We start from the raw sequence: 71553 nt of genomic DNA on the forward strand, positions 1-71553 counted from the left end.
CTTTAAGTGGAGATGAAGACAGACTACTTCTCTGGTTCAGATAGGCTACCCATCGTGCTACTGTTTGTGCTTGGGCCACCCCTGTCTTAGGAAGGTGGGTCAAATTCCTTACCCACCCCTGGATTGGTAATGTAGTTTTTACTATGACTTTTGCTGTCTGCGTTATTGGCTCTACTGCTTGCAACGCCAAATAGGCAGCCAATAACTGTTTCTCAATCATGCTATATCTTTCTTCTGCTCCATGCCAAACCTGAGACCAGAATCCAATGGGGGTCCGAACAGAACTCTGGCATTGCCACAGGCCCCAGCCAAAGCCATCCTGAGTAACATGAACATCCAATTCAGCTGGGAGGGTAGGATCAAATATACCCAGTGCCTGGGCTTGTTTAACTGCCAGTTTTGCCTGTTGGAAAGCATCCTGTTCTATCTTCCCCCAATCCCATGATTGACCCTTCTTAGTGAGTTTATACAATAGCCTCAATAGCTGCGCCAAATGAGGTATAAAGGAGTGCCAATACGCCAATACACCTGAGAATTCTTGCAGCTGCTTAGATGTCACAGGGACTGGAAATGCCTGAACCTTATCTACTACCGCACTGGGTAGTACTTTGGTTTTCCCCGACCAAACTACTCCCACAAATTTCACAGATAACCCTGGACCTTACACCTTCTGTGGGTTTATAGCCCATCCTCTTTTCTGCAGATAAGTTGTCAACAAATCTGCTGCTTGTCCTACCACCTCTAATGAGTCGGATGTTAACAGGAGGTCATCAATATAATGATATAAATTGACATTATCCAACTTTTCCCAATTAGCCAGGTCATACGCCACTAAAATATGACAATAGGTGGGAGAATGCACGTACCCTTGCGGTAGGACCTGGAAAGTCCATTGCCTGCCCTCCCATGTAAAAGCAAACTGGTCTTGTGATTCTCCATTGATTGGAATGCTGAAGAATGCATTTGCTAAATCCAGGACACAGTGGTATGTTTTAATTTCTCTGCTTAGTGTGTCCATTAGGGAGGCAATATTGGGTACGGCCACATGAATGGGCGGCATGACCTTATTCAGTTCTCTATAATCTACTGTCATCCTCCATGTTCCATCCGGTTTTTGCACTGGCCATATTGGGGAGTTGTATGGGCTATGTGCAGGTCTTATAATACCCACTCTCTCTAACTCCTGCACTGTTTTTGTTATTCTGTCCTGCCCATCCGGGAGTCTATATTGTTTTACATTAGTAATCCAGCGTGGCTTCAGCAGAGAAATAGGCTCATGTTTTGCATGGCCTCTCAATATTGTTTGTATTGCTCAGATACTAATACATCTCTGTCAGAGCCAGAACTCCCCCACCACTGTGTGGAGAGCCAAGCCCCACAAGATGTCAATCCCCAATATATACTCTGGAATTGGGGCAATGGATACCTTATACTCCTGTGGTGGGAGGCGCCCAACCCCCAGTTTTACCCAGGTTTGGGTGACTGGAATGGTCTGTCCCCCAAAACCTCCAATCATCACTCTATTGCCTTTAAATTTTGTTGGGTCTCCGTATATTATAGACGTTTCAGCCCCAGTATCCACTAGGGCCATAACCTTTTGTATATTTTTCCAGGACCAATATATTGTTAATTCTACATAGGGCCTCCGGTCCCGTCTGGAGGCCCTAGGGGGACTGACGTCCCTCGTCATGCCATGAATTGGGCTAGGTTCAAATCTTTTACCTCTGAAGTCTCAGGTATTGTAGCCCAAGACACTTGAGGCGGTTTCTTTTTTCTACTAGGAACAATGAAATCTTCTAAGTTCCAAGTTGCTGTTGGCCGTCGTTCTATGTTTCTTATCCTTGGTCTTTTAGGACGGTTTTGAAACTTTTGTTCATCCTTCAGCTGTTTCCACAACTGAAGGAGGACATGGCTAGGCTGGCCATCAATTTTTGTAAATTGAATGCCAACTCAAAGAAGATCACCAAACATTTGTTTTCGGGACATTCTTATAGGTCCTGACTGAGGGGTTCGCAGGGCTAGTTTCCTAGTTCGAGTTATTGGAAAGACCTCTGCATCTTCTATTACCCTAATATTGCACTTAGCTCTTAAACGCCCTGTCTCCCCCAGATCCACTACTAACTGAGCAGACTGTTGAACTGCCGCTTCCAAAGCCACCAATTGATTTAATATGGAAACTAATGTTCCATACATATGTGAGGGAGCTTGTTGCAATATTAGGTCCCTCATCCCTGCAGAAAATTTTACCATATCAGGGCTATCGAATGTATCTTCATAAATGGCTTCTTGCATGCCCAATTCCCGTATATAATTTTGAAGGTCCTCCATGGAAGACCACATGCCTATGTTTACTAGTATGTCAGATTTATTTGACCATACCATTTGGCATGCAGCCATCAACCAATCTATGACTGAATGATTTTCATCAGGGAACTGGGACCCTGCATATAACCTTTGCCTAATGGCAGGATGGATGGTTATAGTTGCTAGTTTAGATACCTCGGGTCCGCTAACTAATACACTTTCTGCCCCTGAATCCCATAGACGCAACAGCCAGGCCGGAACACTTTCTCGTGGCCTTTGTCTGAATCACTGAACCAAATCCATGAGTTCCAAAGGTGTGTAGGGGCGGGCTGTTACATGTAGGTAAGACTCGGCAGGGGGCCATTGATCTGGTGGCACCCCCGTTGGCCGGTCCTGGATCTTTTTTGTCTTTTGAGTCACCACAGGACGGACTTCTAATAAGTCCACCTTAGGTGGTTCTTCCAGATCAGCTTTGGTGACTTTATCCTGATCTGTTGTTTTAGGATCTTGTTCATCATTCATTGTGATATATCTAATTTGGGGATGTGGTGAAAAAAGCAATGGATTTTTCCCCGTTAATAAACTGAGCTCGCTTTCTAGCTTTTCAGCTCGAGCCTTTAATAATTGATTTTCATGCTCTATATCATTTGATTTCATTTCGGCCTGATTTAAAGCAGTTAGAAAGGGCCAGGCTACTATAGACACAGCCATTTGTCTTTCTCTAGTATTAAGTATGTCCTTATGCAATCCTTGAAAATATTTAGTTAAATGAAATGGGGACATGTTGTCCACCACCCATAAGGGACCCCATTGTTCAATAATAGTCACAAGTTGGAAATATGGGGATCCCATGAATCCTGGGATTTGCCCAGGAAGGATCTTTCCTAAAGGAGTGGCCTTCTCCCCCTTGAACCAGCTAAACATATTCCATAAGAAAGACATCTCTTTTCCCATGTCCACAGGCTACACTGCCTGGCTCACCAAATGTAAAGGTGGTGTATAAAGGTGGTGTAAAGGTGGCTAATATAAAGATGTTGACCAAGATAGTGATAAATAGTCAAAGGTTATTAGTAAAGAAAACTCACCAATGTCAGTGCCTGGACCAGATAGCTGAGGCAATCTCCACTGGGGAGCAATCTCCAAGAGATGTTGCCTCAGTGGTGGTCAGCCCTTAAATGAGGTCTCAGAGGGGGTGGAGTTGAAGTCCACCCCTTCTGGGAGCACAGCTAGATTACTCTCACCTGTGCTCCCACATCTGACAAAACACTTACCTCAGCTAATTAATCAGTGGTTCAAGCTGTGATTTCCCATACACCATCAAAGAGTGTTTTTCCATGTGGTATTGAGGCCAGTGCTTAATCCATCAGCACAGCTTCTCTGAAGTTGCACAGCACATGTTGGCTCAGTTCACGCTGATGCCAACCTGAGGTAGACCTGTGGCAGACTCCCAAGGAGAGGTGCTACTGGGGCAGCAGACACCAAGGGACATGCCCTGCACAGGATGTTTTGTGAGGTGAACAGAGCTCCACTTTGTGAGTTGAGGTGGCTCACTGGGAGCCACCTGGAGGTATATACACTGAAACAGCAAATTCAAAATGGAGGATGTTGCTGCTCTTTATTTAAAAGAGGAACTGGAGTTAGAGATCAGGTGGTGCCTTAAATTGTTTGCTGGGAACTTAAATCTCTCTAGGAAGTACCATAAGTGTGGTGTCCTGCATCAGAACTTTCATTTCAGAAAGCCTTTTGCTTTAAAACCTTTTTTCTTTTTGAAGAGAAAAAATTATTTAATGCATGTGTTAACCTCAGAGGCTGTTGTCCTGTGAAACTGAACCAGCTCAGAAATAGCAGTGTTTCTCTTTGGTATCCAGTATTGCGTATCATTTTGTATCATAGCTACAAAAGTGTGTTGAATCCGAGGTGCAAATGTGATGTGAGTGTGATGTAGCTAAGCTGCAGGTTGAGTGAAGAGTTCTGATCTGTGGTTTCATTCCCCCACGATGGAGACAGCTGGAGACTGTCGTGTTTAAAGTGTTTAAGGTGACTGGTCAAGTGGGGGGGGCAAATGCCCAAACTGATTTTCTTTCTTTTCATGATATGACTTGTGTTTGTCATTGTTGTTATCTTTGTAATTGCTAAGTGTTTCTGTTATTAAAATACTGTACGTGGAATTCCATTTATAATACAAGTGCTACTGTTGCTAGGGTCATTGATTATAGCTCTTGTCCAGGGAATTTGGTCTTCCTGCGCCCCGAGCAAGTAGTCAGATTCCATTAACAATCAACGGAGACTTTACAAGCAGCTGTTATATAGATAGTCTATATAGGTATTTCTCTCGTTTTCTTAAAGGATTATTACACAGGACAGTGTGAAAAGCTGTATTAGAATCAAGACATTGCTGCTGCTGCTGCTCCCTTATTCTTGAAAACAATTATCCTGTCAAAGAAGGAAACAAGATTAGTTTGACATTATTTTTCTTAACTAATCTACTCTAGCTGTTTTTATTACCTTGTTATTATCTAAGTAGCTATAAATTGATTCTTTAATAATTTAGTCTTGTATATCTTTCAGGCTAACAGACATAGACTTGTTAACTTCCTGAACCATTCTTTCCCCTTTTGAAGGACTGTTTCTGTGTTTTGTTTTTCAAGTTCCCACTTTCCCAAGAGAATCAACCTAAAAATTCCTCAAGTTTATTGAAGTCTCTTCTACTGAAGCCCATTATCTTTTGCTTCTCTAATGCTGCCCATTTCTTAAAATAGTTAGCTACGATCAATAGCTTCACAACCATTTCCTCCCACACCATCCCTGGAATCTATCATTTTTACAAAAGTCAGGCTGGTGTATTAACATATTATTTGATTAGATTGTATTATATCATCTTGCATTCCGATATCATAGTTAGTAAAATTTAGCGTTTTTTTAGACCATTGCTGCTGTTCTGTCTTTGAGCTCATCTCCCATCTCCCTACCCTTTTCCTTTTTACCTTCCCATTTCCAGGGGCCTGAGGGCCCCTGGACCTACTGCCCTCATGTCACGGGCATAGATTGCTCTAGATAACTCCATGAAAACCAGTCACAAGCAGTTTCCCTCTGGAATTGGTCTTGGGACCAGTGCTCTTCTACATCTTTACCAATGACACAGACAATGGTAGACAGAGTACACCCACAGCAAGTTTGCAGATGACATAGAGCTAAGTGGTGGAGTCAATAAATTGGAGGGAAGGGAATCCATTCAGAGGGACCTGGACAGGCTGGAATAGTGGGTCGTTGTGAACCCAATGAGGTACAACAGGGCCAAGTGCAAGGTGTTGCAGATGGGCTGGGGCAGTCCCAGGTGTCTATAAAGATTTGGCAAAGAACCCCTTGCAAGCAGCTCTGTGGAGAAGGATCTGGGTGTCCTGGTGGATGAGAACCTGGACATAAGCCAACAGCGTGAGCTTGCAGGCCAGAAAGCCAAATACATCCTGGGGTGCATTAAAAGAGAAGCAGCCAGCACAGAGAGGGAGGTGATTGTCTCCCTCTACTCAGCTCTTATGAGGCCCCATCTGGCGTACTGTGTCCAGGCCTGGGGCTTCTAAGAAGAAGGACACAGAGCTCTTGTAATGAATGGATCCAGAAGAGGGCCACTAAGATGATCAGAGCACCTCTCCTATGAAGAAAGGTTGAGGAAACTGGGCTTGTTTAGCTTAGAGAAGAGAAGGTTCCAGGGAGACGGCATTGTGGCCTCCCAGTATTTGAAGGGATATATCCATCTAAACAGGAGGGGCAATGTCTGTTTACAAGGGAAAGGACAAGGGGGAATAGTTTGAAACTGAGACAGGGAGGTTTTGTTAGATATTAGGAGGAAGTTTTTCACTCAGACAGTGGTGTTGCACTGGCACAGGTTGCCCAAGGATGTTATCAATGCCCCATCCCTGGATGCATTCAAGGCAAGGCTGGATGTGGCTGTGGGCAGCCTGGTCTAGTGGTTGGTGACCCTGCCTGTGGCAGTGGGGCTTAAATTAGATTATAATTATGGTCCTTTTCAACCCAGGCCATTCTATGATTCTAGGTTTCTGTGATTCATTACAGCATTTTTTTTCAAAATGTTTAACAAAGTCTTTAAAAAAATTCTCACAGAAAGGCTTCTCCAAACCTTCCTCCTCTGATAGTTCAACACCCTGTTCTTTATAGAATTAATTTCATTATGGGCAACAGATAACCATGCTCTTCTGTTGCAAATACCATCACTAGTTATTCAGTCTTCTCCCTAATATAGATAGAGATCAATGTTTATACTGCCTGGTACTTATAGATAACAACTACATACATTTCAGTTCTTTTTACTCTTTGTTCTGTTTGTTTGCCTAGACTTTCCTCATTAAACAGGCTCTCCATTCTCATCTGCTGCATCTGCTCAAATTTTAACAGAACTTTTTGAGTAGGACTAACCATCTGTAATGCAGACTGAGCAATTATAATCTGGTATTGTGTTTAATACACTCATTATTGGCTACTACTTCATTAATCCTTCACTGTGTCAATAACCCTTCCATCACCAAAACTAATTGATTTGTTTTCCTTAACTTCCCTATAAGCATTGTTAATACAAACATACATTAGGATCAGTCTTTTCTGTAGCCTCATGCATTCTCTGATTACAGATTCTTGCCTTCCCTCCCATTAGATCTTTGCTTACAGTACAGTAATTGTACTAATCTGCTCTTGGGCTACATGGAAGATTACCTGTTATGCTACTGCAACTGTACAGAATACTGACAGCTACTGTACATCCTTTAGCTATATAACTAATCTTTTTTTTTACTAATCAAAGAACAGTAGTGAGTTTTGCCTGTGTGAGCTAAGTATTACATATTCACACATTATTTTCTTCCATTTCCATACATCTCCAGCTTCCCAGTTAATCCTTTCTTCAACATTTGTTCTAAGTCTTCGCATCCTGATGAGGTCATATAAGTGATTGGTAATGGAATGCCTCATTATATCTCTTTTTGTTAAACAGGTCCTATATATGCCATTTATCAACTGCACAGTACTGCCAAATTTTATATGTGTACAAATAAATATAACTGAGAGAACTGTAGTTTCATTTGCCAGTTTTTATTATCCCATTCAAACTGGGTATTGAGTTTTGTTTCAGCCCAACCCAGAACACAGTAATTTGTTCTCCTTCACTTGTTCCCATTGCACTGCTTTCATTTCCACATTCTCTAATCTGTTACAGAATTTTAATTTAATTTTAATTCTGCTTTTTACTAGACCTGGATTGACCTTAATCTCCTTAATCCTTTCAACCTTAATCCTTACCCGACTAAAAGAAAAAGAAAAACAAAGCAAAACAACAACAAAAAAAGTACTCTTCCTTTGCTTTTTGTTTTTGTCCTTATCTAGCGAAAGGGATTTTACTGTTGTTACAGCACATGTTGATTTCCTTTGCACTATTCCAGTCACCTTTATTTTTGTAACTCTGAATTTTTCCTCATACTTTCTGACAAAACAGAGATGCACATCAGATGCACAGGATACAAGAAGAATATTAATGATAAGATCTTCCAGGTATATTTGGCAGTATGCATTTTTTTAGCCTAGATCAGATGTATTTCAGTTTGTAACAAAACAAACAAACAAACAAACAAACAAACAAAAAGTTTAAAAAAAAAAGTTGCCTCTTCTGATGTTTCTCTCTCTTCCCAGCCCTGAGATGCAGAAACTCCAGGAATGGAGAGGCTAATGGCACAGCCCGTGTGCATCCTGAAGGGTCACATGAAGCCTAAAGCCCTGAGTGGGAAGAGGCTATGATAACATGGGGTTCATGACCCAAGTCATCACTGTTCATCTGTGAAAGTATACCAGCTCCCCATGCTGCTCCCCTCAGGGCTACAAGAAGAGGTACTGTACATAAATCAATACATTGGCATCCATATGGACTCCCTTTCTTTATGAAAACTGTGTTAGGAAGTTTTCCACATGAATGTGATTCCCCTTTTCCCTTTCAATTAGGAAAAATGTTAATGATTTTCATGACCTCCATCTACTCCCATATGTTTTAGTCCAGTTCTTCAAGTTCTCATCTCAAGACAATAAGGCACCAGATGAGGCAGTTCCTGCTTCCATGATTAGAATCATAGAATCATAGAATTACCCAGGTTGGAAAAGACCACGAAGACCATAAAGTCCAACCACAGCCTAACCACAGTACCCGAACTCTAACAATCCTCTGCTAAATCAAATCTCTGAGCACCACATCCAAACGGCTCTTAAACACATTCAGGGATGGTGACTCAACCACATCCCTGGGAAGCCCATTCCAGTGTCTATCTACCCTTACTGTAAAGAAGACTAAACAGCCCCAGCTCCCTCAGCCTCTTCTCATAGAGTTGATTTTCCAAGCCCTTCACAAGCCTCATTGCCCTTCTCTGGACCTGCTCCAGTACCTCCACGTCTTTTTTGTACTGAGGTGCCCAAAACTGAACACAGTACTCAAGGTGAGGCCTCACCAATGCCGAGAACAGGGGCAGAATGACTTCCCTGGTCCTGCTCACCACATCATTATTGACACAAGCTAGGATCACAGAATCACAGAACTGTAGGGGTTGGAAGGGACCTCTAGAGATCATCGAGTCCAACCCTCCTGCCGAAGCAGGTTGCCTACACCAGGTCGCACAGGTAGGCGTCCAAGTGGGACTTGAATATCTCCAGAGAACAAGACTCCACAACCCCCATGGGCAGCCTGTTCTGGTGCTCCGTCACCCTCACTGTAAAGAAGTTCTTGCACACATTTGTGCGGAACTTCCTATGTTCCAGCTTATGTCCATTATCCCTTGTCCTGTCTCCATGTACCACTGAAAAGAGTCTGGCCTCGCCACTATGGCCCCCACACCTCAGATATTTATAAACCTGGATTAGATCCCCTCTCAGTCATCTTTTCTCAAGGCTAAACAGACCCAGTTCACTTAGCCTTTCTTCATAGGGGAGATGCTCCAGTCTCTTCACCATCTTTGTGGCCCTCCACTGGACTCTTTCCAAGAGATCCCTGTCTTTTTTGTAGCGGGGGGCCCAGAACTGGACACAGTTCTCCAGATGAGGCCTTACCAGGGCAGAGTAAAGGGGGAGGATCACCTCCCTCGACCTGCTGGACATGCTCTTTTTAATGCACCCTAGGATGCCATTGGCCTTCTTGGCCACCTGGGCACACTGCTGGCTCATATTCAGCTGACTGTCCATCAGCACACCAAGGTCCCTTTCCATCAGGCAGCTTTCCAGCCACACCTCCCCAAGCTTGTAGGGTTGCCTGGGGTTGTTGTGACCAAAATGCAGGTCACTTGGTCCTACTGAAACTCATGCCGTTAACCTTGGCCCATCGATCAAGCCTATCCAGGTCCCTCTGTAGTGCCCTTCTTCCCTCAGGCAGATCAACACTCCCTTCCAACTTGGTGCCATCTGCAAACTTACTGAGGGTGCACTCAATCCCCTCATCAAGATTATCAATGAAGATGTCAAACAGAAGTGGTCCTAGCACTGAGTCCTGGGGGACGGTGCTTGTGACCAGCCACCAACTGGATTCCACTCCACTGACCACAACTCTTTGGCCCGACCATCCAGTCAGTGCTTTACCCAGCGGAGGGTATGCCAGTGGCCAGCCAGCTTCTCCACAAGAATGTTATGGGGGACAGTGTCAAAGGCCTTACTGAAGTCCAGGTAGACCACATCGATAGCCTTACCTTCATCCACCAAGTGGGTCACCTTGTCATAGAATAAAATCAGGTTTGTCAGACATGTCATAAACCCATGCTGACTAGGCCTGGTCCCCTGGCTGACCTTTAGTAGGTCCATGATGGTTCCTGAGATTATCTGTTCCATAACCTTCCCAGACACTGAGGTGAGACTGATGGGCCTGTAGCTATCAGGACAATCTTTCCAACCCTTTTTGAAGATGGGCTGGGGCATGGAGCACACAGCAAGAGATGGAAAATGCACTGCCTGCTGCTCTTCACAGAAGAACAGTAAAACACACAAAAAAGGGAAAAATCCTGCTGAGTGTTGAATGCTCCTGTAACACCTTAGTAAACTGTTTTCTGATCCAGGCTTCTGAAAATCATACACTCATCAAAAAAACCTTTCCACAGCTTGCATGAACAAGAGTAAAACATATGGCAGAAAATGAGACTTTATGCACTTCTACAAACATCATAGTCCCAAGAGCTGAAGCACTTAGTTGTTGATCAGCTGAGGCATGTGCACATAGCTTTGGCTCTTTTAGTACCTACACTGCTTTTATGATACAGGTCTCTAGTTAAATACTTGACCTCCCAGCCCTTTCACTGCTGTGGTAAGCCAGGCATCTTCAGATAAAGTGATCATCAAGGCACATGAATAACTGCCAAACACACGACTTTTTCGGTGGGTGTATTTAAAATCTAGACAAAGAAATGTCAGCACTCACTTCCTGCAGCCAGAAGGTGGGTAAGTTTGCTTGTCCTCCCTCCTAGACCCATTTTCCTGACTCTGAACTCCAGTGATAGTTCACAGCAACTATTGGTGGGTGATACTGCCTGTGTTCAGGACTTTTGTGACATTTCACTATTATTACTATCCAGGTCATTCTATCTTGAACAGTACTGAACTACAATTTTACTTCCAGTGTCAGCAGAGATAAACTAACTGCCACCATTTCCTTTAGTAGGAACAGCATGGCATCCACTAGTCCTGTTATTTTTCTTTCCCTGTCTTGTCTACCACATATTCCATTGTATCCCCTTGCTTCTCTTTTCCCTTCTTGTACTACTCTCTGTCTTCCTCAGCCTACAAAATATTATACAAAATTACAGAGCCAATTTGCTTGAAGGTGCTTGTTCCTGATTATTCCCCAGAATATCCACTTCATTATTCCTCTGTGTCCTAACATGCTGAAAACCACTGAAAATAGCATCCAAAGCCACAAAGCATATTTTGAAGAACATAAACCTTCCCCTTGAGCAGCACTGAGAGAACCCTGTGTGTTACAGCATCATGCCTATTACTTCTGGTGAATCTCAGGCCTGGGTCTTTCATTTATCCTTATCTCAAAATAGTGACTGGGGCTACTTTTTACGTCATATTGTCATGGTGTCATTCAAAGGGTACCAGAAGAAATAAGAAAATAGTTGCAATAGGGATATATTCAGAAATTTGAAAATCCAAAGAAAATAGTTGCAATAGGGATATATTCAGAAATTTGAAAATCCAAATTGAAACAGCTTCCGCAGATAAAGGCAATGGTCACTTCTTTGTTGGTGAAATAAATAGATGTAGTTAGGCCAGCCATAGGGAGCTTAACAGTACACGTATTTCACTTCTGTTTATTATTCTCCATGCCTTTTGGAAAGTAGCTTTTTTACCAACTGGTATGTTTCTGGGCTTACAAATCTTGGCAGGGTTAGTATCATCTCCTTTGAAAATCCAATGATATACCAAAGATTATTAAGGGTACATTTAATGTAAGCTGGTTCAATTTTCATCATAGACAGTAAAGACCAGTGAGAACATTTACAGACATCTTTGCATAATTTCATTATAAGTTGTATTCCTTACAAGATAAAAAATAAAGACCACCAGGATTAAAGAGATAAGGAAGCTAAATGTTTGGTTATGACAAAATCTGTTATTTAAAAACAAAATCTGTTATTTAAAAACATTTAAAAACAACAATAACAGATTTTATTTAAAATCTGTTATTTAAAAACACAAAACTTGAAACGCAACAACTGCTGCTCATTTATTAGTGTGCACTCACAAAAACAGTATTGCAACAGACATGATGGCACTGGTTTTATTTTTGTTGTTTTTTCTTGGTGTTTTTTTTTTGTTGTTGTTTGGTTTTTTTGCTAAAAGGTGAAAAACCAGAAAACTTTAAAAAAAAAAAAAAAAGAAAAACAACACACAAAAAACAAACCCACAACTGTATGGAATTATTAAAGTATTTATTATTTTATTATTTATTATTTAATTATTGTTTACTATTATTTATGTTTATATTATTATTAATAATTATTAAATTATTTATTTGGTGTTTGAGTTACACAATGTCTTAACAGAGACATAGAAATCTCTGTTACATATTAAACAACGTTACTGTATAATAGAGATCAGTTATTCATAGCAGACACATGAATCTGTTGCTATCGGAAATAAGTATGATTTAGCATATCACACAAAACCATTAGTTCTTGTGAACACTTATACTCTGCCTGAAGATGAACTGAAATAAAGGGCTTAATTTCATCGAAAGCCTGGAAGTCTTTTACAATTAACATACAAAGCTTGATCCTGCAAATTTGATATTATTAACATCATATTCATTACAAAAAGCGGTGCAACAGAGTTTATTCGGCCTATATTGTTTCAAATAATTTGAATGCAGAATATGATGGTGGAGAAAAAAAGAAATTAAGAAATATAATTAAGTGGAATGCAACAGTAATGGTGAAGAGACGATGAGGAAGTCTTTGTAGGCTGTTAAAGACCTATGGCAGTGTCTGGCCCTCTTTTATTCATATTCCAGAGTTCAGATGAACCTCATCAATGTACACTTAGAAATAAAATGAGATTAATGCAGCCACTGCACAGGTTCTCCTCAATTTACAAGGTATTTTTATCAGTCACATACTCGTCATCTGGTCTGCTTGCACATGTCTGGAGGTACTATACAAATAAATGACACCTTAACAGCTAATGTGAGAAGAATGAATGGAGCTGTTGAATGAACCATTAAATGTGTCATGGCTAATGATTCAGAGATTCCTGAGGTAGGATACATGTAGGATGTACAAGAGGATTTCTAATTAGATTAGATTATAATTATATAATCATATGCATTATATAATTATAATGTATAACATATATTATTATAACATTCTAATTAGATTAGAATGTAGATTATATAAGACAAATCATGTTGCAGTATGATGCAGCTATGATGTAGCTCTCATGAGGCATAGCATGAGGAGCAGCTGTGCACTAGCCCTGGGAGATTTGGCACTGTGATATAAACAGCTCTTTCTCTCCTTGTTAGTTACAACAATTTACTAAGCACACTAGGGATCAAACAGCAAAATATGTGGGATATGATAGCATCATTAATGGCTTGTGCATGGATCATGGTTGTCATAGATGGTTGTGTAATTTTTGAGTTGATGGTTATTTTCATTTCCAGAGCAAGTAACTCTGGTGTGACAAGCTGTTTAGATTTTTCGGTTAGTCACTGTAGAACGAACAAAGGCAGTGACAGAGCCTTTATTTGAGAAATAGACACTGTAGGAAAAGATAACAAAATGAAATTAACGCACCCCTCCTGGTAACAATCTGGAGAAGGGGACAAGCTGAGGAATGTGGCCCTCTCCCGTTCATACCATCCCGCCGCTGGAGAGAAGGGTGGGGGAAAAGGGGAACCCATGCAGACTCAGATTGCATGGGAAGTATTGCAGAGACAGAAGGGGTGGCTCCAGCTGCCCCCTACTCTGCTCCAGGCACCCATGCACTCACACAGCTCACCCACTGGTTCAGGATGTGACCTTGTAATTCCATTACAGTTATCAGTTCAATTTCTAAAAATAACTGAAATGAAATAAGTATTTCTTAACATTTATACCACTCCACAGGTTAATGGACGTGCTCTATTCTTAACTTGTAGCTCCACCAGTGCTGGGACAGGCTTCATCTCTGTTTAATCACACACCACATATGTATTTTGATCACAGCGTAACTACTAAGTGCCTAGCACTCAAGGTCATTGATGTCTGTGCAACATCCCAATCTTGAATTAATAGTTTACTGTCTTGCTGCCTGACAAAAGTAATGGCATAGTTCGGTGTAAATATTTAATTGGACAGTGAGGTCTCCTGCATCCATACACTTACACACTTCTGGGTTGGGTATGGACTTTTTTGCTGTGTGTTTCCATGCCATTCTACCCTACAGAAGGGCTTATGCCACCTGCCCCAGCCAAGCCTCGGCTTCCCCGGCCCAGGGAGCGCCCAAGCCCAGCGAACCCCCTCAGGCCTCCCCGCCGGGGCAGCCTATAGCCCACCACCCTGGGAGAAGCCTGAGGAGAACCACCGGCGCTGATTGGGGGTGTGTGTGTGTGAATACCGAGGCAGCCCTTCGGGACACTGGGTTTCGTCTTATTTTTAACATGGCGTTGAGAGGAGAGCTGGAGCAGTGCAAAACCACAACGGCCACTGTAATCCGCAAGGACTGTAAGCCGAGAGTTGAAGGAACGATGGAAACCGCCTACGCCTCCCCACTGTCACCGCCCTTCCTGCTAGCGAGGACCTGCCTCCACCTCGAGGGCGGACTCTGAGGGCCGCCTTCCTCTCGCAGGGCAGGCGGGCGGGCGGGCTTTGGGGCCGTCACCGCCTCTTTCTTCAGGCCCGGGTGGCCGCGGCGATGCTGGCTGCCTCCAGATGAGCGTGGTCCGGCAGAGGTCGTGGATGCACCGGTCGAAAGAGGTCTTTGTGTACTGCCTGTTCCTGGGGCTGTCCTTACCCCTTATGCTGTTGCTGCTGCTCTGACATGAGCCGGGCCGTGGTTCGGTCTCGCCGCGAGGGGACAGGCAGGTGGAGTCGGCGAGAGCCCCGTTTCGCAGCCCAGCGTGTGGCTGGCGGCAGCAACCCGAGGGCCTGACGCCTCGGCGGAGGGGGATGAGGAGTTCGGGCGGGCTCTGCAGAGGTGATCTGCGGGCTGGCGGTCTGCTTCTCCCCGCAGGGGGGCACGGCCGCGACCCCGGCAGCAGCTGTGATGCCGCCACGCTCGCCGCCCCCTCACCCCGACTGACGGGGAGGTGAGGCGGTGCCCGCGGTAAAGGCAGTCCCCGTTCGCCGCGCGAATTCTAGTCTCTGCTGCTCAGGGACGCCGGCGGCGTCGTCTCTTCCGCTCTGAGGTTGCCCCGATGTATCAGCAGCCGCGCCTCAAGCCCCTGCCAAGCGCCTCGGGGCCGCCGCGGACCGTCTGACTCTGCGCCTGCCGCGCAGCGGCCGTAGCCGGGCGCCGGTGCCGGCCGCGGCGCTGGCAGTCCCGCAATTCGTCGCTCTGCGAGGCGGAGTGTGTCCCCGCCTGCTCGCCGTGGAGGGAGGCGGGCCGGGGGCCGGCTGAGATGGGAGAGAGCATGTCCAAGAGGCTGAAGCTGCAGCTGGGAGGTGAGGCGGAGATGGAGGAGCGGGCTTTCGCCAACCCCTACCCCGACTACCAGCAGCAGGGAGCCGTAGCAGCCCACAGCACGGTGGAGGCCCAGTGGGATCGGGCGGTGTTGCCACCGGAAGAGGACCCGCTCCCCTTTGACGCGGACGGAAAGGTGAGTCCTGGCAAGGAGTCGCTGTGCGCGCCACGAGGCCTGCTGAGCGCCGGAGGCTGCCCACGGCCTGGATGTGGGGCGGGCTGAGCGCCGTGTTCGCCTCGTTGTCAGATGGGGGAGCGGTGCCCGGAGGCAGAGCTGCCTACCCCGAAATGTGCGCCGCTTTTCTGTGGTACTGCCTGCGGCCCGTCCGAGTTTGGCTCTGGAAGTGTGTGGAGGAGATGGGAGCTGCCCCGCTCCCCGCCAACCCCTCGCGGCCCACTAGTGCCGCTGCCGCGCTGTCCTGAGGGCTTCCCATAGGTGGGCGGCAGCGGCACTCGAGTTTCAGTTGTCGCCGGTCCATTTCCTTCAGCGGTGTCTCTAAGGATTTACGTTCCCCAAAACACTTTACGTGCTATTTTGAGTAGCCTGCAGGAGGTCTGTGCGGTAACACTAGAGACAGTAGTGCCCTTCTTATCATCTGGACCCCACGTGCTGCTGATGAGCTGCTCTTCCACATGCATCACGTTCCAAGTTGGTGAAAGGTGGGGAAGGAATGTCATCTTTCCAAGGAAGATGCTGCATGGTGACACTGCTAGAACTACAAATGCATGAGGTGCGAAAGTAACTTTTCTCATTCACCTATGTGCTTGGGTGAAGAACAGTGCTCTTGAGCATGATAAAACTTAGCAGGGCACATATTAGCTGTTGATTAGGATGAGGCAGTTAAAGCTTTTACTAGCTGTTGGAGTGTAGTGAATGAAGTTGTGTGGGTGCACAGAAAAGATCACTCATGGGGATTGGTTTCTTACTGTTAGATCTCATTGCAGCTGTCAAAAGCAAATTGTGGTGCTTGAAAAGGTTTAAAAAGCAATGGTAGATTTGCAAATAAAGTCTTACTTGTTTTTACAGAAATTCCAGACAGTATACCCAATGTAATAATTTATTTTTAACTTCCCCCTCCCCCCCCCCCCCCCCCCTTTTTTTTTTTTTTTTCCTTTTTTCCTGGAAAGAACTGTGGTACTGTGGTTTCTTTTGTAACTGTCTTGGAATATAAAAAAATCTATCCAGGTGTGTTGAGTTGGAGTATGAAGACACAGAGGGGACTTTGCAGTGTTCAAATGCATGGAACTCTTCTGGAAAAAAGACAAAGTCATGTTCTGTGTTGCATTGAAGCAGTGTAGTTACAGCAACCTTCAGCAGGCCCATTTTTTCAGCACTGCATTTTGCTGGAGAGGGTCAGATCTGTGCCTGCATTTTTTTTTCTGTTTCTTTTTGCATCTGCAATTTCTGTGTAATGATTCTATGTATTATGGCGTTCAAATATGGCTTGAAGTATGTTTGTGTGTATTTATACTGTTGGCAACATTTGCATGTTATCATTCCTTATGCCATACTGACTTTTGAGACTTCCTGATGAGTATTTTAGGGTGGTCATTTTGGTTTCTTTTGATTTTTCTATTTTTGTGTGTGTGTGTTTAGTTTTGTTTGTTTGCTTGTTTGTTGCATTGAACAGGCTCTAGAACTGTCAAAGAAACATCTTATCCTCCCTAAAGCCCCTGTGAGTGTGAAAGGACTTTACACAGACTGGGGAGACTTATAGTTCTGTAAACTTGTTTTGTGCAATAGCACAGATTTCCTAAAAATGAAATTAGCCTTCAGAAGTCCTATGTGCATTGCGTCTTTTTTTTCCTACCATCTGCTGATGTGTGCAGTGGTGAGAACTAAATGACTCATGTGATGACAGCGAGAAGTGTATGGGGTTCTGCTGTTGTCACGGAAGGCACTACATTATTAAACCCTCAGTTTGATTTCATAAGCTGCCATATTTGCCATCTGAAATTAATCCAGGTGATAGAAGGACAAGAAGCTCTATCAAGTCATTGTCTAGAATGTGAGACAACTGGGGCAAAGCATTGCATGTGAAAGTGTGTGCTTATATGCGTAGGATATGCATAAAGAAGTTAGAGTGTGGGAGGAAGAGAGGAGCAAACAGGATTTTGGCCTGCTGGTTTGCTTTTTAAAAGAATACTTGCACTAAAAAAAAAGACTGTTTTAATTAAATACATATAGATTATTTACCCTTTTCATTTTCATGTGAACTCCATAGTGATACTTTTGCCTGCAAATGTACCTATAGATGTAATCTCCAGGTGTTCCAAGTGCTTTCAGACTGGAAAGGTAAATAGCTAGGGACAAAGTAGTAAATAGATATCTATAGACTGAAAGCAAAGCATATTTTGTAGTTCATGGGGGAAAAAGTGTTTATCTATTCAGTTTAATTTTAATTTTGTTTTAGTTGCTTATTAGGGGAAAGTATTATAATTTTAAATTCAGACATTTTGGTATTCATAGAGAGTTCTAGTTCTAAGCTCTCCTATTCTTAATGATGGCTATAGTAATGTATGGGCCCCTGCAGTTGGAAACCAAAACATCACTCTCTTAAGCAGTATGGCGCTTTGCTTTATTTCTCTTTCCACCTGAACTGGAGTGGAAGCAGCCTGTAGCTGCAGTCAGTGCTGGGACTTGTTGGTCTTTTGTTGCCCATCAACTGTAGTTTAGGGGTGGAGAATAGAAAGATGTGTGCAAGGATGGTCAGTAGTCCTGGCTCAGAAGCTGTTTACCAAAACAGTCACAACAGAGAGCTTGAGAGCTGTTACACGCTTGCTGAGGAGTGGCAGGCTGCAGAAGGCTGGCTGGTGAGAGGTGCCAGAAACTTGTTTGAGGATGAGTCTGTCCTGAGTCCTTGAGTGAGCTTCAGGTGTCAGCTTCAAGTTACTCTGAGCCATCTTGACTCTGTGGCTGCATTATTGGAGGAGCCGGGTATCACTGGGGAGCCACCTTCCCTCTGTCTGCAGGCTCTTACCTGATCAACCAGGGAAGCAACCCTATGCATGGGCAACCTGGTGCAGATTTGGTGTAAGCAAAGAAAAAGTACTGCTGACATCTAGGAACTGTCACATCTCTCTTCTTGGTTGAAGATTATTTATATTTGTTGTGGAGTCACAAGAATGGCCTTTGACAGCAATTGTTATTGAATCAAAGTTAGTGGTAGGCCTCTAGGAAGCCCAAAGGGAAACTTTCTTTTTTTGGCCTTTTCTTTCTTAAAAACCTGTTTTTTGGTGGTTTTTTTTTTTGTTTGTTTTTGGGGTTTTTTTTGGGTTTTTTTTTTTTTTTTGTTGGTTGGTTGGTTTTTGTTTTTGTTTTTTTGTTTTTGTTTTACTTGTCAAAATGTTTAACATTAGTAAAAAACAAACAAACAAAACCTTTTTACAGTGTGTTTTGACAAATGGAGACAATGCACTTAATTCACTTTGAAGTGAACTCCTTGCAGGGAACCTGTTTTAAAGCTCACTGTGCTTTTTGGGAGAAGTTATCACTTCACAGGGATTAAGAATATTTACTAATCTTTTGGGTGGTTAATTCTGTATCCCATTCTGAGAAATTAATGGCTTTTCAGTATTCTTCCTCATATGCAATAAGCAGGGGGAAAAAGGCCTAAAGTTCTTTGCTATTGCTTCAATCTTGGTTACCGTCTCTGCAGTTTTTCATGCGTCAGTTGGGTTGTCTCACTGGGAATTTCATTTGTTGCACTGGGAGCATCAAGGCCCTCCCTGTGGTAGGACTCACTCTGCAACCACTGACACCAAGGGAGATCACACCACTTGTACAGTGGTGTGATTCAGCCTTTAGTGCCAATAAATTGTTTTTTTCTCACATTTTTTGTCTGAGTTGTGTGATTTGCCCAAGTTGTGGCATCTGCATTCCTTTCAGATTACCACTTTTTTGGCAGTTTTCTGGTGCTTCGTGCCAGGTGTGTGATATTTTAGTATTTTAATAGGTTTCTGAATATGACAAGTCATTTTCTTGTTGAAGGAAAGCTTACTTTAATTCTTGTGAGTCTTGGTCAAAATTCAGGCTGAGAATCATTTTTGTTGCTCTTTACTGTGTATTACTAACTCAGGACAGTGTCAACAGTCTGAGAAGAGAATTTGTTGCTTCTTTCACACACTGCATATTGGCATCAAATACCATTTAGCACTTTTCTGATGCTTTTTGAAGATCTTTCCTAATATTCAGGGCAGGCTCTCATACTTTTAATTGGCTTTTCAACCTGTTTGGCTTTAGCCAACCAGTTCTGAATAAGTTTATTTTCTTAGTCTAAAACTAGAGTTCTGATCAGATTTCCTTACATCCATCTTGTCTTTGCTAGTTTATAGTTTCATCTCGCAGACCTGTTTGCTAATAAGGTGTTCTCTAAATAGTCACATGAACAACTGCAATAATAAGTGTTTTTTGGTGAAAGTAAGTGAAATTGTAATATATCCAGTAATAGAGTCTGTCTACAGGACATTTATGTATTGTTGAGTTCACTATGTGGAAGTTCCTGCTCTGCACCAAAATAATTTAGATGGTACTGGGAGAAATTTTAGCTTTTTTACAGCTTGTGGCCCACCTAGAGGTGTTCCAGCTAAGGTGGAGACTTCTGTGTTGTGAGTAAATTTAAATCACACTGACAGTAGTTTTTGGTCTTCTAGCCTTGTCAAGAAGTAGTACACTGGTGTTAGGTTACCTGGAGCACCAGTGGTTTTAGTAATACTCTCTTGCTTTATCATCCTCCATTTCTCAGAACATGGGATAGTGTTCTTCAGCATCTATTAATCACGTTAAACCATATTTATTTTTGCTATCAGTAAATAGAAGCTTATTTATGATGATCTAAAATCTTTTTTTTTTTTTTTTTCCCATCCATCACCAGACAAATAGCTTATTTTTACTGTAAATGCAGATGCATCAAATACAGTCTCATTTTTGTCTTGTGTTAAATAATTTGTTGTGTAACATGAGTGGACTGTTGGTTTTCACTCTCTTCTCGGAGATAGGATGTTAAGTGCATTTACAGTTTATTCCGAAGTTGGCATTTGTAGTAGTTTGCCTATAGCTAATGATTCTCTCTTCCTCCTCCTAGCCCACCACCCTCTTTTTTCTTTTTTTCCCCTTTTCTTACTATCTTACTATATCTTACTTATATCTTACTATATGAAACTAGAAATGGCACTGAGAAATAGAGCAATGTATTCTACAGACAGCAGTGTTCCAAATAATTTGGTTTTGCAGAAATTGAAGAATGTAATTGAGCAGTAGCATAGACTGATGTTTAACTGTTTAATGGGCTGAATTATGAGAAATCACGGTCTGCTATTATAAGGCAGGTATTCTGATCATTTTATTTTATTTTATTTTATTTTATTTTATTTTATTTTATTTTATTTTATTTTATTTTATTTTATTTTATTTTATTTTATTTTTCTTTCCCCAACAAGACTAAGAATAGTGAGTGAGTCGCAGGCAGAATGCCAGCTGGAATCATCCTCACAAAATGAATATACTTCTCCTAAAATGAGTTCAATGCAAATTAATAGGCTTTATGCGTAACTGTAATGCTTCCATAAGATTACATGAAGAAGGTTTATAAACCTTAAAAGCCCACCTTTCAACATTATGTAATTAATTTATTCTGTTGTATGTATGCATTTCTTACAAGCTTCTAATGGAATCCTATCAAATGAACAGTAACAGTGCTCTGTTGTTAAAGCGACAGCAAAAAAGCAAGATTATATATGTCCTCCTCCTGTGACTTATCTCTGGCCATGACATCCTCTGGGATATGTAGTTCTCCTCCGAGAGCTGAGTACTTGGAACGCCACCATTCCATGGAACTGGAGCATGAACCTTCCAATGATCCATACTGCACATGATGATATGATGTGGAATATTGACAGCAACACCACAAAACCATGACAATAAGTAACTCATTTTGGTATTGTCAGAACTAGAAGGTAGCCAGCCTACTTGTGATGTGCAGGAGGTAAAAAAAACTGAGTGTAAAACCTTTGTTCACTCTTGTTGGATAAACAGAACTGTGCCTGCATGTATCAGCTCATGCTGCTAGACCGTATCCCTAAGCTTTGGCACAGCTAGCTTTGGAAGGATAGAAGCCCTGCCTTTGAGTTCTTTTAAGGCTTCACTGGGCTGGCTGAAAGGGTTGGAGGGTTTTTTGTTTGTTTGTGGTTTTTTTGTATGCGTAGTATAGTTTCCTAACAAAAAGATGCTTAGTGCCATACCAAAGCTGAAAAGCAGATGCCAGGTTCTTACTGTATTTGGTACTACTTCTCAGATTATTGGAGAATGCTAAATAGGGCACTTGCTGTTTCCTAGGATAGACTGGAGTGTTATTTGTGTGTCATGTGCTGTAATGGCACAATTTCCCTCTCCCTGTCTCATCACTGTAAAACGAATTTGAACTGTTGACCTAGACATTTCTGAGTGTGTGAGAGGATTTATGTGATTCCTGCTATCTTTCTGATTTCTTTATCAAGTAGTTGTCAAGAAGACAGGCTGAGAGAAATAAGGCTGTACAGCTTGGAGAGGAGAAGGCTCTAGGGGGACCCAATAGGAGCACTTTCATTATCTAAAGGGGGGACAATAAGAAAGAAGGGGACAGACTCTTTATCAGAGTCTGCTGTGATAGGACAAGGGGAAGTGGTTTCAAACTAAGACAGGGGAGATTTAGTTTGGGTAAAAGGAAGATTTTTATTTATTTTACAGTAAGGCTGGTGAGGCTCTGAAGAGTTGCCCAGAGAGGATGCTCCATCCTTGGAGACATTCAAGATCAGGCTGGACCAGGCTCTGAGTAGGCTGATCGAGTTGCAGATATCTCTGTTCATTGTAGGGGAGTTGGGCTAAATTACTTCTAAAGTCATGACTTCCAACTCCAGTGATTCTATGATTCCGTGTTTGCATTCATTGCTTGAAGCTCCACTCTGAACAGAATACAAAATCCGTGTTCTGAGTGATCAGTTGCACAGCAGTGCATGGGATTTGCCTTTTAACTGAACTCTTCCCCTTTTGAGATGTGTTGTAATCAAACAAGAGCTTGCCTTCCTAAATGAGCTGACTTCACTTTCTTTAGTGAGAAACTGTAGATGTGTTTAACATCAAAGAAACCTTCACCAATCTAACTTGTTCTAGTTGTCACTGCGGAGCATGCTGGGAAGCAAGTGGTAGAGGCACAATTCAAGTATATCAAGCACAATTCAGAAGACAGTGGCTAATTCTGTCCATGAGCTGACAAGTAGCAAAACTGGATAATGCTCTTTTTCTGGATGCTGATGACCACTTTGTTATGACACTTGGTTTGGGGTATAAGAGAGCTCTGCTGGCTTTTTTGTTCCTAGAAAGGTTCTATTCTTGCTGTTTTGGCCTGGATAACTAAAGACAAGTGACACATGCTTGGATATTTCTGTAGATGGTGGAAAATTAACATCCAGGAAATATTTTTTGGTGCTGTGAAATTAGCGTACATCACTCTCTTGTCAGAGTGATGCAACTATCTGATACTGATAAAGCTGTTCTTATAGCCCAAGTAGCAAGGAAGTATTTTATTTCTCCTTTTCAGGTTCTACTTAATTATTTTAATTAGTTTTAATAAATGTATTGATAGGAAAAGTTAATTAGCAAGTCATAATATGAATAATAAAACATTTTGGAGTATTCTTCCTGATGTTCCCACTGCAAATGTAAACCTATCCTGTGATGGGACTTCATGAATACACTTTTCCATGGAAGTTGCCAGGGCAACAAATATTTGATGAGGGCACTGAGTGCATGCTCAATAAGTTTGCAGATGGCACCAAGTTGGCTGGAAGTGTCGATCTTCTTTGGGGTAGCGAGGCCTTACAGAGGGATCTGGATAGGCTGGATAGCAGGGTTGAAGCCAGTGGGATGAGGTTCAACAAGACCGAATGCTGGGTCCTACACTTTGGCCACAACCCTAATGCTACAGGCCTGTGGCAGAGTGGCTTGAAGTAGAGCTTGTGTAGAGAAATGGACCTGGGAGTATTGATTGATGCTGGGCTGAACTTGAGCCAGCAGTGTGCCCAGGTGGCCAAGAGGGCCAATGACATCCTGGCTTGCATCAGAAACAGTGTTGCCAACAGGAACAGGGAAGTAATTGCTCCTCTGTACTCAGCATTGGTGAGGCCACACCTTGAGTACTGTGTCCAGTTTTGGGCCCCTCACTGCAAGAAAGACATTGAGGCCCTGGAGCAAGTTCAGAGAAGGGCAACAAAGCTGGTGAGGAGTCTGGAGAACAGACCTTATGAGGAGCAGTTGGTGGAGCTGGAATTGTTCAGTCTGGAGAAAAGGAGGCTCAGGGAAGATGTTATTGCTCTCTGTAACTGCCTGAAGGGAGGTTATAGTGAGCTGTGGGTTGGCCTCTTCTCATGTAACTAGCAATAGGAATAGAGCTGCGACAGGGGAGATTAAGGCTGGATGTTAGGAAATGCTACTTCTCTGAAGGAGTGGTCAGGCAGTGGAAAGGGCTCCCCAGGGAGGTGATGGAGTCACCAACCCTGGAGGTGTTCAAGGAACATTTGTATGTTATGTTGAGGGATATGTTATAGTGAGAACTGTTGGTGATGGGAGGATAGTTGGACTGGGTAATCTTGTAGGTCTTTTCCAACCTTGGTGATTCTTTGATTCTATGATTTCCATATTCCATAGTCTTAAGGGAATAATCAATAATGCATTGGCCCACACATTACATTTAAGGAGAGAAAAATGGTGGCAAGGATAAAATGTTCTATGTAGTATTTCATATATAGTTATCTGTAAGCTTTTCTTGCTTGAAAGTAAAAACAAGCAATGGATTAAATCATGGGTTTGTTTCTTCAACTTTGTGCCAAAGGATATGAGCTGAAGCTTCCAAGCTGCTTTTATCTGTCTTCTTTGTGTCTAGCTTATTTTTTCAGGTAGTTATTCTTCTATAGTTTGCTGCATGTAATAACCTCTCCTCATGAGCAGGAAGAAGAGTAAGGGCATTTTATGGATCTAGATGACTTGCCTTTTGCATGGTTATCACAGACTGAGCAATCAAATTTAAAAAAGAAAATATGAATAAATTACAAATTATGTGATTAAGCATATCATTTAAGATGGTGGTTTTGATTTTGACTTGGTTGTTTCAAATACGAGCATTTATTTTCATTTAGCTATTTCTTTGACACTGCTGATGACTGCACATGGTATTTATTCTGCAGTTGTTGTTGTTGGGTTTTTTTTTTTGTTGTTGTTGTTTGTTTGGTAGTTTGGTTTTTTTTTGTGTGTGTGTCTGTTTTTCCAAACAAAAAAAGTGGAGCACTTGGCTTCTTGGATTCTTTCCTTTTCTGGCTCACTCCTTTCCTCCTTTTTACTTCTCACAGGTCAGTGCTCAGTTCACAAAACGGATCCAGACAAAGATCAAGGACCTTCTGCAGCAAATGGAGGAAGGGCTGAAGACTGCGGATCCGCACGACTGCTCTGCCTATACTGGCTGGACTGGTGAGAGAGCTAGACTGTGAATGAAGGATATTTGTTGAATGGTATGAGTGAGTCCTTTAGATATACATATAGGAGCAGTAGTGGAATTCTGATACAGCCAGTTGTATGAGTTGCTTTCTTTTAACTCTGTAACCTTGGTCACTGTTGTTTGCAGTGACTTTCACTGCCTTCAGTGGACCAACGATCTCATTATAGAGAGTTAATAGGCTTTTGTGTATTGAGATATTTATCTTGCAAAATGAGTGGATTTTTTAAGGCTACTTCTTCTTTTGAATTACCTGCCTTTTTTTTTTTTTAAGGTTTTAATAAAATTAGTCATTTTCACCTTTCTTTTGTTTTGTTTTGTTTAGGTGACTTAAAGGTAGTTAGCTGGCGTCATGGTAGCAGCATCTTTTAATAATTGAGGAGGTTGTGAACTCTGTGCAGAAGCCTTAGTATGTATGGTATGGGTAGAATAAAATTATAGAATGGCCTGGGTTGAAAAGGACCATAATTTTCATCTAGTTTCAACCCCCCTGCTATCTACAGGGTCACCAACCAGTAGATCAGGCTGCCCTAAGCTACATCCAGCCTGGCTTTGAATGCCTCCAGGGATGGAATATCCACAACATCCTTGGGTAACCTGTTTCAGTTGTGTCCCCACCCTCTGTGGAAAAACTTCCTCCCCGGTGGCGCAAGTGGTAGGAATGCTGCCTGTTACCTTTATCTTGTCCGTGTTCTCTGGAAGCTTACAGCTTGACCAATTACTGAGGTGACACCAATATGGTGAGCAGCAAAATGGCAATTTATTGAAGCTAACACACACATATATACTCTATGCCCTTCGTGTACGCCCACTGGAAACATATACATCGTATATCTTGATGGCATGCGGATGGACCTATCTTGTCACAGCCCGAAAAGCGCACATTCACCTAATACAACATTTCCCCCTCCCCATGCCAAGAAAGCCTTATCCCGTTACAACGCGAACGCTAATCCTAATCTAAATTATATAAAGGTGTTAGTCCTTATCTAAACAAGTAATTTATAAAGGGAGATATGCAGATTGCAAAGCATGCAGAGATAAGCGATGCTATATCTAACAATATTAGTAGTTTCTAATTAATACGTTCAAGGCACCTTTGGTTATATTATAACGTTCATCCTTCTGCTCAGAGTTTCGCGTATAACCGCTGGAACTCCATTTTCTCATTGAACACTCCTTCTATCATACGTTGTAAACAACCTTGTAGACATCTAAATATACATGGCACACATATCATTAATGCAAGAAATATAAGAAGCCCTATCACTAATGCCTTAAGTAGCTGTTTGAGCCATGGCCCAATACCTCCAAACAGACTTCCCAGCCAATCTCCAAAAGGATCATCCTGGATGCCAACCTTCTTGGTGTGTTCTTGTAACCACTCCAACTTCTTGTGCAACGACTCACTATGATCACTCAAGTTAAAACAACACATCCCTTCAAAGTCCTTACACCCATGACCTTGTGCCAGAAGTAAGAAATCAATTGCCGCTCTGTTTTGGAGCACAGCGTGTCTGATGCTCTCCACATCGACAAGTCAGAGAGCAAAGCTGAAGTAACATTGGCCTGCTTCACAGTCCAACAGGCTAACCTCTCTATCTCCTTTAGTGCCTGTGCTGCGGCAACTCCTGGGGCCAAGAAAGATGCGAATACCCTTGCAGTAGGTCCCCACAGCTGCACCCCATCCCCGCAGTCTGGTGGTAACTCATGGATACCCTGTTTCTGTCGGGATTTGCTTTTGTTCCTGGACAATTGAGTCCACTCAGAGATGCTTGGGGATAGGATGGTTAATTTTCCCAAATAACATGGACCTCCCACTGGGTTTGCTGGAATCCCTTGCCAAGCACGATCACCGCAAATCAAGAAAATACCTGGCGGTAATGCTTTTGCAGTGCGGTTGTTCCAGACTTAACACTTTGGTCCCGATCCCTTCTCCCAGGGACTAACACAGCAGCCCTTTGTGTAATAGTCGGGCTCGCAATCAACTTTCCGACGGGAGCCATCGGACCGTGTCACATCGATGATTTGGGATTTATTTATCCAAAACCCAGAACAATAAGTATTATCTGTCATCGGTATGGACCTATTTGGATAGAAGCCACAGTATGGCCCATCCCAGGCAAACTGTTCTGTGTTGCGTGGATAGACAAGGGTAAATGGATCTGACCGACTTTCCTTTGCATTCCAATAGGGACCAAGGGCAAGAAGAGACACCCATAAGGTCAAACGGTGAATCGGAGTACAAGCAAAAGTTAAGCATTCGGGTGACCACCAATGATTCTCAATTGTGTCCCAAGAATCATTAGGTACCATCTGTGACCCCAGTATCTGCAGCTCTTGAGGCTCCCAGGGGAGAGTGACATTCAACCTACAAATAACACATGCCATTTTCCTACCAGCGAGGATCACTGTGTCGTTCCCTAAACCTCTATCGGTGATCTTAATCCTCCCTGGATTACAAAACCAACTGCATGAATCTTGGGGGACTGCACTAAAATTAAATGATCTTAAATATCCCTGGAACCCAGAATCTTCCCACACAGGGATCCCGATCAAACATGTTTGGAATGGTGAAGTGGCTGACTGCAAGCTAAGACAAAAGTCTGTTCTTCCTGTCTGATTAGCCCATGTAACCCATAAGTTCCCCGGTTGTTGAATCAAATGAATGCCCCCCACCGGCGACCAACACAGACACAAAAGGCACAACAGCATTAGCATGGTAGTTCTCGTTGGCAGCAAGTGTTGTTTCTCTGGGTTCTCCGGGTTCTTGGGTTTCTTCGGTATCCAGAAGAAAGCTCTTCTTTTGCGCTCCGTCGATTCAGGATTCCTTGGGCGGCCGATCAAGAGGTCCATGATCAACGCCACTATGAGGTCTGCACCCTTGGCCCAGTTTAAAAGAGTGGGAAGGAGCCCTGGGCCATTGGCACCCTCCCATACCAGTTTTCCTGTGGCAAAACCTTGAATTTTTGACACTGATGTGCATCATGTCCAGCCCAACCACACAATTGACAAGGTTCCCCCAGTCCCTGTGATTCCTTCTGATTAATCCTCTTAGGGCATTGGGCTTTAAGGTGACCAAGCTGTCCACACTTAAAGCATGGGCCCTTATCCTTATTTTCCCCAACTCGAGAGGCTGCCATTACTGCAGCAGCCATCCCCTGCATGGCAGTTACAAAGCCCTCATTAGTCAATGGTGCATTTTTCTGATGATCTAGCACGTACTTGATGATCTCTCCTGGAGTGTTCAAAGTCCCAGGTGCCGCCCTTATAATCTGTTGAATGTCTGGCAAATCTCCTTGCTGGATAGGGAGGTGGGGGCGGGGTGTACTCTGGAGCTGAGTAGTCTTGCTCAACTTCCTCCTTTGTTCTTGAAGGTGTTATGTCAGTTGGAGCCGAGGGGGTCGGCGCCATCTTCTCCTTTGGATCTGTAGGAGAGATGAGAGCTCCTCCGGTTCCCCTCGCCCCCAACTCCAACAGTTCCCTAGCCCGATCCCCCGCAATCTTCTCTTCCCTTGCCGCCTTAAGCGCCTCCAAGATTAATCCCTAGACCTTGAACTCTGTAACTTTTCGGGTGGCCAGCACCCTTTGTGAAAGCGCCATTGTGAGCGCATCCCAGTTATTGGGATCATATAAATCAGAGGGAGATGTTAACATCCCCTCCTTCTCTAGCAGCGAAAGAACTGCAGCAATCTCCTTCTTAGAAGGAACATCCTTCCCACAGTGAGTTTTACATGCATGCAGAATCACCTTAATAACGGCTTCCATGTCGCCTCCGGCCAAACGTATCCCACCTGGCCCCAACCTGGCGCTTCCCCAACCGTACCGAGGGGGTTCCGAGCTCTCCCTACTGCCTGACGAAGAGTTATGGCCAATCCTCCCGTCCCAGTCTTTCACCACTCCACGAGTAAATAATTACCACTCCACAGTGAGAACCTGTGCCGTTAAATGTATAGCTGCTCCGCTCCCAGTCACGTTCAGGGTCACCATTTGTTACCTTTATCTTGTCTGTGTTCTCTGGAAGCTTGCAGCTTGACTGAGGTGACACCAATATGGTGAGCAGTAAAATGGTGATTTATTGAAGCTAACACACATATATATACCCTATGCCCTTCGTGTACGCCCACTGGAAACGTATACACCATATATCTTGATGGCATGGGGATGGACCTATCTCGTCACAGCCCGAAAAGCGCACATTTGCCTAATACATCAGCCGCCTTGCAACACCAGGGCCCGGGGTTCGAATCCCTCCTGTGGTGCAAGTGGTAGAAGTGCCACTCTGCAGCACAGAGGCTCGAATCCCGGGAGTTGGACTCAGTGATCTCTAAGGTCCCTTCCAACCCGCACGAGACTATTACTATTACTATTACTATTACTATTACTATTACTATTACTATTACTATTCCTAATATCTAACCTGAAACTCCCCTGTCTTAGTTTAAACCATTTCTCCTTGACCTCTCACTATCCACCCTCATAAATAATAATTCCCCTTCCTGTTTATGGACTCCCTTCAAATATTAGAAGGCCACAATGAGGTTTCCCCAGAGCCTTCTCCAAGCTAAACAAGCCCAGTTCCTTTAACCTTTCTTCATAGGAGAGATGCTCCAGCACCCTCTGATCATCTTAGCGGTCCTCCTCTGGACCTGTCCCAAGAGCTCCAAGTCTTTCTTGTGCTGGGTGTGCCTAGGCCTGAACACAGTACTCTAGATGGGGTCTCATAAGAGCTGAGTAGAGGGGGACATTCACCTCTCTCCCTGCTGGCCACCTCTCTTTTAATGCAGCCCAGGATATATTTGGCCTTCTGGGCTGCAAGCACACAATGCTGTCTCATGTCCAGCTTTTCATCTACCACAGCCTCCAGGTCCTTCTCCACAGGGTTATTTTCAAGGAGGTCTTTCTCTAGTTTGTATAAACACCTGGGATTGCTCTGGCCCAACTGTAACATCTTGCACTCGGCCGTGTTGTACCTCATTAGGTTCACATGGGCCCACTTCTCTGGCCTGTCTATGTCTCTCTGGATGTGCACTGCTCAGCTTGATATCATCTGCAAACTTGATGAGGGTCCACTTTGTTAAAAACTCCAGTGTAGTTTGGTTCTGCTGTTCTGTCTGTACAAAAATGTTGAAATGAGTATGGAGGAAGGAGTGGAATGGAGGTAAGGCTGCAAAACTGTGAATTACACATACACATGTGCAAGTGCTGTTTATCTGTAGATGCCATTGTTATTTTACTTTGCAGTACTAATGCTGTCAAACTGTGAATGAGCCCTACTGATCCTTTAGGCAGAGCTTTCAGTTGTCAAACCTGACACAGCCACTGCTCTTCAACCTGCTAAAACACTTTTCCATCTTGGCCTCATAAGCTCCACTTTGCAATTACGATGGCATATTGTATTCATGCTCTATCTTATGCTGTAGACATTCTTCTGATTTTAGCATAGCATGTTTCGTATGTGCCAAGAGCAGATCTGTTATCTTTGTGTCAGAGAGGGAGAAGAAGCCTGGAAAAACTCTCCAGGCTTTGCCCATGTTTAGTCTTAATTTTGACAGTGGAAATATACCAAGAAGAAAGTGAAGAAATGTTTTTTTTCAGCACAGATAGCAGTGTGGGTGAATGAGTCGGGGTGTTTAAGACAATTCATGCATAAATGATAGATATGTTTTAAGGTCTAAGAATGGCTGCTAAGTGAGTGCAGAAGAGATGCCAAGTAGCCAAAGAGGCCTGCTGTATCATGGTGTGCAGGAAAAAGAGCATGGCTAGCCGGTTGAGAGAGGTTATCATCCCGTTCTACTCTGCTTTGGTGAGACCTCATCTGGGGTATTGAGTCCAGGTGTGGTCTCCTCAGTTTAAGCATGACAGGGAACTACTGAAGAGAGACCAGCAAAGGGCCAGGAAGACGGGGCCTGGAACCTTTCCCTTTTGAGGAAAGGCTGAGAGATCTGGGACTGTTCAGCTTGGAGAAGACTGAGGAGGGATCTTATCAATGCCTATAAATGTCTATTGAGGGGAATCAAGTGGATGGAGACAAACTCTTTCCAGTGGTGCCTAGCAGCAGGTCAAAGAGCAATAGGTGCAAACTGGGATATAAGAAGTTCCATCTGAACATGAGGAAAATTTTTTTTTACTGTGAGGGCAACAGAGCATTAGAACTGCTCAGAGAGGTCGTGGAGGTTCCTTGTCTGGAGATATTCAAAACCTGCTGTCTCAGTCTAATTTATAGGAGGGAGAGGAGGTTCTTTTAACATATGTATGCTTGACAGCAAGATAAGACACAATGGGTCAAATGTTAGCCTGACCAGTTTATTACTGTAAGGTGGAATAATACAAAGATGGTATTTATAGGGTTATTTATAGGGAAAAATATGGATGCCTTCAGTCCATTGGGAAACACTGAGGCAGTCTCCACCATGTAGTGATCTCCAAGAGATGCTGCCTTAGTGGTGGTCAGCCCTTCCTTAAAGGAGGTCTAGAGGAGGTGGAGTCAAGCTCCACCCCTTCCAGGAGCACTGCTAAATTACTCTCACCTGTGCTCCCACAGCTGACCCAACTTGCCTCAGCTGATTAATCAGAGGTTCAGGCTGTGATTACCGATTTTCCATACAATTACAAATCCTAGTCATTTAGGGAGATGGGAAAGGGAAGATGCGTGAAAGAAAAGATAGGAAATAAAAGCAAGGAGTTTGTAGGAGGCAAGGGGAGATAGTCACCACCATGGTTTCCAGCATTGCTTATAGGTCAGATGTTGATCTTCAGTAGTGGTGGGTAATTGGGAGTTGTTGATCAGTTAACAACTGATATAATAACTGTGATAACAGAGATGATGGAGAAACTTTCCAATGGCAGTGCAAACTTATAAATATAAGTCCAAAGTGGTTGAGTCAGCTCCTTTTGGAGTGACAGCTTCTGGCTTTTGGATCTCAGCAGGAACTCCTTTTGTTCCCATCTTCTGGGCCTTGCCAGCAGATAAGAGAGAGCAGGGAGGCACCCACTTGTATCTTGCCTTCACAGCATGGTATTATCCCCCAGTCTGCCTTAGCAAGCTGGAGGTATTTGGTCACAAGCCAGATCTTCTGCCAGTAAACAGCCCTGAGCATTCTCTTCCAAGAGCAAACAGCTCCAAAGAAATGATTTCAAATGTAAAATTGTTCACACAGTGATGCTGGCTGCCACAGGGCAGCACCCACCTCTCATTTCCTAGATGAGTCAGAGTATTATTGCAAGGAGGCCTCAGAAAGCAGGCTTTGAGCCAAAAACAAAGAAGGGTTCAGACACCTGCCTTGAATGCTTTCCTGTGCAATCTACTGTAGTGAACCTGCTTTAGCAGGTTTGATGAGAGGTACCTTAAAACCCCAGTGATTCTGAGATTCTGAAACCATGACTGGCAGCAGACATTACTGAGCACGTCAGAAGTGAGCCATGAGGTAAAACTAACACAACTGTCATTAGCTGAACAAGTGATGCAGTCTAATGAGAATATATATTTTTTTCTATCCTATAGAAAGATTGCTGATTACATCTACTTCAAGTTGTAAAATTCTTTCAAGGTTTCTGTGGAATTGAGTCAATAAAAATACTAAAATGGTCTGGATTTTGAAAAATTTCATGAAAATACTTTCTCCCCAAGCTTGCTTCTTGCACTATTTTGCTAGAGTGTGAGAATCAGAAGATAAAAGGAAATTCTGAAAATAACTGCCCTGCTTGTTATGTACCAAGTCTTGACAAATCTTACTGGATATTGGCTTGTACTTTGGAAGCATCTTCAAAATCTCCAGGTGCTTATTGTTGTCAAATAACATTAAAACCCATGGTAGAGTCTGTTGTGCTTGTATACTAATACAAATACTGTTTGTACGTGACAAATGTAGCATTTTTGCACAAGTGCTGGATGAGCTGGACCTCATGGCTAGTTCCCAGTCACATCCTTGATCAAATCTGATTATCTGCATACTTGGTGCAATCTGTGAAAGAATTGCAGAAATCCATGTCAGGTCAGCAGCCTCAGAGGCAGTGTTTTCTGGCTGTTGCTTTGAAGGGGACAGTAAATAGACCACAATCTCCTGTGCCACTGAGTTGGCCTAACCAAGCCCTGCAGCAGCCTTCTTGGAGCCATCTGTAGATGCCTTTTCAAGGTATTCCAGACAACATCTGAGCATGTGCCTCTGCTCTTATGGTACCATTCTTGTACTCCTCAGAAAGCCTCTCTGTGGAACTAGGTGCATCTAGTTTGTTCTCCTCTTTATTTATGGCACAGAAGAATCTCATCCCTGCTCAAAAAAGAGGAGTTTGAGTTGCAGCATGGTTAGAAGGTACATTTTTTGCTTTTACATATGTACTCTTCCAGTTGGCCAATAAACATCCACTTAAGAGTTGTTTCACTTAGTTAAAAGCTGCAGTGATATAGGCTTAAGGTTGGGTTTTGTTTTGTTTTGTTTTAAATGAAAACTATATAATCATTGTAATGGAGTGAAGCTTGATTTAACTTTCCAAGCATTCTCCTAGGACTTGTTTGCTTTATGGCTTTTACAAGCTATAAATCTTATAAGCTATAAATCTTAGGGTTTCATAATCTCATTGTGAAATTCAGTCAGGGGTTATAAAGAACTTGGCAAGTCAAATTCAACAACTGCCTAAAATATCCTTTTAAAAATCAAATGGGAAGTAAGTAATTTTTTGTCTATAACAGATGAGTATTGTAAAGTGAGTGTGCTTGATTTTAGGTAAGCTTACCCTAAGATAAGTCTTAAGCAATTTCTTCTCCAAGCTTTAGTACCCAAGGCATGAATTTTCTTAATTCTTTGCTAATAGTGGATGTACTGTTGGGCTTCAGTCTAATAAATTTAGATGTTTTTCATGATCCAAATAGAAATGTAGTGAAGACAGACTGATGTGCTCCTTTTGCATGTGCTAGGACCCTTAGCTGAAATGTTTTAATTGACCAAATGTCTCTCCATGTTCTATTTACTGATTCAGTGGCACTAAAGATGACGATGTGATGTACTGAGAAGGGAAAATGAATGAATTTCTTTTTCATGTGTTTATTCCAGGCATTGCCCTCTTGTATCTCCAACTGTACCGTGTCACAAAAAAACAAAGCCATTTGCAGCGATCTCTTGATTATGTGAAGAGAATCCTTCGCAATCTGAATGGCAGACGAGTTACTTTTCTCTGTGGTGATGCTGGGCCACTGGCAGTAGGTGCAGTCGTTTATCACATGCTGAAAAATGAAAATGAATCTAAAGAATGTGTTTCTAGGTAAGTGATGATGGGAAAAGCCATGGCTTTCTTTTGTAGAGTTCAGTAAAATTAGCAAGTTCAGTCATGAAGGGCAGGGGATTAAAACATGGAGCTACTTTCTGTACTGATGCGTTTTCAGCAGAATACAGGATAGACTTTTAGCATGATTAAATCTGGCTTAGACTTGTATTTAGTGGGTCACTGAGTCTTTTAAACTTCTCTAAAGACAGAATGTCCTGGGCGTATCTGTAGTGCACAGATATATTAGTTACAGAATAGTTAGAATAGTAGTTACACACCTTTCTTTGGCAGAATGTAGTGTTCGTGCAGTATGTGACGCTCCCTTAGAAGTTCTGCAGCATGCCTTGCTCAGTCAGAATTTGCATACTGGCTTCGTGTCATCATCTGTGGTTTATGTTTGAATATAGAATTCATCTTTTTCTAGTATACAATCCTAGTCTGAATAATATTAGTTACTGTTCCTGGATGAATGTTTTGAAGTGAATGAAAGGTTTATTTTTGCTTTTAGAACCAACAGTTAGCTTGGGCGTGTCAATTCAGATGCAGCTAGGAAGGCTGTGTGGCTGTAAGGCATGAAGTATGAGTAGAACAAAATGAGATCAGCAGTAAATCTTTTAGTTTTCCCTGTGCTTGAGAACTGATTTTCAGGGTGACTGAGAAGGAGGTTAGTCTGATTATTTGCTCCTTTTCTTCCTTTTTTCCTCCCGCCTTTGTTGGTTTTGTTTACAAATGCTAGGGCTGCTCTGAAAGCAGAAGCTCTTACATTGGCCCACAACATTAAGAGGCAGATGTTGGTAGTATGGCAATAGAAGATGAACTTTCCTGCCAGTATTCCATTACATTTTGTTGCCATTTGACAAATACTTACACAGGAACAGAAAGAAAACCATGTGCAAATTTGTCATGATCCACTGAACCAATACTAGCATGAAAGTGTCAGTTTCTTGAATTGCATCATTACCGGTGACAAGTGAAGGTGTCATCATTACAAGCTGAAATCAAAGTGGCACTTCATGGAGATACAACATCTGAATGACTCATTGAGTAAAAGTTCAAGATGCTGTCTTTAGTGGTTAAAGTAAGGTGTGTTGTCTTTTGGGATGGAAAAAGGGTGATCGTTTTGGATTTCCTGGAACCTGTGTGGACCATCAGCTCTTGACTGCTGCGTCATAATGCTGACTAATCTAAAGACTGGCCTTCTAGAGGCAGGCCAGAGAAGAAGAGAACTTTCGTTTTGCAACGTTATAACACCAGCCCCCATACCAATTTTAAGATAATGGAGTATATTGCCAGACTTGACTGGACCGTCCAACCCACCCACTGAATGCATCAACTCCTGACTTCCATTTGTTTAGGCCAATGAAAGATGAACTATGAGGGCAATGTTTTCCTAGAAGCAGTGTCGTCAAAACAGTTGTGAAACAGTGGGCCTTGTGCTGGTGAGGATTTTTACATGTGTGGCGTGCAGGCGCTTGTTCATCATCACTGGCAAAAATGCATAGTGGTGAGAGTGTTGAAAAATAATGTTTTGTAGCTCAGAATTTGCTTTATCAAGCAGTGTTGTTGTGATCTTCGTACGTGTTGTAGTTACCATGGAAATCAATAGGAGGCTTACTTTTGGAGTGACCTACATATATTCAGGACCTCAACAGTGAGAGTTACATTATAGATGTCAAAGTATATATGTGATTGCACTTAAAACTTTTTACCTTGGAGCTGTCTAGTTATAGTATGACTTGAATAATAAAACCTAACAGTGGACATTTAAAAGAAAGTAATTTAATTGCAAGTCCAAAGAGTCGTTCTAGGAAAGGGGTAATAACTTAAAGCTCTTTTTGTGAGTAGCTTTCCACAGATATTAAGCAGTGACAGTGTGAACGAGCCATTGAGGTCTGTGTTTTTGCTACAGAGTGATGTTAGTGCTAACATTTCTGCCAAATAATAGCTATTGAGGATATCTGGGAGTAGGTTTTTCTCTTGATCCAGATTATTTTTCCCTCTCCCCAAATTTAAAATGTGACTGTTTCCATGGTTTCATCTAATTGCTAATTTTAATCAGTGAAAAAATAGGGACAGAGAAAGAATGGGAAGGATAACAATTTCTCTGCTTCTGAAAGCAGACTGGTAAAGTAATAGTAGGAATGCTCAGTGGAGCATGTGTGAGTTACAGTGGCCAGCCTAAGGTGTTTTTCCACTAATATAGACAAGCAGAACACGTCTGCATAATAGCAGCACTCTCTCTAAACAGTGTTTTTAAACATTTGAAAAAATGTATATCTAGGGAAGGGGAGTGCAGTTTTTTTCACCCTCTGAAACATCTAAAATGAGGAGTCCTTGCTCAGGTGAAATTGCCAGAGGTTCCAGGAGGTTTTAGTCATTCTTCCCATTAATTTACAGCTACTTGTACAATTTAAGTGTCATTTCCTTTGATTGATCTCTGAGATCAGAAGTGATGTAAGTGGCATCTGTGAATCTTTTTGCTTCAGTGGAAATTTGTTGTCAGATAGCATATCCGGTTTGATGTTTCTGGTCTCTCTTGGAATCAGTGTTAGCTCTAGACTGGAGTAGCTCTTCAGCCCATTACCAGTATATGTGTTTCTCTCTGCATGAAAGCCCCTTTTTTTCAATATTACTCACTGGCTCCAAGTTGCCTGTCTGTTAGGGACAGAACATACGTATTGATCTTGTGTGTAGAGCTGACAGCCAGCTGAGGAGAACTGAAAGGAGATTATGGGACTTAAGTACTCTGACTGCATCTGGTTTGGCAGTTTATACAATGCATAATCAAATATAGTGCCTATGCTTTCTCTCGCCCTACTGTTCTTGTCTGATGCAGGCTGTTGCAGCTGCAAAGGACAGTCAGAAGCATGGATGCTGAATTTCCAGATGAGCTGCTTTATGGCAGAGCTGGTTACCTGTATGCCTTGCTGTACCTGAATACGGAAATTGCTTCAGACACAGTCCCACAGTCTATTATCAAAGAGGTAGGATTTTTTTTTCTCTCTCCAGTGACACAGTGTATGACAAAAGGTGGTGATGACAGTGTCTTCAAGCGGGATACAGGCACAACAGTGCAGTAACGGGTAATAAAGAAGGAAAACTGGCTCACCCCTTCTAACAACCAGTGACAGCTCAAGAGAAGCATGGTCTCTATCTAGAGATGCTACCTCTTCAGCTGTTAACCCTCAAATGAGGGTGAGGAGGAGTGGATCCAGGCTCTAGCCCTTTAGGTCACTCTGATGCTTTACTTGAATCTGAGCTCCCTAGATTAGCCATGCCTTCTCACCTGGTGTTCAACCATTGGTTCAGGCTGTGACCTGGCAGTTCCACTGCACACAGTATTTGTGCAATTGCATTAGAATCATTCCTTCATGTAATTCAAGGGATTAGGAGCATGACGCTGGAGAGGAGAGAAATCTACAACTACAAACTCAGTCTGATACCACCTTCCAGTGCGTTGCCCCTTTCTCTGCTGCCTACCTGGGACTGAAATGGAAGCTAATGTCGTGGGTCTGCAGGTGGCTATGGAAATAGATCTTCTGTGAAACTGGGACTGGAGCACTTGAGGGTGAGAAATGGTTATGGAAAACCTTAGGAAAGAAGTGTGAAGAAAGAGAATTCAGTGGGGAATGTGCACATCTTCTGCAGATACCAGAGCCAGAGAAAGCAGGCCTGGAGAAAACTGATGATAAGTTTTTAAGATTCACTTTTTCTTACAAATCTAAGTGATTCCATCATTGAGACAGAATTTTCCTTTTTACCTCAATATCAAAGTCCAAAGGAATATCATAGTCATGCTGTTTATTGTGGCTTATTTTCAGTGTGATTCTAGTCATGACAAAACTCTCTGCATCAAAGCAAATGAGATGGAAGGGGATGTGTTTTATCTTTCTTAGGTAATAGATGCCATTATTGAGTCAGGGAAAAACTTTTCGAAGGAGGAACGTAAAACAGAACGTTGTCCTCTGTTATATCAGTGGCATGGGAAGCAATATGTTGGAGCAGCCCACGGTGTGGCTGGGATCTATTACATGCTAATGCAGGTAAGAGTGTTTTTTGTGGGCTGTGAAGAAACACCAGTGATGTCTTGTTTGCATCAGAAGATCTCCATTTCAGGTTTCATGCGTGCACAGTGCAATGTTGTGATAGGTCAGGGACTAGAATTAGGAGTTGGACCCTGCAGCAAAGAACAGTGCTAACAAAGACCCCATTAGCAAAAGAAAACTGTGGCTCATCTATCCCTTCATTGGAGTGGATTAAGCCTTGACTGTCAGCATCATGGCTTCTCTAATCCTCCTGTTAAACCTCCAGCTGAGGGACTCATTTTTCTGCAGCTTACTCCAGGTTGTCAACATTGTATTGTGCTTTCATGGCCAAGACTTATGTCCTTGCCCCAGAGTAGAACATGTATTTTTGAGTGTGTGTGGATTGTAATTGAGAACATCAACATTCTGACATTTCCTGTCCTCAAGAGAGTCAGGTGCTTATCCTCATATTTACTTTTTCTGATACTTGCAGTTAGGCTAGCTAAATATTCATTTATAATATATTCATAATTATTCATAAGCTCAGCATCCATCACTCTTCAGCTTCAATTTTTGCTATTTTTCAGTGAATGTATCACTACTTTCATGTCCTTTTTTCCTTCGAAGATTTATTTTTTGCCATTTTTTGAAGCTTTAGGAAAATTGTCCTTAATCACATAGTCAGTATGGTTTTATTAATTTATGTTCTTCCTTTTCTGTCTCCCTTCTCTCTCTGTCGCCCAAAAATCTGATGTTTCTGAGTGTGTTTCTGAAACCTGCTCTTCTCTTCGTGTTTTTCTGAGATTCTTCTCTTCTGCATATCTGTATACCATATTTAAATCCCTTCATCCCCCTGCTTTTATATCCTCAAATAGTATTATGATGTTTTTCAAAACAGACCTGTATGTCTATTCTTCTGTTGTACAATCTGGAAGTAAAGCCTTATCTTTCATTACAGAAGTGGCCATAAAGATGCAAAGTCTGTATCATACAATTTTCTGGTTTTGAATGATGCTGCCAGTCTGTGCATCATTGTAAATGGTAATTGTCTTATCAGCTTATGGAAAATGACTGTCCTTCAGGCAAGTGGAAGGAATGTACATCCTTATTTCGCAGCCTAAAGATCTGTATGCTCTTTGCAAAAGTTACTGAGGTAGCTTTAGCTGTTGCTACTGCTCGGCCATTCCTCATTTGCAGAAGATACAGTGACTTTTCCCTGTCTGTTCCAGATTAGCTCACAACACTTCTACCAGTAGCTCATTCTAAAGCATCTGACTTTGATGTGTAAGTGGCTGATGCTCTGCTACCTGGGGTCTTAAATTCACTACAGCTGTGTTGTACAGTGGACATATAACTGATGCCTCAGGACACTCTAATTACTGTGTCCTTATCTTCACTTCATGCTATCCTTGATGAGGTTGTCCACCCTTTCCATCTACCTTATTTTACCTGACTTTCATTTTTTTTCCACTGGAATTTCTGAGAAACATCGGTTTCTTTAAAGAAGTCTTTTTAAAGACTCCACCCTTCATTTGCTTTTCAAGTCTGATACCTCCAATGCAGTGCATTCTTGTTTAATCTCTACTCTGTCTATATGGTAAAATTATAATTATCTTTTCCTTTACATATAATTGCTGCTTTTAAGGATTACCACAAAGCCGTTGTTTATGCAGCATTAGATTACTGTATTTTCACTGTACATTAAATGTTGTGAGTTGACTTATCTGCTGCAGATAAAGATGACATACCAAAGTCCATCCTTCCCCCATCCCTCCTACTCCATATGAGGAAAAATTGTCTGCATTTTCAGCAAAAAAATCATGAGGTGATTTGCTGGGTGGTTGCTTGGTAACAGAGAAAGCATCCAAAGTATCACCCTAGATGCAAAGGCCATTACTGCTTTTGTATATCATCTTTGCGAGGGAATGTGTCGAGGATATGCTTACAGACAATTACATGGAGAGTAAAGGCTCAGCAGTGTTAAATAACTCATCCAGGAGGTAGAGAAGGTTATTCTATAGCTGGGAAATCTCCAACCCTTTCATTAATGCTGAGACAAAAAATGTCTACTGGAGTATCTGTCCTCTTGTCTAGAAAATCAGGACACATATCAGCGGATTACTTTTTTGCTGTTGACAGTTACCTCAGTGTTGACAGGAACCTCAGCAGTTCAGGAGAAAGGAACTTGCTTGTGCTTTGATCTTCATAGAAGCATAAGGTGAGAAGGAAGGTTATGTAAAGAACTCTGTTCTTCTTGGATTTACCTCCAGTGGACAGTCACAAGCTCACTTAAACCCTCTACTGTGCTTGCCTTACACAGCTCAAAACTGTATAGCATTTATTGCTGGTGCCTGTCTTTACCTTCTGCTGCAGGATTCCAGTATGAAATCAGAATCCTGAAACAAAGATTCCATGAGACTTTCCGTACTCCGAAGGTCCACATCTGGTTCTTAACTAATTAACTCCAAATTGTTCTTGAGAAGCTGATCTATATGCAGGTGTACTTGCACTCAGAAAAGTACAGAAGAGGAATTTGTTCTAGTGATCTGGTGGGCAGGAGTCCAGCATAGCTGTCCTAACTGAGGTAAAGGTTGTTATTTCAGGTTACTAAAAATAGATACTTAAAGTTATGTAGTTGTAGGGCTGTGAATGGTAATAGCAGTCTTAGCCCTTGAATGCGAATGTGCTGGTAGGAAACTGTAAAATTGTATGACATGATCAGCAAAGACAAGTCATTTAGAACCAAAATAGCCCAGTTATTAGGTTCTGTAGACTCCCACAGTTGTTCCACCAGTTGCTGGAATTCATTAAATTACGTAGGCTGTGTAAAAATAAGAACTTTGTTATGAAAATACTGTGAAGTAGGCTGGTAGAGGAAGGAATACCAACTTAGAACAGCTACAGACTCAATAGATACTGAGAAAGTGCACAGTTTGATGGATACGTTTGCCTTTTGGGAAGGATGTAAACTAAACGAAAGAAACAGGAAATTAAAATTCAGAAGAATAACCTAAGGATGAGTGTGTAGAAAAAATATACTTAGTTACTTTGAGAAGTAACTGTTGCTTCTGACATTAGAAATGCAGTTTTATAATCCATAGCTTCATGGAGTTCTGTTTGCAATGGAAACCTTTAACCTTAATAAATGTTTGTCAGGTTTGTCCACATTAGTTATTTTAAAAATGTGTAACCCACTGTGTTTTAAGTGTTATAATCAACTAATCTATAAAATTATCTTTCTCCTGTAAGCATTTTCTCAGTATTAAGATATAAATAGAGGCATGGGCATCTTGGAGGCTGCATTCTGTACTCAGTTCTTCTGTAGTCTTTCTGTGTCACCTCAAATAAGACAGATAACAACTTGGCATCCCAGTTTCTTTACAGACACTAACCAAATCTGTGTGAAGTGACAAAGTATTTTGGATCAAGGGTATATATGTAGAGTACTTGAAAATAGGGCGTCTAATTGTTGATACCAATTTATTACTACTTTAATTTTGTTTTTTCTCTCTGTGTGTCTATAGCCAATTGCAAATGTGGATCAGGAGACCTTGACAGAGTTGGTGAAACCAAGCATTGACTATGTGCGTCATAAAAAATTCAGATCTGGGAATTACCCATCATCACTGAGCAATGAGACTGACAGATTGGTTCACTGGTGCCATGGTGCCCCTGGGGTCATCCACATGCTCATGCAAGCTTATAAGGTGAATCATTCTGTGTTTATGTAAAAACCTTTTTTTTTTTTTTTTTTCCTTCTTTCCAGAAAGACCTGTACATATGCCTGTTAGATTCTAAGTCTTGCTTTCAAACCAGAATCCTGGACTAGGCACTTAAATATCTCTAAATACTATGTAAGAATTTTGGAAAGAAGAAATAAGTAAAATTGCTTCTCAGGGTGTTAGTTATTAATAGACTTGAGGCTTCCTTGGAAAAGGGCCAATGTAGTTAAGCCGTTTGATATCAGAATCCTGGTTCTGAGCACATTGACCTAAGTTATTTTAATCTTCATCCAAAGCATTATAAGGATTATGTTGGTTTTCAAAAATGTAGGTTCATGTGTCTTGTTACAGAATATCTTTATAAATTACTCCGTTATTTTGTTACAGTACTTCAAAACTTAATGTCAGAACGAAGGTCCCAGGCACTGTCTAGGGCATAAAAATGAATCCTGAGCTATCGTGAGCCTGCTGCTTGCTCCTTTCTGTCTTTAACTAGGTTGGCTATCCTGCTTGTGTTGTGCACTTCTGATTTGTTTGACATTTGAAAGTGTGCCATTTAATTACATTTATGCAAACTGATTTCTGCATTTAACAGCCCTCCTTGGCAGATTTCTTTTTTGGCTTCTGGGTGAGCTGATAAAAAGCAGATTTTGTTTACGGAATAATCACTTCTGTGAAATGTGAACTATAGATCTCTTACAGCACTGATAAGTGCAGTCACATTTGCTTTTTCTTTGGACTGTGGTAAAAGGCTGGCTTATCATTGAAGGCGTGTTTTTTTGTTTGTTTTTTTTTTTTTGCTTGTTTTTGTTTTTTGTTGGTTGTTTTTATTTTTGTTTTATAACTTCTTTCCAAATGTGATGCTTTCCCTAGCAGAAACAGTATTCCAAGACATGGGAGATAGGACTAAGTTCTGTTTAGCAGTTTCCTTTTGTCCTCATTTTATGTGACAAAGTAGATGATGCCTTTCTTTTTATCTGCTTTTTGAAAAACTGCTAAGAAAATTTGGAGTGTGTTGTTCTGGCTGTGCTTTCATATCAAGCACTGGCACTTCTGATAGCAGATGGCAACATTTGTCCTGGAAATTAAATGCTGTTGCCAGACCTTCATTTTAAATGTTACTGAGTGTCTGACAGAAAGGGAGACCTTCTTTATTCAGATTATGGATTTAATAGAAAAAAATTAACATTCAAGATACTTACCTTAATAAATAACATCTTTGCAGAGGATGCCATCTGAAAAGAAAAACATCTACCGTAGTGCAAAAATTGTCTTTTCTTTGTCTTGTTGATCTGTTGTGTGGCTCAGGCACAGTGGAACAGAATGTTATTTAGGTGGAAGTCTGTGATGCTGTTCAGCTGCTAAGCTAGTTGATGTTTCTTTTTCTGCTCCCTTGATGATCTCAAAATTTACTTAAGTTGTGCCCAAAATGCACTTCAGTATATTTGCCTCTGATTATTTCCAATGCAAGGCAATGGAGTGTTCCTACTTCTACTGGAGATCAAGAGCCCTGTTCTGTGCAAAGAGATACTGTTCCCTTGCATTTTTTGACATGAAGTTGAAAGCAGGCAGTGAATAACCAGCAAGAATAACTCAGAAGGATGAGAACCTAACCCTTGAGAACTAAATTTGATGGCCAGTATTGTTGCATTTCTTGGAGACAAGAATTATATTTTTCTATTTCAAATCAAATAGAGTGATTTGAGAATGGAGGGGAGAAGTAAAAAATAATCACGTACCTTTCAAATTGATTACAGCCTGTAGAACCAAGGGCCATGCTTGAGGATTTTTTCTTTGGGATCCTCATTTCAGATACAAAAACTCTCTTTTTTCCACCCAGGGAAAAAAAGAAGCAACTTATAAGAAAGGCGATTCTGTGATAAATGGAGTCTTAAAATTCAAAATAAACTGTATATGAAAAACTCTGCCCTATTGCAAAGTGTTTTCCAGGTCCATCATCATTTTGTTTTTGTTAATACTGCAATTTGTGTGTTTGTTTTTGTTCTGCAGACTTTTAAAGAGGATAAGTACTTGAAAGATGCTATGGAGTGTAGTGATGTCATCTGGCAGAGAGGTTTATTGAGAAAAGGCTATGGGATCTGCCATGGTACTGCTGGCAATGGCTACTCCTTCTTATCTCTCTATAACCTAACTCAGGACAAAAGGTACCTCTACCGAGCTTGCAAGGTGAGCTCTTCTGCATCCCAACAAAATTACTATTCCCTTTTGTGCATTTCATGTAATTTTTCTTACATGTCTGTGTGGTAAACAGAGTGATTAGACTAAGCTGTTGAGTGTTACCTCTGAAACTAACTTGGTGGGACAAGAGCATAGCATCACATATTCCTCTTAACTAATGTCTTGTCAGACAACTTCAACTCTGCTTGTGTGGACACTTATGTCTTAATATGTAGACTGTTCAAAACAAAATAAACTAAGTTCACTTTGCTGTGATGTAAGTGTCTAAATATTAGCCTGCCTGAACAAAAACAGATGGATGTTATGTGGTGCTAATTATTCCGTTGAGAGATTTACTGTCATCCTCAGTTCCTCAAGCAGTGCTGTTTGTAGTCTTTTGTAATTATTTGTTTTCAGACTAGTGTCTGGGGCTTTCAGAGCTCTGAATTGCAGTTACTAAACTGCTCATGTAGATTTTTTTTATTAATACAAATTACAGAGAAAGACATGCTCAGAATTTTTCTGCCTTGTAGCATCTAGGTTCTGCTATTAGATCTGCTTGTGCTAGCAGTTCTCAAAGAAGAAAACTTTCTTTGCCCCTATTTCTTGATATTGGAAGAGCTTTTTGTTTTGATTTCTACTTAATTTACTGATACTGATTTTCATATTGCATATATAGTTATTTAATTGAGGTTTGTTTAAAGGTAGTACAGTCGGATGAGTTGCATCTTGGGCTCTTACAGATAAGCCATATTGAAAGTTACTGTTTTCATCTCTACTGTCAGCCTGTTCACCACCAGCAGAGCTTTAAAAAGTTGGTATTTGTGTCATCTTATGTTTACCTATGTACCAGCCATGAAGTCACCAGTATGCGTTAATGCATCCTGGAAAATATAATAGACCCCTAACACTGCCAAGGTAAATAAATGATTTGTTGACTCATCCACTGCTGAAGTATCAGCTAAATTACTGAGCATGCATTGCTTTTAGCACAGCTGTCAGTCTCTCCCTGTCGTCCTCTGCTATATGTTTTCAGGGAGCTCTATGTAGTGCTGGTAGTTTCTGTTGCTCTACATTTCTTGATCAGGGGAACCCTGTAGTTCTTCTGTACAAAGCTAGAGGAAAGCAAGCATACTCATTTCAGAGCCTAAGAAGGAGATTCTAAATGAAGGAGAAAACAAAACAAAACAAAACAAAAACCATTACAAATTGTCAAGAAGAATCTCTGGAATTAGAGTGAAATATGAAAATAATGGAAAATTATTTTGAAATGCAGCAGAAGACTAAATCCAGAATGAGTGAAAGTCTGGGTAGAAGAAATATACTTTTCTCCCTTTTCTTCCTTTTCCAGTGAGGTGCTGGAACAGGCTGCCCAGAGAGGTTTTGAACCTCCCTGAACACCCTGAAGGTGTTCAAGGCCAGGTTGGACGGGGCCCTGGGCAGCCTGATCTAGTATGAGATATGGAAGTTGGTGGCCCTGCCTTCAGTGGGTGGTTTGGAGAGCTTGATTATCCTTGAGGTCCCTTCCAACCCAAGCCCTTCTGTGATAACATACTTGAAATCCATTTGAGAATAAAGATGTGACAATGAGCCAAAGCCTATCTGTTTGCTGTAGGTATCCACTGTAGTCGAGTCTGGCAGTGTATTTGCAGACATTCTGCTATAGATGCCATGGTATTCAGTCAGGCCCTGTATGGTTCTTCATCATAGTATCATAGTATCATAGTCTTGTGCGGGTTGGAAGGGACCTTAGAGATCATCAAGTCCAACCCCCGGGATTCGAGCCTCTGTGCTGCAGAGCGGCACTTCTACCGCTTGCGCCAAAGGGGGGATTCAAACCCGGACCTCCAGTGTTGCAAGGCGGCATTCCTACCACTGTGCACTTCTCCCTGCATGATAAATCTTGAAATGAGCATAGGAGCTTATTTGTCTTGGACATTCTTGAAGTCTTATTTTTGAGACGTAGAATGCAGGGAAGCATATGTGTAGCTGCGTTGGTACCTAAAAGCATTGCAACTGAGAGAGCTAGGTAGCTCCCCTCCCAAGGGTGTTTGTTCACACAAAAACATGAGATCTGGTGGAATAAGTCTCTGTTTACCCCTCAGAAGCTGACTGAATGAAGAGATTGAAAGGCAGTTGCTCAGAGATTTGAACCTCACTTTTATCTGCACAACTTCATTGTTAGAAGGGCTCCCAGGATGTACTACTTGTAGCTAGCCTGCCTGAGAGAAGAAAGGGCATCTTGGGCTCCAGAGAGCATCTGAGCCCCGTGCTTGTGATTAAATCATGGTGTGCTGGATTTTTGGATTTTGTTTGGGGTTGTGGTAGTTCAGGGGCAGGAATGTACTAGGCAGCACGCTGTCTGATTTCATCACCATAGCATACTAGCATCACCAGGGTACTGCTAAATGACAGAGAGCCGGGGAACACTGTCAGTTTAAGAAGCAGTATATTATATATTTTATATAATGTATATAAGAGAATCTCATATTTGTCCCAGAGGTTTGTGGGAGGGCTTCTCTAGGAAGGCAGTGCGTCTGAAAGCCCAGCTGAAGTGCCTCTATACCAATGCATGCAGCATGGGAAATAAGCAGGAAGAGCTGGAAACCATGGTGCAATTGGAAAACTATGATCTTATTGCTATCACAGAAACATGGTGGGATGATTCACATAACTGGAATACCACTTTGAGGGATATAAGTTTTTTAGAAGGGAGAGACAAAGTAGGAGTGGGGGAGTTGATGTATATGTTAGAAAGTGGATAGACTGTGAGGAGTTCCTTCTGAAAACAGGAACAGGTTGAGAACCTGTGGGCTAAGACCTAGGGATGAGAGCAGTAAAGGACAGCTGATAGAAGAGATTTACTACAGGCCATCTGATCAGGAGGAGCTTGTTGATGAGGCCTCCTTACTTCGGCTGCAGGAAGTGTTGCATTCACAGGCTTTCATCTTGATGGGGGACTTCAGCCACCCTGATATCTGCTGGGAAAACAACACAGCAAGCTGCAGGCAATCCAGGAGACTCCTGGAGTCCATGAACAACACCTTTATGATTCAGGTATTGGACAAAACAACCAGAAGTGAAGTATTACTGAATGTGGTACACACCAAGGCAAAAGAGGTCATTAAAGAGGTTAAGATTGGAAACAGTGTGGGCTACAGTGATGATCTCAAGGAATGTGAGTACTCATTGTGTTGGGTGTTGGGTATTGGGTAGGTGGTGCCTGTGTGCACCTGGGGTGGAGTCGGGGAGGTCACAAGTGTCTGCCAGGGGCGGTCACCTGTACCACTATATAGGGTTTGTTGCGAGGCATTAAACTTGTACTTTTGGCATTACGCACTGTGTGTGAGTCCTGTCTGTTCCCCGTGTGCAGAGGCACAGTGCAGTCACTAGGCAGCCTTGATTTGTCACCGGATCGGGAGGCGACACATTGAGTTTTTCACCTCAGTCTTCTCTGGCAGCCAGGATTCTTGTGTATTGTACATTCCTGAAGCTCCCATCCCTGAACATTTAGGTGGGAACTGGAATAGCATACTCCCCCTCCACTGTGAGGGCAGAGCAGGTCCTTGCGAGACTGAATGTGTACAAGTCTATTGGGCTGTCTGACATGCATCTCAGGGACATAAAAGAGCTGGCTGATGTGGTTGCTAAGCCTTTCTCTATCATATTTAAAATGTCCTGGCTGTCAGGCTGTTACCAGTGACTGGAAAAAGGGAAACATCCCTCCCTTTCTAAGAAAGGGAGGAAGAAGGACCCAGGAAACTACAGGTTGATGAGCTTTACCTCTGTGCCTGAGAAGGTCATGGAACAGATGTCCTAGAAGACATGTTAAGACACATGAGGGCCAAGTGGGTGATCTGTGACAGCCAGCATGGCTTCCCTGAGGGATTGTTATGCCTGACCAATCCAGTGGCCTTCTGTGATAGAGTGAAGGCACTGGCAGATGAAGGGAAGGCAAATGATGTCATCTAGCTGGACTTCTGCAAGGCCTTTGGCATTGTTCCCCACCACATCCATATGTGTCGATTGGAGAGAGAGGAATTTGAAGAATGATCTATTTGTTGGGTATGGAATTGGCTGAAAGGTTGTGGTAAGTGGCTCTATGTCCATGTCAAGGCTGGTGATGAGCATTGTCATCTGGGGTCTGTTGTGAGACTGGTACTTTAACATTTAGTAATGACATAGTTGATAGGATCAAGCAACAAGCAAGCTGAGTGTTGTAGTGGATATGGCAGACAGAAGGGATGCCATACAGAGGGATCTGGATAAACTCAAAAGATGGGCCCGTGTGAACCTAATAAAGGTTCAGCAAAGCAAAGTGCAAGGTTTGGAACTTGGGACAGGGTAATCCCAGATATGCATACAGACTGGGAGAATAACTTCTTGAGAGTATCCTGACAAGAAGAACTTAGGGGTCCTGGTAAATGAAAAACTTCACAGCAGTGTGCCCTTGTGGTTTGGAAAGCCAACTGTGTATCCTGGTCTGCAGGATGAGAAAATCGTCACTGTCTGTTCGGCCCTCATAAGGGCCCATCTGAGTATTTTATCCAGGTCTGGAGTCCCCAGCACTGGAAAGATGTCAGGTTTTTGGGAGAGTGTCTTGAAGAGGGCCACGAAGAACATCAGAGGGATGAAGCACCTCTCTTATGAAAACAGGCTAAAGGAGCTGGGCTTGTTCAGTCTAGGGAAGAAGGGGCTGCAGGAAGACCTCATTACAGCCTTCTGATATTTAAAGAGGGATTGTAAACAGGAGGTAAATCAACTTTTTCATGAGTAAAAAATGATAGTACAGAAGGTTTTAAGCTAAACGAAGGAAGATTTAGATTATATGTCAGGGAATTTTTAGTGAGAGTGTGGTAAGGTGCTAGATTAGGTTGCCCAGAGAGGCTGTGGATGCCCCAACCCTGGAAGTGTTCAAGGCCGGGCTGGATGGGGCCCTCATCAACTTAATCTAGTACTTGATCTAGTGATTGGTAGCCTTGCCTGTGGAAGGAAGGTTGGAGCTTGATGATACTTGAGGTTTCTTCCAACCCAAGCCGTTCTATGATTCTTTGATGCTTTATTTTGTTGGGATTCTGAGGTTTGGTTTGGTGGTGTTTGGTTTTTTGTTAGATTCAGGACAGAACTTTCAAGGTCTGAGATGGCTCTTTCTCGATGACAGCTTTTTTCAGCTTATGTGTTAAGTAATGGCAGATGTCTTCCTGCTAGAAGAGATTTATTTTTCCTTGGTTTAACAGAGATGTATGGCTTATAGGAGCCATCAGTTGTACCAAAGCTAGGAATTTCTAAACAGTAATTGTGCCTAGAAATGCATTTTCTTCATTTCTTTTGAAGTTCCTAGGCTGGAAATAATAGTAAGGGCTTATACACAGTAAGATACGGATATTGCAAGAATTGATTGCAATTTAGAAACGTGCCATAAATGTATTCTGTCCCCGTGTAGAAGAAAAGATTATGCAGAGAATCAAACTGTAGTTTGAACTACAGTTACAGTGACAAGCCCAGAACTCGTTAATCATTTCTTAATAACAGTTAATAATTTCTTAATAACAATGTTTGTGTTTGTGGGTTTATTGCTGGATTTTCTCAAGACATGCACACATGCAGGTACCAAGTGAACAAATCCATCCTCCAGTAAGTACTTAAAGAGAAAGCGTGGGTGAGAGTGTGGTGCTGGGAAGGAGTAAAATACCACACTTTAATCTTCCCGTTAAACAGTTTGATGGGTCTGGAAGCTTGTTCATATGCCTCGTAGCCTATGATGGCCTTCTAGTGAGAAGGACAAACCACTTGCTATAGCAGGTTGCAGAAGTTACAACTCTTTTGGTCCTTAGCAGCTGGATAAGTTAAACACTGAGACAGATAAGAACTGATGTTATATTAGAAAATTTCTGTCCTAAAAACTGTTCGTATCTGCTCTCGCAGCATTTCTTCATTGATGTGTTGCAGTTGATTTAAAAAAAAAGGAATTAAGTACAGCCCACCTAATTTTGTTGTTGCAAAACTGAAAGTCCCACTGTGGAAATATGTATCCTGAAGAATAATTGCATCCTTGTCACAACTGAAGTGAGATTAATTAATCTTGGACAGTAATTCCTGTGTTGTATCTCTGCTTACACTAATTTTCATTAAGTACATGTTAAAATGCCTTCCCACGCAGATCTTCCAACTTGCATTTAACAATCTTAAATTTAAAATAAATTAATAAATATACTTTGTTTCCCACAGTTTGCTGAATGGTGTTTGGAATATGGTGCACATGGATGCCGTATTCCTGACCGCCCTTATTCTCTTTTTGAAGGTAAAGTGATTGTATTGCAAATAGTGTTGTAGTATACAGGATAGAAGGGCTATCTTGCAGTTTTGGGACATGCTTGGGAGTTCAGAAATATTTTCCTAGAGCTTTATATGTTTTCTTTGTTTGTAACATATTTTCTACACCCTATCTCATCATTAAGTTTTAAAACACAGTAGCAAGGAATCACAGATAAAGTAGGATAGTGCTGCTATTCTGAGAGCTGTGAGCCTAATGTGCCACCTGTCACAAGTAAGTGAAATTACAGCACACGAAGCAGGTTTATTTTACAAGTAAACCAACCGAAGGCATAAATACAAGAGAACAGTAGTTGTATGCATCTCTTACAAATACAGAATTATTGTGCTAATGTTCATGGGAAGAAAAGTACAGGCATTTTTATCCCTGAGAGATCCATTGTAGGCATTTGTAGAAGGAAGAAGCAGACAGACAGCATGTAGTAGAAGTAATGCCAACAACAGTCAGGATTTCTTCTTCAGTGTTGACACACATTTTATTTCATTTTTTAATGTGATTTTTTTTAAAAGACCTCCATGTGTCAAATTTGAGGAAGAAAGAATATTCATTTTCTTGTTTCTTAAAAGTATGCTTGATGTTGTCTGTTTCAGCACATATGTGTATACATGAATGCTTCCATGGGAAGGTGTGCATGATTCTTACGGAATCGTTTTACTCGCTTATGTCAAATGCCTGTATCTAAGAAAAAATCCTCTGTTTGTATATGTTCAGCTGCTGATACAGTGGGAATTTTACTTGATCATAAAAGTGAGATTTTATCTGCATGCTGTTCTTCTGTAGCATGGCCCTATAGTTGTCTCCCTGTGAGTTTTATGAAACAATGTCAGTATTACTGCTTCTGGCTGCCCCCTTTATTCATAAAGAATGAAGGAGTATATCGCAAGAGTAAAAAGCACTTTTGCTTTTTAATCCGTGTAGTGACCAACAAGAGCTGTTCAAATTGTGAGAGATGGTCTTAACTGGAATTAACTTTTTCTTAATTGAAGTAGCATTGAGATTGTGCTGCTAAAAAGACAGTAGCAGAGATAAGCCTATTTTTGCCTTTGATCTTTTCAAGTGAAATTTAGTTTCCGAGGCAAATACAAATAAACTTGCCTTTCTAGGAGCTCTATGTTTACCAGATCAAAAAAGACCTAGCAAGATGTTAGACTGCCTTTGCTGTCAACAGTAGTATTTTAATGTCCAATATGCAAAAAATTCTGTCTCCTTACTTTTTAGGTATGGCTGGAGCTATTCACTTCCTCTCAGATATTTCAGTACCAGAGACTTCTCGGTTTCCAGCGTTTGAACTTGGAACTCAGAGGAGGGAAGACGAAATGGAACATGACAGCTAAAGGGTTCTTTGGAAAGTAAACACATGTCAAAAGAGATGAGTCTGCTTAGTGCCTCCAATACAGAACCAACTTAACCCTAAGCTGATTGATGGATAAACCCCATTTCTCAGTTCTCCTGCCACAAGGGACGGAAGTCCTTAGAGCATGAATTGAGAGAACCTTAAGTTCTGTTAAAGTGACACCTTCACGTGCAGAAGGAGAGTCTTCTTTGGGTCTTTTACATGCTCTGCATGTTTATTGGTGTTGTCTGTTAATTCGAGTCTTCTGTTGTTAGCAAAGAGCTGTTCTGTGTGAAGCCCTGTCCTGTACCTTCATGCATGCATACCTGTAACAAGTGTTGCTTTCTGCAGTGTAGTTAGCCTGAGAGCTCCACTTTATTCCAGAGTTCACTGTAAGAGAGTACGCAGCTTCACTACTGATCTGACAACTTCAGAAAGAGAAGGAAAACATGCTTTTTGTTCATTGCTTTCTACATTTTTCTCCTTCACAGTCCCTAGAAGCCTAGGGACTAGCTTCTAGCCTTCACAGTCCCTAGAAGAGGTGATGGAGATCAGCCTTGCTTGATAAAGTAGTATGAGGCCTTCTGTTTTCAGGCATGTATTAGATGGATGTGTCCTGACTTTTCTTTTGCTGCTGATTTATGAGGGTTTTTTTTGGGTTTTTTTTTTTGGTGTGTGTGTGTGTGAGGTGGGGGGGAGGGAGGCTGCCTGCACCTGGTTTGTGTGCTAGGAGGAGGTGCTCATCTGTACCTTTGCATGTTAGGAGCTTACCAAAGTGCAGGCAAAGTCACCTGAACTAACCTCCCTCTGCTGCCAAAAACAGAGAAGGAACAGTATAACTATGCTTTTCCAGTCTGGTTCATGGATTTGTAATAAATCTCTTCAGCAGCACATAGTGTACAGGTAAGGGTGAAGTCAGCACTGTTTCTCATGCTGGTAAATCAGGATGACTGTTACTACTAAATCAAGGGGGCGGATTGTTTTGTGCGCTTCTCTCCCTCTCCCAGCCCCATTGCATTTATCCCATGCTGTGTGACAGGAGCGATAAATACCAACTGCTTGTGGAGGCTGCAGAAGATCAATAAACAACATGTACACCACTGCTAAAAGCTGTAATTGAAGTTTATTTTGTCTTAAAATGCCTTTTCCCCTTTGTTTTTGAAACTGAGTTGTTAGTGCTTTGCTTCTTCCTACTGTGCATTGGAGTTGTGGAGTATTGAGTCTTCTCTCAGCTGTCAAAGTGTCAGTGAGTTCTGCCTCTATGTGCACATATAGGGCTCTTTGTTTGGGACAAGTGGAGCTTAACTCTAAGTACATACATTTACAACACTTTCATGTTTTCCAGATAAACAAATATGCATACTATTTGAGAAGGGTAAGAGTAGCACTTGCTCAAGTTCTTTTGTCATCCTCACCTTCCGTACAGGCCTGGCTGTGTTCTGTTCATCCCAGGTGCTTATTTTAATTGGTACTTTACATCAGGTGAAAGCATGACAGATGGCTGAGACTCTGACCTTTCAAGTGCCCACTGGGATATCTGCAGCAAGAGGCACCTGCTGAATTTGACCACCTGTTTGTGGTCAGGCTTGGAAATGCATGTCTGTATCTGCATAAAACAGGTAGCAGGTGACTTGCCAAGTCCATTGGGGTGCTAATGTTTTCTGGATTCGGTTCCGCTAGGCAATAGCAGCAGTACCAGTGCAGAGAGTTTAATGTCTGCTGATTTGTCAGGTAAGATGTGGGACTTCTACACTCTTCAGGCTAAGAGTAGATCTGCTGGGGTCACTGGGCCCTAATGCATCTGTGCAGCCAGGCAAGCAGGAAGATTCTGAAAGGCAGCAAGAAGGAGGGTACTGCATGGCAAACAGCAGTGGTCAAGTGACCTTGATGAAAGAAGCAATGTGCAGAATGTACTAGCCCAAGTGACATGTTTTGCTGTAGCATGCATGCTGAGGCCAGCTCTATTTCTTCTGTCACTGTGTGGTTTACTGCCTGTAATACAGGGAGGAAACTAGCTCAGAGGGAAGTCAGACAGAATGCCTAACAAAGGGAAACCTGGAAGTAAAAAAAAAATAAAATCCTGATCCTCTGTTTCATATCCATTCCCACCCCTTATTTCTACTTTGCCTCCTCTACAGCTGTAAAGTACATGAGGTAGGTTAACTGGGGTGGGATGCATTCCTCTTCCAGGTCTGCAGGAGCTCCTGCAAATGCAGCACAGAAGCCATCTTTCTTCCTGGCATATCCAGGCCTGTCTTTCACTGACCAATGAGCTGGAGGTCACAGGGAGGGCTTTTCATTCAGTTGTTGGGAGCCGCCTTGGCTGCAGTGCTTGAGGTGGCACCTGTGGAGGATGTTGGCTGAGTGGAGCCCAGGGACTGGCTGGTTTAAAAAATGCACGTGTAGGATTGCTTAACAGTGAGTAGAGATCAGAGGTGTGTGATTGCCACGGTCAGTTGAGGGAGCATGTCCACTGTGTGCTCCTGCACTGCAGCTGGCTGGATGTGGGGTAAGGCCCACCACCACATTCTCCACCGAATTATCTTGGAATTGAGCTAGACAGGAAATGTCATATATCACAGAAGGAGGCCTGTGGGTGTTTTTGCTTTGTCTTCCTCACACAGCTCTTCATTGCGGCTCCCCTCTGTCCATTACAACTTGTGATATCCAGGCAGCCATTACAAAGTGTATTGTAGGAACGGGTGGAAAAAGTGCATTTTACCAAGACACCATTTTCAGAAATCTCATTGAACTAAGTATTTGGTCACGTCCTGTTTGTCTGTTTGCAGCTCAAACCATATTTGGGACTGAGTGGTTTTTAAGAAGAAATATACGAAATCTCTCTGTCTTGCTGATGTTGGTTTTCCAGCTATAAGAAAGCTTGATGCTTTCCCTTAGCAAGGACTTAACAGAATTAAACCAAGTATTCTGAAAGTAAGGGGCAGTATTTCTATTTTCACAAAGCCAATTCATAGCTCTCTGCTACTGAGAGCTGCTGCTTTCTCCCCCTCCTTATCTAATAGCCTCTAGGTACGAACCTGAAGATAATCTAAAACATTTACCTTCATCTTATGGCAGCTGTTGCCATGTAAATGTGGTGGGACTTCCTAATGCAGTGAGTCATGGTCACCAAAGTGCTGCTTTCAGGCAGGAAGGATAGAGGCGTTGGAGGACAGAAGCAGGAGGGCTGCCTGCTGCAGCACAGGCTATGGCTGAGCAGCACTGACTGAGCCCTGTGCTGGCGAGGCGCTCAACAAAGTCTGTTTCTCCTGGTGGCACTGCTCACTTTTTTCCTATTTGTTTCATGTTGATTTACAGGGGCAGGAGTTCTGTCTGCACCTAGCAGAGCTGCACTCTCTGTATCAGGAGCATCAGTGACCTTTGTTCAACCACTGCTTCTCCTTCACAAAAGATAAATAGGGGCCAATAGGTGAGCTAGGGCTGGCAGTGAAAGCTAAACAGAGAAACACACACCCATCCTTGTGCTTTCCCTCACTGTGTGAACCCAAAATAATAATGCACGGTTGCAGCCAAAGAACTGCTTGTGTTTCATCTGCTTCCTCTGCAGAGACATCTCTCCTACAGTGCAGCACCCCACAGCACTATTGTTTGTCATTTGCTTCATAGAAATTGCCTGATGCTGCATCCCCCCCCTTGCACAAAGACACCTAAGGCAACTAACTCCCCAATTAGAGCGTGTCAGAGGGTAGGCCTCCCACTGCCTGAGCGCTGCCAAATGATCCTGGCCAGTTTTCTTACCCACTGAATCAGCAGTGATTTGTTAGAAAAACAAAAACAAAATGGTTAGACAGATCCGTTATCAGATAAGGTGTGTGTCTGCCAGTAAGCAGCTTCTTGGGTATATGCATATAGAACTAAGCCATCTGCTTGCTTGATTTTTAGTAAGGAAGAAATAGCAATACCTCTCTCGCTCCTCTGTGCACCACATAGGGTGGAGATGGTTGGAAAAATGCAGCCCCAACCATTCGCTTTCACAGCAGTGTAAACTATCAGAAGGCTTAAAAGAAGAAAAAAGACACTCCCTCCCCAGCACAAAGAAGCCAGTCACTGCATTATGTTCTCTGAAGTGCTAACGAAGCACAGGAACAGCTGCAACTCAGGGGCTTGGGAAGCCCCAAACAGAAATGGAGGGTTGGTCTCATCCTTGTCAACCTTGCTCCTATTTGCAGTGCAACTGATTTAGCAGCTTGCTAATTACTGGGACACATGGAAGCAGTCCCAATGTGGAATTTGCCCCTATTATCAGTGGTGGGGCTCACAGTCATGGCAGAGAAATGGCAGGGGAGAAGAGCAGGAAAAAGTGATTTTTGTTGGTTTTTGTTGTTGTTTGTTTGTTTGTTTTTTACCATTTGCTTGCACTGGTGCGCATCAGAAAAGTAACTTGATACAAGCAGTCCTCAAAGGATGCCTTGTTGCACCTTTCCTAGCAGCTCCTAAGTAATGAAGTACTTAGCACTTCTTACCAGTTCTATAAAACATATGTAACATTTCAATTTGGGAATAAGTGATACTCTCGCCACAAGCTTTTATTATCATCTAATCATAAGCAAAACATGTCAGGAAAATGATTACCACACAGATATATGTTCCAGGTCCTAATAATTTTTTTCTTCAACTTCCAAAAATTCCATTATTCCAAAGAGAAGTAAAAATGTCCCCTATCTTTACTTCAATGGTTTTACTCCACAGACTTGTTTAATATTTTAAAGAGAATATTTATAATTTCTTCATTTATCATTGGTGCTGTTAGAAAAATAAATTCAAAACTATTTAAACAGGAATAAGTTAAAAATTCTACTTTATTTTCATAGAATTACAGAGTGTTTTAGGTTGAAAGCAACCATATAGTTCCAACCCCTCTGCTCCAGGCGGTTGCCATCCACTAAATCAGACTAGATTGACTGCTGAGAATCCCATTCAGCCTGGCCTTCAACACTTCCAAGGATGGGACTGCCTCTGGGCAGCCTACTCCAGCATATCACCGCCCTCTTACTGAACAATTTCTCCTGACATCTAACATAAATCTCCCCTCTTTTAGTTTAAAACCATTCCCTCTTGTCTTATCACTGTCTACCAGTGTGAAAAGTTTATTTCCCCTCCTGTTTATAATCTTCTAAGTATTTGAAGGCTGCAGTGAGATTTCCCTGCAGCCTTCCCTTCTTCAGGTTTTTCCTTCTCCACCGTCCTCACCTTCTCCTTCTTTTCCCTTTTAAGTTCAGCAACAAATGTTTATTTTCCATTTTAAATACTTTTTTTTTTTTTTTTCTCCCTCATACAAGTGTTTTGGCTCTATTTTTAACCAAAATAGTTAAAGAAAATAGATTACTGGTTTCATTATGGAAGAATTGTTTGGAACTTCTTCCAAGATATGTATCCTATTGCATGTGTAAAACCTTGATTCCTTATACAGCTGTTAGCTGATTTTTCTCAATAAAAGTCCTTTGATCCTACTTTTCTTCTACTGATTAAGTCTTAGTTTCAGATACACAGAATGTAATTAAGAAACTTTACATAATCCTTATGAGGGAGGGGGGGAGGGAAGGTAGATTGATATTTCACATATTTTCCTTCTAAGAATATATATTTTTAACAGACAATAGCAGGATTCTGAAAGAATGTCTTTCTCCATTTTAAAGACTTGTGAATTTCAGCAGGAAATTGAGCAGGATTCGGAGTAACACTAGCAAGCTGCTAATGTGTAGATGTGTGTCTAGAACTACCTGGGCATAGAGTAAAGGAAAGGTTCATCCAGAATCTGCGGGATTTCAACCTTTATACTCTTTCTTTCATAGAACTCACTGCAAAAAAAGTATTTAAACTCTTTATTAATGCCAGCTAATGGCAGTAGCTCAACAGAAAACTAAAACTATATAAGAACTGCAGGATCAGGCTTCCAGGGCCTCTTCTTCCCTCAAAATGTTCATGTTCTGGGAAAGGATTAAGTAGTTTTAGAACAGTAGTGTAATGGAATCAATGTACTTAAGTATGATATAAACACATCAGATATACAACATCCTCTTATTGCATTAACTCTTTGTAGAGAATTAGGTACAATCTTATTTTAGGTAATTCACTGTTTCTTTTTCCACTTGGGCTCTTAGACAACACCTGGCTTGGAGTTGGAAAAAAAAAAAAAGGAAAAGAATACTATGCATGGTACAGGCAGAGGTCTGATAAGCCAAGAAATCTACTGAAAACCCAGCTGTTAACAGTGGATGCCACACTAAGTCACACTCTCCTCATGAAAAAGGCAGCCCATATGTTTGGCTGCTTGATGCTGGTGAGTCTGCCCCATGATTTCTGTGTACAGGTTTGAGGCCTCTCATTTCAGAATGGTTGCTGATAAACTAGTGTAGATCCAGAGAAGAGCTGCCAGGATAACAGTGCATAAGGGAGATGAAAAGAGCTGGGCTGGTTTAGTACAACAAAGAGACAGCTGAGGGGAGGTTTCATAACATCACAGCTGATGGTAGGAAGCTAATCAACAGCAGTGCACAGCACTGTAAGATGGTCTAGCCCAAGGCTATACCAAGCAAACTTTTGTTTGTTTGTTTGTTAAAATATTTATAAATATATACATATGACCTTGTTTTTGTAAAACTAATCCACTGGTCTGGTTCAATAGCATGTGGCTGCCATTCTTAGTGAGTTCTTAAAGTGTACCTCAGAGATTTTTGATGAAATTTTACTTTCTTTGTGCTTCATTCTTGAGAACATTTGCTAAGAAATTTATGTACTGCCAAGAGCAATTACATGAATAAAATATTACTGTGAAACAAAGGTTATTTCTTTCTGGTCAGAGGGAGCTTATAAAGGTCTGGTAAAGAGACAATCAGATCACTGAGTGGAATTATAACTCTACAGATTCCATTTGAAAACTTGCAGATGTATTTAGGTCAATAGAAAGTGGGAGTCACAACTGCAGCAATAGATGGACTGCAGCACGGAGCAGGGGGCGACCACAGGCCAAGCTAGGCCATACCACAGGTGGGACATGCTCATTTAAGGTTGATTCTGGCAAGTAGCATAGTTCTAGAGTGCAGGGGGGCCTTCTATATGCCTGTCCAACATCAGCCCTTAGTATCATGAGGTGGTGCATTTAGCAACCCAAAACAGAACTCAATCTGTCTGCACACCTTTTGGCTAAAGATTGGACCAAGAAACGACCAGGATGATACTCAAGAAATAAGCTAACATGCATCCCAGGACCAGCACCTACACGCACATGTCCACCACACAGCCCATTTCTCCAGCCAAACAGCACAGATGAGGAATGTAAGGTTTGTGGCATCGCTCTCTGCCTACTCCAAATAACAGAGCTTCACATCTCAACACTGATGTGCTATGGTTCTACAAGGAGCACTTCTGTTATGTGATGTGGAGGCTCCCCCCAGTTACTCTCATGAAAGTTAAAAATTACACCAAGGAACAGTGATTGTCCAGGTGATGTAGAGCACAAGCCACTACCTGGAAACTCAAATGACAACAAAACCAAAAGTGAAACCAGATCTGTGGCCATGTCTAAAAAACTGCATTTGATCATCCTTCAGGAGGAGATGTGATGACTGTGTACCTCAAGGCACGAGCTCATGCCACTACTTATGCCCTGTGCAGTCCCACAGGAGGGAGGCAAGCAGAGCCCAGCAGCCGTTCAAAGCCTTTGTGGTGCTTCACTGAGGCAGACTGCTACAGCAGCTTAGCTCTCAGCACACCCAGGGCTCTCCTCACTCAAAGTGCTTCCCACACCAGCATAACACACCAGGTGTACTGAGTCAACAGTGATGCCTGTTCTTTGGAAGGTGCTTCAGTGGAGGTTTCTTTGCAAACAGGGACTAGCCACCTTCCCCCCAGGACCAATGCAGCACACTTGCCACCCAGCCTTTTCTGGCAGAGGGAGAAGCCAGAGGGAGAAGAAACCAGAGAATGCCACACAAAAACTGTAGTGTATGAAGCTAATCGCCACAGAGAATATAACAGTTGTGAAGAATGAACAATTGCCTCTGTCCTCCTTCGTCCACATGAGATCACAATTTTAACTCTACCCATGTAAAGAACTTCCAAATGTACACCGTGGGAAAGAGCGAAGAAGATGATTAGAGGTACAGCACCATCTAAACGTACTTACTTTAATAAAATCATAGAATCACAAGGTTGGAAAGGACCTACGAGATCATCTAGTCCAACCATCCTCCAATCACCATTACTACCACAAGCTACTAAACCATATACACATCTCCTGTGAAGAATCCTCTCCTATGAAGAACAGCTGGGGGAGCTGGGTTTGTTCAGTCTGGAGAAGATTCTGGGGAGACTTCATTGCAGCCTTCCAGTAATGAAAGGGAGCTCTTTTACAGGAGGGAGATAGATTGACTTTCTATATGAGCCAGATTGTGAATGGACAAGAAGAATGGTTTTGAACTAAAAGAGGGGAAATTTAGGTTAGGAGGAAGTTCTTTACTCAGAGGGTGGTGAGGCACTGGAACAGGTTGCCCAGAGATGTTGTAGATACACCATTCCTGGAGGTGTTCAAGGTTGGATCAGATTTGGGCAACCTAATCTAGTGGCTGGCAACCCTGCCCATGGCAGAGGGCTTGGAAGCAGGTGGTCTTTAATGTCCTTTCCAATTTAAACCTTTCTGTGATTCTATGAAACAAAGAAAAAACAAACAAACAAACTGTCCAAGTTTTACAAAGTGTAAAAGCCTGAGACTGTAGAAAGACAAAGAAATTCCATCCACCAGTCCACCAACCCAGCTTTGAAAAACATGAATACTTGAATCCTTTCATACTGGTGATAGGACTTTGAACAAATTTAGAAGACATCTCTTTTCCTTTTTCCTCCACCTTTTTTTTTTTTCATTTTTCTTTCCCCCACATCAGATTAAGGAACTGATCTTAAGCACAAGTTCCAAAGAGATATCTATTTCTCCTAGAGGAGGGCATTCCACAAATCACAGAATCATAGAATTACCCAGGTTGTAAAAGACCTTGAAGATCATCAAGTCCAACCACAGCCTAACCATAGTACCCTAACTCTAACAACCCTCTGCTAAATCATATCTCTGAGCACCCCATCCAAATGGCTCTTAAACACATCCAGGGATGGTGACTCAACCACCTCCCCAGGGAGCCTATTCAGAACTTAACTACCCATTCTGTAAAGAAGTGTTTCCTAAGGTACATCCAACCTAAACTTACCTTGGTGCAACTTGAGACCATTTCCCCTCATCCTGTCACCAGTGAGAAAAGACTTGCCCCACTCTCATTGTAAGCACGTTTCAGATACTGGAAGAGGGCGATAAGGTCTCCCCTCAGCCTCCTTTTCCCCAGACAAAACAGACCCAGCTCTCTCAGCTTCTCCTCATAGGGCTGATTTTCTAAGCCCTTCACAAGCCTCCTGAATGTGTCAACCAGACGTGACAGCTCTACTTTGTACACTTTGTGGCAGCAGCAAAAGACCATAATCAAAAGTATTATTTATCATCAATTTCAAAGGGAGCAAACTTGGAAGTGTGCTACCATTCCCTCTTAGTGTAACTGTTCACTAATTTATTGAAGAAAACTCTATGTATTTAGTAATAGTAATATAGTAATAGTAATAGTCTTGTGCGGGTTGGAAGGGACCTTAGAGATCATCGAGTCCAACTCCCGGGATTCGAGCCTCTGTGTAGCAGAGCGGCACTTCTACCACTTGCACCACAGGGGGGATATCGAACCCCGGGCCCTGGTGTTGCAAGGCAGCATTCCTACCACTTGCGCCACTGGGGCACACACATATTTCAGTATTTCTAACCATTTAGTCTAGAGGTAAAAGCACAAGAAGTTCTAAGGTTATAGCACTTGCCTCTCACCACTGATATTTACATTATCAGCTGTTTCATTCAGTTTCATCTTTGGCAAAACAAGTATAGCCAGGATGTAGCTCACAAAAGCAGAGTCCAGGTCCTGGTCAAGAAACACTGAGCTCAGGGTCCTTCACTTTGAAATGCACTATTTAAAGCACTAAATCCCCATTCATAGGGCACTTGGCACTTTCCCTAAATGAAGATGTGTGCCCCGGTGGCGCAGTGGTTAAAGACGCCGCCTTGCAACACTGGGGCCCGGAGTTCGAATCCCCCCTGTGGCGCAAGTGGTAGAAGTGCCGCTCTGCTACACAGAGGCTCGAATCCCGGGGACTGGACTCGATGATCTCTAAGGTCCCTTCCAACCTGCACGAAACTATGAAACTATGAAGATATTTCCTCCATTTTAGGAAAATGCACATCATTCTGGGATTACAAAAGGAACTGCTACCGCTACTGCTGCCACAATGTAATTATAACTATGGGTCAAACAAACAGTAAATTAAGAGAAAGACTTACAGGTTTTAAATACATATTTCCATAAAAAGCATTACAAAGACAACTTCTTTCATTTTAAAGACAGAGAAAAAACCTGTTGCCTCCCGATCCGGCGACAAATCAAGGCTGCCTAGTGACTGCACCGTGCCTCCACGCACGGGGAACAGACGGGACTCACACACAGTGCGTAATGCCGAAAGTACAAGTTTAATGCCTCGCAACAAACCCTATATAGTGGTACAGGTGACCGCCCCTGGCATACCCTCGTGACTTCCCTGACTCCACCCCAGGTGCACGCAGGCACCACCTACCCAATATGCAACATCTCCCCCCTCTTTATCATCTGTATGCAACAAAACCCACTTCTACTTTAAAAAAAAAAAAAAAAAAAAAAAAAGGAAAAAAAATCACCCCTTTGCAATTAAATTTAATGAGGAAAGGTGCAGGGTAGGGTGAGAGGGAGGACATAGAAAACTAGCAAGTATTCAAAGGGGCAGATGCCCACCATCCTGATTGTTTTGCAATGGCACCTTCCTCTCCCAGAGTCAGGTCAGAGAGACACAGAGTCCTCACGTGGAGGATTTCACCACCTGCTCATACGGAGGAGGAGGTGTGTTGCAGTAGGAAGGTGGAGGAGGGTAAACTGGGTTCCCTTGTGGGGAATTCGGCTGGACATGGAAAGCCATTGCCATGGGATTCATCACAGGTCCGCCTGGGTCTGTGTAGTATGGCACTCCAGATTGTTGTGATCCTGAAATAACAGGAGAGAAAAGGTATCAACAACAGCAGCAGCAGGTAGAAGTCACATTCTTCCAGGGCTGGAGTCTGTGCTCTGCACACTCAGAGAAGACTTCTCCAAATATTCATAGGAGTAAGGACAGGGAGCTTCATTCCTCCCATCCCACCACAGGACTTTCACCAAAACATTTCAGTTTTGCATGCTGTGGAAATAACTTATTGAAACAAAGGGCACTACTGTCCCAACCAAATACCAGCTAAAAGGGAGCCCTGCTCTGTTCTCCAGACAGAAGACCTGTTGCAATACAGAAAGGAGAAGCTTGAGATCCCAGATGGACTGCAGCTCCCAACTCAGGTGGAAAGTCTTCTCAGACAAAGAGAACATCACAGAGTGTTCTGTAACATACTGTATTTTCCAGAACATTTCCCTTTAAGGAAGAATATGGCTACAGAGTAAACATGTACAAAGCAAAAATCTAAGTTTAAACCAATTATTACTGGCTAACAAAGTGGGACAAGATTTTTCAGCAGACTAGATGATACTGGAGCCTGCAGTGACAAGGAATGGAAACATAAAATCAGACAAAGATTTCCTTAATTGTGGCATGTGAGGAGTAACAGAAAGTGCTGCCATGAGAAGGAACAAAACAGATGCCACAACGGGTGGTAGAAGGCCACTAAACACAAATTAAGCAATTAAAGTCACAGAGTGTCTGTATCTCAGTACGTTTATTATTTTCCTTTACTTTCTCCTTGTATCTTTAAATAAGACAGGACTGAGGAAAAAAAATTATGACTGAGCAACAGATTTTCTTCTGTTTGTGACAAAATTTTTCGTATAATTAAACAGCCTCTAAGGGATTTTCAAGTCGGTCATTCATTTCCATCACTGACTCTAGGATTCAGTACTACCACAGAAGGAAGTTAGGCATCTCAGAGCCGTAGGCATCCTCCAATACTTCAAGCATTCAGGAAGGACCTACACACTGCACCCAAAAACACACCCTTACAAAATTAAGATCAGATAGACTAAGCAGTAACATAATGCACCTGGATGAAAACTGTCACAGAGCTAGAGGCATAGCTCAGTAGTTTTGTTTGGACACACAGGAGCAAAAAGGAAGGAAAAAAGATCAGCAACATGGCTACTTCCTTCGTAACAACAGCAGTTTTTCCTTTTGTCTGTGTGAGCACAGTGGGCTGCTCCATGGCCTTTCTTCCTTTGCCATGAAAGTGAAAATCTTTTGTCTCACTTCCACTTGCACTAGCACACAGCTGCAGGAGAACAGGGAGAAATGGAAGAGGTAAGGTAGCTCACTGCCCTCTGTTGTGTAGAAAATTTGGCATTTTCATTAAGCAGCATTTCTATTGTATTTCTGCACTCAGAGCTGCTCCTCTTCAAAGAAAAATATTGCCTTGTATTTACACTTCCAAGGCAGTGTAAAACTGAAACAAATAACCAGTTCCTAAAAAACCTGTCAGAAAAGGCAGTTACCCTCTGGCTTCAGCTCTCTTTAACCTGTCTTGTGACAAAATGACAGCCCAGGAGGAGAAATGTCAGTATACCATGTTTGTCTGCCTATGTGTTTTTTCACAGACGAGTGCTAGCAGAGGCTTGTGCCATCAGGAGCGTGGTTAAAAACATTTCATTTGTATTTCAGCTAGAGACAGATGGATTGAAAATGCTCCCCCAGAGTGCCAACTTCTCCTTACAGGTGTCTTATTTTGCAGAATTCTCCCAACTGCGGCTCTCTAACAGCCTAAGTCTAAGAAATAAGTAACTTAGAAACAGTATTGCTTGGGGAGCCATCACTATGTGGATCCTCCTGATGCTCACAGCCATTGATAGACCAGCAATCAGACTAACAAAGGATGAAGGGCAACTTTACCACAGAGAAAAACAGCACAGAACATGGAACACAAGCAGAAGAACAATGTTTGGCTTTCCTTCACCTCTGTCAAATTTCACCAACTATATTTAATGATATTTAAAGCACTTTTTTTTTTTTTTTTTTTTCCCCAAATTCATCGCAATCAAGAGATATCACTGTTGATTTTGGGTATCTACCATTTCATCTATACTGCAAAGTGAGCATTCACTATCCTTGTTCCATTCATGGGGACACTGCTCTAAAGATACTAGGAACCACAACAGAAGAGAACTTCTATTCTAAAAGAAATCCTGCTATTCTGGGTTTCATATATACTGTTATGCACTGCTGCTGAGTGGTATCATTTGGAAGGCAGAACTTCATTCATCACAGGAGGTGACTGAGTGGTTCAGTGCATGGCAATTCCTATTCAAAATCCCAGTTCTCAAAATACAAACACCCTCCTCCCCCCCAAAAAAACATGTTTTTTTCAATACCTTGGCAAATGTATGAAATTTGTGAAATTTGTGAATGAATGTTTTCTGACCTGATGCAGTGTTGACTGGTTGTCTGGTATAAGACACATTAAAAGTAGGTTCTTCTACAAGTGGAGGAGGGTACATCCGTCTTCGGATAAAGAAACCAGCTCCACAACAGAACAAAACTCCCATCATCAAGAGGAACCTAAGCAAAGAGAATAAGGAGGTCAAAACCCGCCTGCGTTCAGGGAGCTCTCAAACTGACTGTTCAACAACAGAGTACCATCTATCAGCCAACAACCTATGACTTTTATCAGGGTTTCTTAAATTACAGAATCACGGAATCATTTAGGTTGGATGGGTTGTCTATGTCATTTGAGATGGCTATATCTTGAGGTACTTATGGACATACTGTGGACATTTCTTGTGATCTGTATTTCTTTTCAATATTTTTTGGCATATAGAACACAAATCTGAAACTGAAGCACCCTTGAACTTTTGGAAAGTTCAGATTCTTATCTGACTTATGCCACTGGAATGTAAAACTGAAATGCCAGTTTCAAGCTGCATACCCTAGACCCAAGTCTAGCACTTAAGAGTACCTTGGTTAGTCAGTAGATTTTAGGGGCACTGGTTGAACAAAGAGGTATGGTAATTCTGCTAATAAAAGAAGAATCTTAGATGTAAGTGAGGCACTGGAACAAACTGACCAGAGATGTGGTGAAAGCCCTGTCCCTGCAGACATTCAAGGCTAGGCTGGACAAGTCTCTGTGTAGCCTGATCTTGCTGTAGATGTCCCTGTTCACTGCAGGGGAGCTGGATTAGATGACCTTTAAGAGTCCCTTCCAACTCTAAGGATTCTGTGATTCTATGCTTTTAAATGAGTAAAACTATAATTTTGACTCCCATGGGAAATACGGTAGCTGACATTTAAACTCAAGCAGAAGCATTCTGCAGAATCACAGAAAATGACAGAATCACAGAATTGTCACATTTTGCTTTGCATTTCCTAACCAAGATATATATTTTTAAGGAAAAAGGCCATCATTTTGCTTCAATTTTTGTCATCTTCTTTTCCAGCCTTACTCCTCATGATTGTCCTGCTCAGATGCCCTGGCATATCAGACATGGTAGTGACTGACGCAAGCTCCAGTAAACCTAAATGATTTTTCTGACTTTAATTGACACATCATTTCCTTTTTTTTTTTTTTTTCAAGGCCATAGAATATGGACTTGAAGCTAGGGAAATTATGATCACTGTGCACTTTTGGAAGGGTTAGAGGCAAGAAGAGGATTTTATTATTCTTTTTTTCTGCTTAAGATGGCTAGAGGCAAGCCTACACACCATGCTTATCTCCTCCAGAGCAGTCCCAATTGCCTGAGAGGAACCATGGCACAGAACAACACTAAGACACATTTTATGCACAGGATCAAATTTTGTTCTTCTTTGTACAGTGGTCACAAGAGCAGAATGAGGTCCCTGAGCCAAAATTAATACATTTCTTTTTGGCAGTATTCCTGCACAGTATTTGCTCTGAATAGGAAAGCAGATTTACAGTTTTACTCTATGGATACAGATGCAGAACTTCTCAGTTATATCCATAAGGATTGTACACTGAAATCCTACAGTCAGCTTTGGTAGATCTCTATATTATATCAGACTTCTGTTTTTAAGTGGCTACTCATTTCAGTTTTTAAGGCTTTTTTTAAAGCAGTCTTCAAATTCTACATTAAAAAAAAAAAAAGACTAGAAACAGATTTTCTAGAAGAGCATTTGCTTTCTCTCTACTGTAATGAGGTTTTATTCAAGTGCTTTAAAAAATTCCTCTCTATAAGAATTTACCTTATTTTTTCATTATGCATATTAAAGTGATTAGTTTAAGGCTTATAAGGATTACTGAGCTTCTAGTTTCACAAACTCAAACTTTTCTGCCTTCTGCTCCAATGTCATCTCCAGTGACACCCTCATTTTAACTGAAGCCTCAATTCACGAAGCAGAGATCTGTCATGACATGTTCAAGACATGAAGCATGGAGAATGTCTCAAAGCATAAATGAAAGTACAACTCTCCTTATGAAGTCTTCTTTAAAAAAATTTAAATGCCCAATAAAAATGGAGAAAAGCTGCCATCTGGTAGTAGCTGCGATGGGTATAAGGATGGGAACAGCCAACCTGAAACAAGTATCCTCCTTTTCCTGTGTTTTCTCACTACTTAAGGTATTATAAAATCATTAGGATTTCATAACTGAAAAAGGAGTCCTTTCATTTGTGCATACACTTTACCACATACTTGTATCTGTTTTACTTTAAATCACTAGGGCTGATGATACCCTGGTTCTAAACCTACAAGCAAGACAAGAACAGGACACTGGAAACATTAAAATCTGGAATTTAGTTGCAGCCTACCAAAAATACCATAGTCGCTGGATAGAGAGGGCTCTTACACAGCATCTTGAACCACAGCAGTCCTCATAGGAGCGACATCTGCACAGGAACAGAGAGAGAAGGTGGTTGTTGTTAACAGTAGAATAAACAGCATCAGAGTAGGGAAGGGAATATAAATTCAAATAACATGTCCAGCAAATTCAGTTGTTTTAAATTGACACTACAGAGTCTAAACACACACAGGAGTCTATGACATGAATGCTGTCAGCCCAGCCCCAGGGGATTTATTTACAACCCTGCCCCAAGCCCGGAGGCAAAATCTGCAGCTTCTGTCTGCTGACACAGAGCACAACTGTGCTCTTCCTAAGGACAGGCACCACTGCTTATTTAGAGCTGTGAAGGAGCCAACATCTAACCCCAGCCTGATCTACTCTGATGCACACAAACTGCACCCTGCTAATGTCTGAACTGCTCTTGGTCTAAGAAGTTAGAGGAACAAGAAAGAATCAGATTCAGCTATCACTTTGCACTTAAACCTGTACTATGGTCTCAATTTCATACGCTCATCTCAATTTTCATACGCTCATGGTTTAATAATTTTGTAATTTTGCTATCAGTATTCCACATCATAACATCATATAAAGCATGAATAATTTTACTGAATCTGCAACTTACAGAAGAAGACTACATCTCCCAGAAAACAACACGATAGGTCACGGGACCTGGACTCTATATTAAATCTGTCGCAGACTAGACTGACGTCTTTCGAGTTCTTGCGTTCAGGGGAGTGTGTGGGAGCCTTCACCATTTCGCCTAGATTCACAGTAGGCCTCTCGGTTACGGGACTCATTCTCTCTCCTATTTTGCTTGATTCGTTAGCTCAATTTTCAATTATATTGTATTATATTGTGTTATCCTGTATTTCGATATAGTATTTAGTAAATAAGTGTGCCTCCTTAGATCGTTGCCGCTGTTTTCTTTTCCTAATTAACTTTTTTTCCCCTTTCGGCCTAGGGCCCCTGTGGGGCCCACGGCCCCTGTCACGGACGCAGGTGGATTTCTTTTCGTTCAAACTGTGACAGCTCACTTGCTGAGTCTGTCAACCTGAGTCAGATCCCAGAGCTACCACTGGGAACGAGGTCAAACTGAACTGAGTAAAAGCAAACTATGTTGGACAAACTGGATAAGGTTTTGATTCATGCATACACAACTACGGCCACAATTCAGAAGCCTTGTAACTGTAATTGAAACTGCCTTTCCATATGCTTCTTTTAAAGCCAACTCAAAGCAACCAAATTTAGCATTTAATTACATGTAACAGGACAAACTACAAGGACAAGTGCCTGCAGACATCAAGCATGAAGCATTTGGGGTTTTATTCACTGCAACAGACAAGAGTTGCAAGGTCAAAAATGCCAAATCCTTCATTCTCCACAGAATGGCAGCTTTCCAACACAGAAAAGACCAAGTGCAGAAGAACCTCAAGTGCACCAATACAAACAATTTTAAAGACAATTTTTGCTTTCCAGAAGTTGTATCCAATGGCAACTGCCAGCAACCCCCACTACTTCATGAGGCTTTCCTTCAACGCTGCACTAGGAAATAGTATTTAATGGGGAATGGAGCAGCTTTAAAAATATTGTAGCACCAGTCTTATAGCAAGAACAAAGTACAGCTTCATTCAGACCAAAACCAGCACATGGGTTAACTGCAACCTCTAAACAGTTTCTATAGGAAGTGCCAATTCTACATCAAGGAAGCATACTACATGGGCAGCAGTATAAAGGACAGAGGTAGTGTGGAAATCATGATATGCTGGTATTTGTTGGTGTGTATATGTTGGTATTAGCTTGGTATTTTCACTTAATATGACTTAGGTGAAAATGTTCAGGTTAGCAAATCACACACCAAAAAGCAAAGAGGTGGGCATCACAACTAGATCAATCTTTTTAACAGTGTTTACTTCGGTACGTTTTGTATGTTAAGTAAGAATCTGGCTTCAGATAAGTTGCTCAACTAGACAGTGCTCCCATATTTGTAAGCAAAGCTAAAAAAAAATCGATTGGCTAATTGTATGGATAATTACATGCTTACACGCTCGATTCATGTGCCTCCACTCACAATATTCATCAAGTCACACAGGCTTCAGCCTGCAATGGGGGCAGGGGAAGATGCACTATGAAGACATAATCATCATTTTGCAAGGGAAAGAAGTGTGCACTCTTCAGTGACAAGAAGACAGGATTTTTTGTAGTAATTCCAAGGATCTGATACTCTGATCATCATGCCAAGGTCTACTTGAAGGATGAGAGAAGGGCCCCACAGTAAAACAGAGACAATGACTTCACAGAAACTGGGACAGGAGTGGTGAAAAGATAGTTTATGTAGAAGTTCTTGGAAGAATGGGGATTGCAGACACTGGGTCTGGAATAACAAGGGGGATGAAGGCCATAAAGAGGAGGGTGTGAAAAACAGCTCTAGGTGCAAAAACAGCCTGAGGACAGTGAGGTGATTAGATGTCCACAGGGCAAGCTGGAACTGGTTTGGGGGTACCTTCCTGCCGTGTTGAAAGTTTACAGTGAAGAAGACAATGAGCCTTTATCCCACCACTACCCCCACGACTCACTTTGCTAGCACAAGTGGGGAGGGACCGCATGCTCATAGAGTCTCAGGAATGTAATGAATATATATCTGAATTCCTTCAAACTATTGATTATATATTAGTTCAGCCTATATCTATAGCTTTCTCCTAACGGTGTGCAAGTTAGATGGAGCTATCACCCTTGCACCAGGGCATATGTGCGTTGCTAATAAAACATAACCTGCTCTATACCCTTACAGGCTATGTGGTTTGATTTCCACATGTCATGTTTGTGCACTCAGACACACCATTTGGTATTTCAGCACAACTAGCTGCCAAAGCCAGAAGAAAAAATACCCCCTTTGCAGAACCTGAATACTCATCTGTCTCCAACGTCTCTTCTTTAAAGCTTGTCCTTGAGCAGTGCCTAACAGCAGCTGAAACATCACAGAACTACCAGCAAGACATAGCAAGCCAGTATTAACTTCGGGTCTTATCAGAATCAAGAAATTAAGCATTGCTCCACACCTCCCCCTGAGTGGATCAACCCAAGAGAAGCTTTCAAGATCAATCTTAATTACATTAGTAAGACCAGGCTTCTTACTAAATCGCCATGCCAATGCAGCATGTGTCAGTAAAACAAAAAGGTAATAAGAGGCTGAAAATCTGACAGCAAGGAGCTGGAGGCCTATTCTGTGGGCCAAGTGTGCTAGTAAATAAAAACACTTCTCACCAATTCTTGCTGCTATGCATTTTAAAAGAGTAATTTGTTCTCAGATTTGTGAAAGTGAGTTTCCCAGCAACACCAAGGGAGTACATTTTTGCAACCTTCCTTGAGGCAACTGAGGCCAGAAAACAGAAGGATCTGGGGATGTAAGTCTGCTGAATGGCAAACAAGCAGACTGTCAAGACGTTCTGTCTCCTACAAAGTTGACTGCACTTTTGAAATGCTGAAAATGAGACAGAAAAATTGAACAGTCTCTCCCTGCAGCAATGTCTAGAGAAACTCCATTTTACTATAGCCAAAATCTTTGCATGTTGACTCAGCCAACTCCGAGCACTGCACCTCCATGGCTGATCTCTGAAGTTATATCATCATCATGACTTGAGGGAAATCCCTTTGAGATCTGACACAAGTCAAACTACTTCCACTTTTTGCCCATAAAACCAAACAAATGCTTGATTTTTTGTGCCTGTGGTCAAGAAAACATACATGTTGGAGTCTGGAATCAAGTGTGATACCATGATCCCTGTGTGCTGGCTGTAGTAT

At 42.1% G+C, this 71553-nt stretch overlaps 3 protein-coding genes across 12 annotated transcripts in view; 1 reads left to right on the top strand and 2 right to left on the bottom strand.

Moving 5' to 3' along the window:
* Positions 1–13778: 13778 nt before the first annotated feature.
* LANCL2 (LanC like 2) lies at positions 13779–57340 on the top strand. Of its 4 annotated transcripts, none has more exons than XM_015854893.2 (10): positions 13785–15631; positions 24874–24991; positions 34067–34274; positions 37114–37261; positions 38174–38320; positions 41827–42009; positions 44035–44211; positions 47143–47259; positions 50431–50503; positions 51755–57340. In XM_015854893.2, the coding sequence occupies exons 1-10, from the start codon at positions 15434–15436 to the stop codon at positions 51868–51870; spliced, it is 1485 nt and encodes a 494-aa protein (XP_015710379.1). In that variant the 5' UTR covers positions 13785–15433; the 3' UTR covers positions 51871–57340. The 4 variants fall into 4 exon arrangements, with proteins under 4 accessions (XP_015710382.1, XP_015710379.1, XP_015710380.1 ...); XM_015854895.2 differs by lacking the exon at positions 13785–15631 and adding an exon at positions 15683–16226; XM_015854896.2 differs by lacking the exon at positions 38174–38320 and having other exon boundaries at positions 13779–15631.
* LOC116653011 lies at positions 26844–28333 on the bottom strand. Its single transcript, XM_032443012.1, has one exon. The coding sequence runs from the start codon at positions 27870–27872 to the stop codon at positions 26928–26930; it is 945 nt and encodes a 314-aa protein (XP_032298903.1). The 5' UTR covers positions 27873–28333; the 3' UTR covers positions 26844–26927.
* A 5077-nt stretch (positions 57341–62417) lies between the features above and the next one.
* The window catches only part of VOPP1 (VOPP1 WW domain binding protein), a 56080-nt gene continuing 46944 nt past the window's right edge, over positions 62418–71553 (bottom strand). For 4 of the 7 annotated variants that reach the window (XM_032443019.1, XM_032443020.1, XM_032443017.1 and 1 more), the window contains 3 exons: positions 67724–67801; positions 65386–65522; positions 62418–62980 (listed from right to left, as the gene is read on the bottom strand). In XM_032443019.1, the coding sequence (XP_032298910.1) occupies positions 62799–62980; positions 65386–65522; positions 67724–67801 (397 nt within the window). In that variant the 3' untranslated portion in view covers positions 62418–62798. The remainder of the gene's footprint in view (positions 62981–65385; positions 65523–67723; positions 67802–71553) is intronic. The other 3 variants (XM_015854898.2, XM_032443021.1, XM_032443022.1) reach the window with 1 other exon arrangement.

This window comes from Coturnix japonica, chromosome 2 (genome assembly GCF_001577835.2).
Source record: "Coturnix japonica isolate 7356 chromosome 2, Coturnix japonica 2.1, whole genome shotgun sequence".
Lineage (NCBI taxonomy): Eukaryota > Metazoa > Chordata > Aves > Galliformes > Phasianidae > Coturnix > Coturnix japonica.

Excerpts from the sequence above, each read along its gene's own strand:
- LANCL2 (XM_015854893.2), top strand. The coding sequence starts at position 15,434 with ATGGGAGAGAGCATGTCCAAGAGGCTGAAGCTGCAGCTGGGAGGTGAG. Across the intron at positions 42,010-44,034 it reads TGCTCATGCAAGCTTATAAG|ACTTTTAAAGAGGATAAGTA; the intron begins GTGAATCATTCT and ends TTTGTTCTGCAG. Across the intron at positions 50,504-51,754 it reads CCCTTATTCTCTTTTTGAAG|GTATGGCTGGAGCTATTCAC; the intron begins GTAAAGTGATTG and ends CTTACTTTTTAG.
- LOC116653011 (XM_032443012.1), bottom strand. The coding sequence starts at position 27,872 with ATGGACCTCTTGATCGGCCGCCCAAGGAATCCTGAATCGACGGAGCGC.